This window comes from Pistacia vera, unplaced genomic scaffold (assembly GCF_008641045.1).
Source record: "Pistacia vera cultivar Batoury unplaced genomic scaffold, PisVer_v2 Contig524, whole genome shotgun sequence".
Taxonomy (NCBI): Eukaryota; Viridiplantae; Streptophyta; class Magnoliopsida; order Sapindales; family Anacardiaceae; genus Pistacia; species Pistacia vera.
Genome location: NW_022196362.1, coordinates 1,201,872 through 1,273,960, shown reverse-complemented (window position 1 = coordinate 1,273,960; position 72,089 = coordinate 1,201,872). Strand labels below are relative to the sequence as shown.

Here is a 72,089-nt window from a genome sequence, read left to right as displayed (position 1 = left end):
AACAAGAGTGTAAAATCTGTATGTAATACCACCATTTTTCCGGAGTTAAATATATTCATTGAAAAAGAAAAGCTCCTCACTCGGCACGCGTCATCCTTGAAAACCTAGATGTACAGAACAAGCCAATTAGAAATATAGTGTGAAAAAACTTGGTCTTGAAGCCGAAGCGGCCTCTGATCAATTTTCAATGCCCAATTGCCGATAGATAAATTAAACTCTTCGAATTCAAGGTTCTAGAAATTTATATGAAATTGTTCAGTCTGTATTATTTTCTCAATGCTTATTCAAGACTCCAGTGAAGTAGCCATCTTAAGAGGTATATTGTTGAAGTGAAGACAGAAATTATGCTACTGTAGAGTTTTGAAACGCAGCGTTTGGTATTTGGCTGAAATGAATCCTAGTCGTTGATCCAAACCTGATCTGATGGCTGAAATCTTCACTGAGTCAACAATATAAAATGAAGGGATGCACAGTCAACGATAGTTTTGCTGCTGTTTTTTTCTGCTTAAAATTTTACTCTTTCGCGTTTTTCTCTCTGTTTTGGGCTGTTTAGTTTGGTTAAGGAAACTCTTATAACTGGGTTGATTGGGTGATTTGGTAATCAATCAGGAGAGCTGATTTGCTCTTGTTCTTGGGGATTCTAGGTGATGTCTCAGGAGGTTATAGTGAGGGTTTCTTGTAACAGAGAGAGTTGATAGGTTGTAATTATTCTTGGTTGGATCTTTTCTAATAAGTAGTGCAGCGAGCTCTCCCATTTCCAAGCTCAACGTGGATGTAGCTTACCTTTGGATAAGTGAACCATAGTAAAAATCTGTGTTGTGTGTTGTTCTTGGGTGTCTTTCTTATTTGTGTTCTTGTGTAGTTTCATCTTGTAGTTCTTACATAATTATATCCATTAATGATTCTTTGGAGTCTTATAACTGTTAATCTTTAATTTATATGTTGGGTTTTAATCAACTCAATACTACAATATCAGTGTTGGGTTTTAATCAAACTCAATACTAACAATTATCACCACCAACACACAACACACATCAACCAAGAAAGAAATCAAGAAAGAACGATTTTACCATGGTTCTTTATTCCATGGAATAATTACATCCGTTGAGCTCCAAGTAATTTGGGGCTCACTGCACTATAAGGATCAAGATCTTACAATTCAACCAATCAACACGAAATTACCCACCCTCTCACTCGCACAACAATCCCTCAAAATCACCCAGTAATCACAACAAAGCAAGACACTAAACAAGATGTCATACCAAAGAAAACCTTTCTTCTACCCACAATATTCACCAATTGTGACCTGATTACACGATTTGAAGAGAGTCTAAATCAAGAACCCTAACAGAGTCGAAAGAACGCAAGAGGTTTTCTTTCACCGTGTATTTCTCTTGAACAACCCACTTATTATGTTTGACTTTTTGACTTTAGAGCCATGGATCATGTGGATTCTACGCTGAGATTTGTCATTTAAGTTAAGTCCAAAACGACAGTGTATCGGCAGATGCAATGCGACACCGTTTAAAGCTTCACTCAACAATCTCACTTGAAGCTTTAACACATCATCATATCAGAATCACCAGTGCAATTTACCCACATATTGTATTCTTAGTTGGATAGATCTCTATAGGAGGTCAAGCCTTAAATTCATTTTAAGAATTGATTTCCACCAATTCTACATCTTTTCTTTCATTTCACACTTGTAAATTGTTTTTTTTTCTAAAATATTTATTCAAATATAATTATTTATTTATTTCACTTTAAACTTGATTTACATTAGTATCTTTTTGTAAAATATTTGTAAATGCTTTTCAATGTTCTTAAACTACGTTTTGGTAAAACATCTTGTTAAATAATATTACTGCAGGAACATTATTGAACAAAAAGTCACATGTGAGTCAGTAGACTATTCACTGAAGCTTATTCAAAGTCTCCTAATAAAAACAAGTGTGCATAAGTGTCTATTCTTCCTTTACTAACTCTATTTGTTATGGTGTATGGAGGTGAATGGTGCTTGATCCTGCATCTTTGCAATAAATCAAACTCTTTTGATGTGTATTCTATCCCATTGTCACTCCTCATCATTGAAACCTTTAAAACAGTAGCAACCTCATTCTTTTGCTTTAGGAAATACACTTCAAGTAATCCGTGGGTCAATAAGGACACAAAGTACCTGCTCCCACTCATGGATTCGCTGTTAGGCCACAAACATCAGCATGGATCAGCTGGTGTTTTTCAGTTGGCTCTCCAAACCGATTTTGAAAATAATCTATAGCTTTACTATTAGAACTTGCATTATCTAAAGTTAAACTTATCACTTTACTAACAAAATCATAATCTTCTAAAACTTTAACAATTTTATTAGAAATTTGTTCACCACTATGATCAACATCCATTAATCTAAATCTTAATAAAGATTTATTTAATTTACATTCATCATCAAAATAATGACTAATTACACAAATATAATCTTGTGTAGCTCTACCACTCCAAATATCGGTAGTTAGAGCCACACTAACATGACATGTATTTTATTTTTTAATTCTAATTTCATTTTTTTAAACAATTTTATTAAATCATTTCTAGTTGAAGTTTTAGAATAACATTTAAAGCCTGGAAAAAATGAATTTTGAACAAATCTTTCAAAATATTTATCTTCAGCCATATTAATAGGTTGATCAGTTGCAGCAATATATAAAGCTAACTGTTCCATATATACATCAGAACTATAACGCCAATTAGTACCCATATTAGTTATTTGAGTTTGATGGCTTTCTCTATTTCCATGTTGATTAATATGTTTATTAGCATGCCTTTTTAAAGTACTAGTACCATTACCTGAATCAGCTTTATAAATATTTCCACAGTATTTGCATCTCGCTTTCTTGACTTGAACGTCATTTTCTATCTCGTAAAACTTGTCGAAATGCGCCCAAACATCTGATGTCTGTCTGTCTTTGCTTCCGACGGCAGTTGATGATCCCGCCTCAGCTTGAAATGAAGTTTGACGAGCATGACGATTACGAGGACAGCTTCTAGAACCACCGGGAGCTGTTGGAATTGGGGGCATAGTTTGAGGTGTATCAGATTCTGAGAATGGGAAAGCGGGACAATTTGAATCTCCTCCTGCATTTATGTTAGTAAAATCAGCGGGACTAGGACTAGGATAGTAGTTTCCATCATCATTGTAATTGATGGGAGAAAAATATATATCCATTGTAGTTGAAAAAAAAAAAAATTGATGTAGAAGAAATAAAAATTAAAGAAAGAGAATTGGAGTATGGAAATTGGAATTTGGAATTTGGAATTTGGAAAATTGGAAATATGAATTAAAAATTACAAAAACTAATAAAAATTAAAATATGAGCAAATTGCAAAAGCTAATAAATGAATAATTGAGAGATTAGAGATTAGAGAATATGAGAGAATGAGAGAATTTGAGTTGTGAGAAAAATGTGAGAGTTTAGGGCCAATTTATAGGAAAAAATAGGAAAGAAAAATGATGAAAAAGACCCCTCCAACGGCTATAAAACGGCTATATTTCAAGGGTAAAAGGGTAATTTGAAAAATGAAATAAATTTTTTTTTTTATTATTTTAGGCCAACCGGTTGGGTTGGCTGTTGCAACCCGGCGGGTTGGCAGGTTGGCCGTTAAAACTTGTCGGCTTGGCAGGTTGTAACGTACAACCCGTCGGGTTGCCAAGTCTCTTGCAAAAGAGACAAAACAGCAACCCGCCTGGTTGCGGGTTGCCATTGTGCAACCCGGCCTGCCCGGGGTTGCTACCGGGTTTAACCCGTATTTTTCCAGGCCAGGTTAGGGTTGACCTGCCTAACCCGGCCCAAATTTTCCACCTCTACTTACAGTACTCCTTATTATCAACTTATAAGTTTTTTCGTTTTCCAAAAAAAGAAAAAATTGTAGTTTAGACGATCTAAGAACGGCGGTGTCAACAATAAGAGATCATGAGACACCTTCTTTGAAAAAAGAATTTTTTTTTTTTTTAAATGATATTAAATCTTAAATATTTATTACTTTTTAAAACTTTTTCTAAATGTTTTTTATTTTAAAATATTTAATTTATGGGTCTTATTTTAAATTATAAGGTTTGTTTTCCCCTTCACTTAGTTAATTTTAACACCAAAAATAGATGGTAGGGGTGTCAGGAGTGTAAGTGGTTAATTAGGGGGGTTAATTAGTGGTTAATTAATTTGTTTTATATTGAAGGGGTGTAAGTGAAAAAACCCTAAAAGAGCCCCAACGGAAGTTAAAAGAATGAGATGTTTGTGGTAAACTAATGATTTTTTCTATGCACTTGTGAAATGTTGAAACCTTGGGAGAGGTCTGTGTAATTAACTCAAGGAAAATTTGAGGTCAAGTAAGTGAAAGGTAAAAATGGTAGGATTAAAAAGAATTAAAACTAAGAGAAGTCTAAATTTATTTTAGGCAGTTTTAGAATGCAGAATTAATGAAAAAATATACATAAGNGGACTGGAATTAGGAGGCTCGCGCCCATGTGGTTTGGGCCGGCTATACCTCGTATCAAATAGGACTAATCCGAATTGGGCCTCTGCAAGACTGGGCCTGGTCATCCTTCACCAGTGGTCCTGTTTCCCTATTTGGGCCAAGGACGATTTTTGGCCCTAACAGTTTGTCCCCCACTCTCTGAGTTGAGAGTAACTTGAGTCAGAGAGTAGGTTACGCTCAAGGCGAGCTCGGTCTTCCCCCATGGATGAACGATCATTGAAGTGAATGCTCTGACCGTTGCAAGTGATCCTTGATTGGACGTCGTTTGGTATCCACTCCTGACCAAGAGCATGCCACCATCGCGATGTGCCTGATCGGTTCGACGAGCCGAAGAGCAGAGAACTAGGTGTGGTCGCTCGGTACGTCCGCGCGACTAGCAAGGAAACTGCGTAAGGGGCAGTCATTCGTCATGTCGGATCGGACGAGTTAAGTTCACTAAAAAGCTTCATTCAGTCGGGCTGTTGGGACGACCAGGTAGGTGAGGCAATCGAACTACACGTTAACCACTCGTTCGCCACGGACGGAAGAATGGGCGAGGCTTGATGCGTTCTGAAGAGGGCTTAACCCGGGCTATTCCAAGCTCATGCATCGATCAACCAGGCCTTTCGGGCTGGCCGAGTATAGGATGCTTGGGAGGGCTCCTGACCTAAAAAGTTGAGTCGTTCGGACGGATTGAGTGGCCAAGTGTACTGCTGGGGTGAATGTTGGATGCGCGTCGAACTCACTTCGGGAGGTACAAGCTGAGTCGGCTGGAGGGGTCGGGCGACCAATATGCAGAATCCGTACGGAGCCACAGTTTCCCAGGTGGTCTGGATCGCTGCCACGTGTATGGTGGCAATCGATCCGTCGTTCCAAGAGCGAGAAAATGAAGAGACCCCCTGACAATTGGCCAATCACGAACTGCCACGTGTCTGTATTCTCTTTACAAATCTGGGGAGCAGACTATTCATCTTCCGTCCGCGTTTGTTTCATGCTTTCACCAAAGGAAAAAATCTCTCTTTTTTTTTTGTTCTTCTTTTGTTCTTTTTTGTTCTCAGTTTCTTTGAGCGAAGGTGGTCTTTTCTGCAACAAGGTAACCATTTTTTCTTTTTAGGCCGTTTTGCTGTTCTGTTTGTGGGTTTCTTTTTTCTTTTTCTTTTTCTTTTTTTTTTTTTGGGGGGGGGGGGTTTGAAACTTTGGGAGGTAGGATGAAGGTTTTTTTGAACTTTTGAGGGGGTTTATACTGGGTTTCCAAGTGTTTTTATATTAGGATTCAGAGAAAAGTATAGATTTGAATATTCCGATGGATATCCGAGAAGAATCAGGCGAATTCGAGCATTTTCTGGGTTTTATGGTAAAATCGAGAAGAAGTCGTCGTGCTTAGTACGAGGTCATTCGATCGGTCCGCCTGACCGAATAGGGTGTAACCTCGTTGGAGTTAAGAGTTAGATCGTCCGCTCCATCCAACCGGGTGGAGAAGGGGCGCGTGGAGCGGACTGAAGGGACGGTCAGTCACCCAGGGCGAGTGGGAATTTTTAGGTTCGTGGGGAAGTGAGCGAGGCTAGTAGGTGACTTGGTTTGGGCTTGGAGGTGGGTCGGTTGTCTGGGGCGTGCGAAGTACTCTACTAAACCTGGTTCTAGGGTCGATCGGTTGGAGAGGTCGACCAAGGGTAGGGTGAGGTCTAGTTATCGGGCAGGTCGACTAGTAGCGTGCCTCTTCATTCGGTCAATTAGGTGGGGCGACTGAGATTGAAGAGTGACTTTCGGGGGTGTCGGTCGGTGTTGAAGGATGACCGGTAGCTAGGTTGACACTTGAGCGTTTCTTGTAGTTGAGTTCCATAACAAGGAACGAGTCGGTCGGTTTGGACGGGCGAGTCATCCGCTATGTCAGACGATACGTCAGCAGAGTCGAGTCGAGATGTGGTGGATGTTGGGGACGAGTATGAGCGTGCCCCGACTATGGTGATGATGCCTGAGGGGAGCGTTCCGGTCGACGTGCCGACCGCAGTTAGTGTTGCTACTCCAAGGTCGAGTGGAGCTGGGCCGAGTGGCTCGGGCCGGCATGGTAGGAGTGGGGAAGACTCTGGAGGGGCTGGCAGTCCATCTTCATCCGGTAGTAGCTCCGAGGAAGAACCGAGCCAGCAGGGCAATGGGATTCTGACCAGGGATTATCCGCCCGTGCTGAAGGATAGTGACGTTTGGCGCATCCGTACACTGTATCATATCCCCAGTTCGGTCAAAATTCAGACCCCGCGATCTTACGAGCAGGTTGATTGGGAAGTTGAAGGCTGGGTCTGTGTGTACGAGAAATGGTTTCATGATGGGTTGAGGTTGCCTGTGCCCCGCCTCATCTGGGAGGTGTTGAACCACTTCATTATCACCCCTTCCCAACTCATGCCGAACGCTTGGAGATTGTTGATGGCCCTGGAGGATCTGTGTGTTCGGCACCAAATTGTGTTCGGGTTGCACGAGCTGCTATACTCGTACTTCCTGAAGGAGAATGATAAGGAGAAGAGCCGATATCTGCTGAACTTGAGGCACGACCGGTCTCATCTGGTGATCGACCTGCGGTCTAGTGATAAAAACTGGAAAGGCCGCTACTCTTTCTTAAAGGGTCAGGCCGTTTTCGGAGAGAAGGGCACGGGCGAGATCCCAATCGGCTGGCGAGCCACTGGTGAGAACTTCGTCGTTTCTTTCGTACTTTTGATTACTAAATCTTGATTGTGTTTTTTGTTTGCAGAGCTTGATTTTAATCGTGCTGGGCAGAGCGGGGACGGCTTGGACGTAGCTACCCAGAGGGTGTTAGCCATCCCGTTGGAGCAGAGGGATTGGCGAGTAGTGCTAGCAGAGTCTAATCTGAGGAGCAGTATTCTTTGGGCCGGGGTAGAGGCTATTCAGAGAGGTACTCTCTTCCCCTGGCTGAAGCAGACTTGGGATGTGCTCCTGAGTCGATACTGCAACCATATCATTTTAGGTGAGTCCGAGCTGAACCCACTAACCGTTGGAGAGTTTGCACTTGCAGAGTCGTTGATGAAGAAGTTGACTGTCCCGAGCGCGAGCGAATCCATCGCCAGGTGTCGAGAGAAGAGGAAGAGGGAGTCGTTGGTTAGGGAGGATGCGAGGGTTGAGAACGTATTGGCGACGCCGCCCAGTCGGCAGCCACTGAGTCAACAGCCACCGAGTCAGCAGCCTTCGGCGGGAGCCGGGTCGTCCCAAGCTGCCGTTGTGGATGAGGAGGCCGGGACTATTACCATCACGATTCCGGCTACTGCATCGACTTATTCAGACGTGACATCTATGGGTAAGCTGGCCGACTCCTTTTTGTTCCCGACGGACGAGGCGCGCCTGAACCAGATGGGTGCGGTTGCTGCCGCTGATTGGGGTGTATCCTGCGCCGTTCAGGTATGGCAGTATTTGTTCATTTTTCCTGTTTTCGACTCTGTTCTCATTGCTGAGTTTTGTTGTGCAGGTACTCACTAGCAGTCTCCATCTAAGGAAGTCTGTCATGGCGCTAGAGAAGCGGATACAGGATGTATCCAAGGCCAACGCTGGTTTGTGGCAGAGGGAGGCAGCATCCCAGAAGGCTGAACAAGAGAGTCAGCAGCGCCTCAGGGATAGTGATGCCAAGGTCGAGAGGTTACGGAGCGAGTTAACCGAAAGGACCACGGAGGTCGAGTCCCTCAGGGAGCAGTGCATCTCCATTGCTGATGACGCCATCATTAAGGCCCGAGGCGAGCTCATGCTGGAGTTTAAGGAAGGGCGGACCTCTCATTGGGATCCGAATAAAGACATTCTGCTCATGCAGGAGTTGTTGGAGGAAGGAACTGGTCATCCGGTGGGACAGGACGAGGAGCAGGCGCCTGAGCCTGGTCAGCCGGGTGTTGGGGACGTGAGCGACCTGGCTGAGGGGCTGAGCACTAGTGGTGCTTGCGTGGCGACTGATTTGGTGGTGGAGGATGAGGCTCGTGCTGAGGATGCTTAGCGCTCTCCCCCTTTCCTTTTTTGTATTTTGGGGCCTGCGATGCCCTTTTGTCTGGCGTCTGTGCCGTTTTTTGTATTCTGAACTGAGGCGTTTGATGCCATATATATTACCTTTGACTGTTCTGGTTTCTAGTGTTGTCTCCTTGGATGAATGAACTGTTCTTTTATTTCTCTTCTATATTTTTGTGCATGTTACCTCAGCGTGACCCAATGGCTAAGGCATGTAGGCCTTATGTTGGGCTGGGTTGGTGCTTTGCTTGACGACGGTATAGGAATCATTCATTCGGTCGGGTCGACCGAGTGTGTAGTCCCCTGGATGAATGGCGGTGTATCTTTAGTTCAGTTTTTGGGTCGGATGGGGCCGGTCCCAAGGTGCCAAGTCTTGGATCGGGCAGGGCCGATCTTAAGGTGTCCTCAAGAGTCGAGCGGGGTCGATTCGAGGGTGTGAATAATTCTTCGACCGGGTCGACTTGAAGGTGTCCGTACATTTTATCGGGCAGGGCCGATTTGAAGGTGTCTGTACGTTCATCTGGCAGAGCCGATTTGAAGGTGTCCATACGTTCATCGGGCAGGGCCGATTTTAAGGTGTCCGTACGTTTATCGGGCAGGGCCAATTTTAAGGTATCCGTACGTTTTATCGGGCAGGGCCGATTTTAAGGTGTCCATACGTTCATCGGGCAGAGCCGATTTGAAGGTGTCCGTACGTTTTATCGGGCAGGGCCGATTTGAAGGTGTCCGTACGTTCATCGGGCAGGGCCGATTTTAAGGTGTCCGTACGTTTTATCGGGCAGGGCCGATTTGAAGGTGTCCGTACATTCATCGGGCAGGGCCGATTTTAAGGTGTCCGTATGTATATCGGGCAGGGCCGATTTGAAGGTATCCGTATATTTTATCGGGCATGACCGATTTGAAGGTGTCCGTACGTATATCGGGCAGGGCTGATTTGAAGGTGTCCGTACATTTTATCGGGCAGGGCCGGATTTGAAGGTGTAAGTAATTCGTTGACCGGGGTCGATTTGAAGATGAGAACTACTGAATAATACTTCATTAAATATCTGGCCATGAGGCCGACTGTCTAAGAGGAGGTGGATAGGCCCACTCATCCTTTTATTAACAATGAAAAGAAATGAAAAAAACAAAATCCCCAAAAAGGACAAGGTTCACCTATGAGTAGTAACGTTTGAGGTGAACGGCATTCCAACTGTTGTTGATGTCTTTGCCCTCGGGGGTCTGGAGTTTGTAGGCGCCCTTCCCTGCTTCTTTGATTATCTTGTAGAGGCCTTCCCAGGTGGGGCCAAGTTTGCCAGAGTTAACTTCCTTGGTGTTTTGGAAGACCTTACGAAGGACCCAGTCGTCTATCTTGAAAGTGCGGATCCTCACGCTGCGGTTATAATGTCAGGCGGCCTGTTGCTGGTAGACTGCGTTGCGGATGCTCGCTTGTTCCCGTAGCTCGTCCACAGTGTCTAGGTTCTGGCAAAGGTTTTGGCTATTTGATTTCTCGTCCACCCACTGGAGCCTGGTGGACGGAACTGATACTTCGGCTGGAATGACTGCTTCGGAGCCGTATGTCAGGGAGAAAGGGGTTTCACCAGTTGATGATCGAGCCGTGGTTCGGTATGACCAGAGGACTCCGGGTAGCTCGTCCGCCCGTGCGCCCTTAGCTTTCTGTAATCGCTTCTTCAATGTCTGCATGATTGTTTTGTTTGATGACTCGGCATGGCCGTTAGACTAGGGGTTACGGGGTGTTGAGAAGCTCAACTTAATTCCCCACATGTCACAGAAATCCCTGAAGCCTGAACTAATGAATTGGGACCCATTATCGGTAACAATCTCCTTTGGTATTCCGAACCTGCATATCACATTTTTCCAGATGAAAGCTTTTACCTCTCGGTCTCTGACTTGAGCGAAGGCTTCGGCTTCGATCCACTTGGTGAAGTAGTCTGTCACAGCCAACATGAAGACTCGTTGCCCCGGTGCAGTAGGTAGCTTTCCCACGATGTCCATTCCCCACTTCATGAATGGCCACGGTGTGAGAGTGGAATGGAGTCGTTCTGGTGGGAGGTGTGAGACATGAGCAAACCTCTGACAGCTGTCGCATTTCTTTGCGTAAGCGATCGAATCGATGCGTGTGGTCGGCCAGTAGTACCCCGCGGTGATCACCCGGTGAGCAAGACTGCGCCCCCCTGCATGGTTGCCGCATTCGCCTTCATGGAGTTCGGCTAGAACACTTTGGGCCTCTTCTAGGCTTATGCATTTGAGGTAGGGGCCCGAGAACGACTTTCTGAGGAGTTGGCCATCGGCGTGCTTCGTTCTTGCCAGCCGGGAGCTCATCGTCTTCCAGGTACCTTATTATCGGGGTCATCCAACAGTCGGCTTGTTCAACGCCCATGGCTTCTACAGGAGACTTGTTTGGTGGCGGTTCCTTCCAGTTGGCTGGCCACTATATAAATAAGAGGGGAATGGATGACTGGGAGGAACACGGGAGTGCTGAGCCAAGGTTGGCGAGGGCATCGGCATGGTTGTTCTCAGCTCTGGGGATCTGTACTATTGAGAACTCTTCGAATTCGGCCTGCAGCTCTTTGACTATGCTCAAATAGGATGTCATTTTTGAATCACGTGCTTGATACGTACCTTGTAGTTGATTGACCACGAGTTGGGAGTCCGACTTCACTTCTAGTCTCTTGGCGCCAATTTCTCTAGCCATGGAAAGTCCAGCTAGGAGGGCTTTATATTCGGCCTCGTTATTCATGCATTTGAACCCATACCGGACCGCTCGCTGGATGATGTCTCCCTCTAGCGTGATCAGTACTATTCCAAGTCCACTTCAATTGACATTACTCGATCCGTCTACTAGGAGGGTTCACTTTGAGGGTGGTGCATCGTTCATGCATAGTAATTCTCTTTCGGCCTGGGTGGTGGCGCTTGGTGTGAAGTCGGCAATGAAGTCTGCCAGTGCCTGGGACTTGACGGCAGTGCGTGGTTGGTAGGATACGTCGTACTCGCTGAGCTCTACCGTCCATTGCATGAGTCGGCCTGATAGTTCTGGTCTGTGCAATATTTTCTTCAGCGGGAAGGAGGTGATCACAACTGTAGGGTGGCATTGGAAATATGGTCTAAGCTTCCTGGATGCATGGATGAGGGCGAGGGCAAGCTTTTCCAGTTGGCTGTATCGAGTTTCTGCGTCGAGGAGCGACTTGCTTATGTAATAGACCGGTGACTGCTTTGTTTCTTCTTCCCGAACTAGCACCGCTGATATGGCTGTCTCTGAGACCACTAGGTAAGTGTAGAGCTTCTCCCTGTCCATGGGTTTGGAAAGCAGCGGGGTGGTGGTCAAATACCTCTTCAGCTGTTGTAGGGCTTCTTCACATGAGGGGGTCCAATCGAACTTATTGGATTTTTTGAGGGCATGGAAGAAGAGATGGCACTTATCAGCGGACCTGGAGATGAAGCGGCTCAGGGCGACCACTCGTCCTGCAAGGCGCTGGACATCTTTGATGCAAGTCGGGGATGGTATGCTAAGGACCGCTCTGATCTGGTTGGGGTTTTCTTCTATCCCTCGCTGAGTAACCATATAGCCTAAGAATTTACCTGATGAGACGTCGAATGAGCATTTTTCTGGGTTCAGCTTCATGTTGTACTTCCGGAGAACGGCGAATGCCTGGCTAAGGTGGTCAAGGTGTTGTTCGGCGATCAGGGACTTGACGAGCATGTCATCAATGTACACTTCCATGGTCTTCCCTAAGTGGTCAGAGAACATTTTGTTGACCAGACGTTGGTAGGTGGCTCAGGTGTTCTTCAATCCAAACGGCATCACTTTGTAACAGTAGGTTCCCCTCTCTGTGATGAAGGCTGTCTTCTCCTGGTCGTCCGCATGCATCAGAATATGGTTGTATCCTGAGAAAGCATCTATGAAACTGAGGAGTTCGTGCCCTACGGTTACGTCTACCATCATGTCGATATGTGGAAGGGGGAAAGAATCCTTGGGGCAGGCTTTGTTCAAATCAGTGAAGTCGATGCAAACTCTCTACTTCCCGTTCTTTTTCTTTACGACTACAACGTTTGCCAGCCATTCGGGGTAGTGGACCTCTCTGATCATGCCGTTGCTTAGGAGCTTTTCAATCTCTTCATTGACGATCCGGTTTCACTCAGGTGCGAATTTCCTCCTTTTCTGCTTGACTGGCGGGTGATCCGGATCTGCCTTAAGCTGGTGGACCATTGCGTCTGGATTGATTTCGGTCATGTCGGCATGGGACCAGGCGAAACAGTCTTCGTTCCGTTTGAGAAATTCTATCAGCTTCTCTCTTGTCTCGGGGTCGAGGCGGGAGCCTATGTGTGTCTTTCTCTCCGGGTCATCTGAATGTATCTGCACTTCATCCAACTCCTCAATGGTCGGTTGGTCAGGCTCTGTTCGAGGGGTTGGATGAGACTGTAATTGCTATGAAGAGTTTCCCTTACCTTTGAAGGCGTTTTTGTAGCAGTCCCTGGAAGCTTTAGGGTCACCCTTGATCTCCCGTACTCCCCACTTGGTTGGAAACCTGATTGTCTGGTGGAAGGTAGATGAGACTGCCCGCATGTCGTGGATCCAGGGGCAGCCCAAAATGACATTGTAGGGGGATGGGCAGTCAATTACCAGGAAGACTGTCTGTTTGTTTACTCCACCGGCATAGATAGGAAGGATGATCTCCCCGATAGTGTATTTCTGCTCCGAGCTAAATCCAACTAGCAGTGTCGGTCGCATGTTGATATTTGCTTCTTCCAGCCCCATTGCTTTTACTGCTTCGAGGAATAGGATATTTGCTGACGAACCTACATCCACGAACACTCTTTTCACTAGGATGTTGGCTATTTGCAGGGAGAGGACTAAAGCATCGTGGTAAGGAGCGGCCAGGGTGACCGGTTCGTCATCCTTGAACTGAATTACTTGATGGGAGTATGACCTCGAGACCGGGTGGATGGACTGGATTTCATGATGGTGGTTGGTTCTAGCATGCTGCTTCGCTGACGAGTAACTGACCCCACTGATTTCTGATCCTTCGGAGATTAGCGAGCAGAAACCCTTCGGTGTGGGTTCTCGCGGAGAGGGCGACTGTTGTTTAGAGCTTTTCTGGCTAATGGTGTTCTTCCCCTTGTCAGTGAGTAGATCACGGAGATGTCCCCTCTTTAGAAATGCAGCAACCTCGAGCCGCAAGGCTATACAGTCTGCGGTGTTGTGCCCGTGATCGTTGTGGAACTCGCACCACTTGGTTATGTCTCTCCTTGCCTCGGGATTGAGCTTACCAGGCTACTTGACTGCAGATCCCATTCCTTTCATTATCGCTACGACCTGGGTTGGTTCGACGTTGAGGCTGTACTCTGGTATTTTGAACTGGTTCGATCCGAAATGCCTGTTATCATTTCTCGCGTGTTGGCGATCATATGGTCTTCTGGTTCTGCCCATATTGCGTGCGGGAGGTTGGTAACGGTGTTCTACCGGTCTAGGCTCTGGCTTCTTGTCGCTCCGCCTTGGTTCATATCTGGAATGGGCAGCTCGGTTCATCTCATCTTCCTCCCACCTTATCTGGATAACGGCTCGGGCCAGAGCGTCTTCCATTGTGGTGCAGCCCAGCTTTGTAAGTTCTTTGTATAGTTCTCCATCCGGGAGGAGGCCTTTTCTGAAAGCGTCCACAGCAGTCTCGGGGTTACATGATGGAATAGAGATCTTCTCTTTGTTGAATCTGCTAACGTACTCTCTTAATGGTTCCCCCCTTCGTTGGTATACTCGGTACAAGTCGGCCGACAACTTTTCTAGCTTCTTACTGCTGGCGAACTGTTCCGCAAAGGTGTCAGTAAGCTGAGTGAATAAATCGATGGATCCGTTTGGGAGATTCGTGTACCATTGGAGCGCCGAGCCGGACAAACTAGAACCGAAACTTTTGCACATGCAGGCTTCTCTAAGCGGTCGGGGTATAGAGACAGTGAACATCCGCTGCTTGTATGAGGCTATGTGGTCATCGGGTCAGTGGTACCGTCATATGGTTTCATGTTGGGGATAGTGAATTTCTGGGGCATGTCAGCCAGGGCGATCTCATCCACAAAGGGTGAATCGGCGTAGCAATTCGGTATGCTCTTCTTGGTTGGGATTGGCATTCCTGGGATGCGCCTCATTACTGCCTCAACGTCGGCCAGTCTCTTGGCCAGTAACTGTTCCACAGGGGAAGGGGATACTATCGAGTCATCCCGTCTTACCGGGTCTGATACATTCCGCTGGGTCATCCCTCGGGGGGTAGTCTGATAAATCAGTCCGTCGTGCGCTCCTTGGTAGCATGTGTCTTCGTTCATCCCTTCTGGTTGGATGACTCCCATTGTCACTGTTCTATTGTTCTTCCCTACACGAATGGTCAGGGGAGTTGTCTGGTAGTCGTTCAGTCCTTCAGGATGGATGGGCTCAAGTGCTGGAGTTGGTTTGGTTAGGCCGTTCAACCTGCGAGGGTGAGCCGAGCCGGATGGGGTTTGTGTTTGGACTGACTGGAGGTGAAGTGGTATGGTAGGGATTGGTTGATCCTGCGGGTTCTCTATTGCTGGATCGTTTTGATCATGAGGCTGGGATGGGTCGACTGGACCGCGTACTGTTGTATCTTTATCTCCGTTAGTCAGAACGGAGTAGTCGAGCGCCAGTGCGTTAAACTGACGCGGCCCTTTACCAGAATCCGAGGGTCAATACTCTGGTGTGGAGAGGGGTTGCATGGATGAGATAGTGGTGCGGAACCGATTGGGGGGTGCTTGGTCGGGCAAAAACTCAAGTTCATAGAATCGGCTTACTTTCTCCTTTAGCGACTAGTTCTCGACCCTGATGGATGTGTTTTTGGCTTCCAGTGCGGCTACCTTGTCCAAGTTTTGTTGCATGAGGGCGGTCAAAGCCTCCAGTCTGGCCTCGAGGCCTGAGTTAACGTCGTCCGGATTGTCAGCCATGGAATATTCCTCCACGTAGTAAGGTTCGTCACGCCAAATGATTGCTAGAGGCCCCACGTGGGCGCCAAACTGTAGACGTAAAAATCTACCTGTACGAAAAGGGAGGTCTGATCCCGTGAGGTTGAGGCCACTAGCGATCTGCTGTACCTGCACACGTAGAGAAACACACGCGTGAAGCGAACGGGAAACACCAGGGTGGTGTTTGCCGTAGGCACTCCGACGCTTAAGTCAGCAAGGCAGAAAGGCTAATATAGTGAGGGCTAGGGAGTGAGAAATTATCGGAAGTCTAGTCGGGGACTGTGACTACGGCGGTGAAGCGAAGCTCTCAAGCAAGAGCTTAGGGTGTGTAGGTGTAATGTCGATGTCCTTTGTGAGAGGGCTGGCCTCTGCTTATATAGTGGTCGTCTGGTCTCCCAATCCTGGTGAGAGCAGGAGTCCTAGTATGACTCTGATGCCAACCCTAGAAGAATCAGGGCCGTCATCAGTTGTCTTATCAATGTCCGGATAGGAAGTTAATTCTGATTAGGAGAATAACTCCCAAGTGGGAAAGTCATCAGGAAAGGGGAAGGCGACCTTGAATAGGGGATTGATCAAGAATAAGAAAATATTGAAGGGGCTATGGGCTCTGGACTAGCCCATGGACCCAGGAAATGGACTGGAATTAGGAGGCTCGCGCCCATGTGGTTTGGGCCGGCTATACCTCGTATCAAATAGGACTAATCCGAATTGGGCCTCTGCAAGACTGGGTCTGGTCATCCTTCACCAGTGGTCCTGTTTCCCTATTTGGGTCAAGGACGATTTTTGGCCCTAACACTTATTAAGAGCAGCAGGTGGAATCTTCTTTTTAATAATTGGAATGTTGATTGAACATTCTACAAGCCCAATGGATCATATAAATCACAAATATAATAGATAATTATTTTATAAGACTCAAACATAAGACTTTCGGATAATTCACCCAGAACAAGTGGAATCCTTTGTTATTTCAAAACCTGTTCCATAAAAACTCATATCTTATTCATTTAATTACATAATACGTCAAAGTAAGCCATCATTTAATGTTAAAATTACAACTTATGCCAGTCACAAACAAAACTTATTCAATCCACTATGCAATGAGATGAATTAAAAAAAATTGCTGGATTTGTATAACTTAAGTTATTATAGACAAATTTAAATACAAAAACTTTCACACTAAATATAATTATAAGTTATAACTATAATTATTTATTATTATTTCATATCTAATCATTCTAGATTCTTATGAGAAATTGAAATTTCAATTATATAATTGTTTATCAATCAAAATTTTACATTAGATTTTATATCTATTAAATTTTAAAATTCTTTGCAATTATAAGTGTTGTGTGTGATTTTTCTATCGAGCTCGGAGAAGTCAGAACTCCGCAAGGTTATAGTCTGACCCAGAATCAGTTCGACTAAAGCGATTGTTCGACTCAAGGTAAGCTAGTCGAGACCTGGCTTGACCCAGCATAAGCTCTCAAAGCAAATAAGAAAAACAGTGGACGTAGGCTCAAGATTCAAACTTGTCGAACCACTTAAAAAATCTTATGTGTTCTTTACTTTTTCTTCATTTATATTCATTACATTGCTGGCTATCTTTAATCACGCATACATTTGTTCCGGTTCCACCAAGGTCAATCGGATCACTCTAATTGATGTAAATTTTGCATCAATATTTTGGCTCTAGAAAGAGGGCCCCCACCTACTTTCAAAATTTATGGCAAACAATCTCAGTGACCCGATCACTCAAGGCGTTTACAATGGTTCGTACCATATCAAAAACCACCACTGGAAACCACAACAATGTGGAAGCCACCCACTAGGAGGTGCATGAAGACATCATCGGGCGCCGACCATTAATACCGTCGACATAGCGGGTCACAAATCAGCTGGGGGTAGAGATATCTAATCTCAAGAATGGCCAGCTGATGGAAATGATAAGGACGATGGTTGCACAAGTGGTGCAACAAAACGTGGCTGAGATTCGAAACGAGCAGCTAGCCAACTAGAACCTTAATCAACCACGCTTCACATAAGTTACCCTTTAGGAGAGAATGACTTTGTTGGCAACCAATCAGATTCATCGACACCAAGGAACGACCAAAAACCCTGGCATTGTCAGGCGCCCTCCAGTCAAGAGTGTGAGTCCCATGAGCAAACTAACCTCGGGAGGCGACCAGACAAACAGCCTATGGAGGAGAATGAAGGCAATGGTTGCCTAAAGGGATGCTCGACCTGCTTGACGATATCCCCAATGCCAGCGTGCCGGTTTTCACCCACGCCAAGGTGAAGCTCAAACCTCGCAAGCTCGCAAGGTTAGCCATGCACACCAATTTGGCAACAATAGACATTTAGGTTTTAACCAACGTCACGAGCAACATATCGAGGAGTATGATAACACTTACTATCCTAGCCATCATGACTCCACTTCATGCATTGATGCGCATGCTAGAGCAAGCTCACAAGTAACTGATCTCTGAGCTCCCCTACTCGAGGTAAGGCTAAACAAGGCTCGTAACTAGAATGCACCTCATGGAGAAGACTTAGATCGAGTGCAGAGAATGTTCAACAATCTAAAAGCCCGCCAAAATAACTCAACGGAAGAGATAGTGAGTTCTCAGTTCACGGAGGAAGTTTGCCAGGCCCCGCTTCCCCAGGGATTCAGGACACTAGAGAGCAAGTTCGATGAGAAAAATGATCCTAGAGACCACCTAGATTCTTTCAATGACTTGATGGAGTTGGATCAGGTCTCTGACTTGGCAAAGTGTCGATGCTTTGCGGTCACTTCAATAGGGGATGCCAAGAGGTGGTATAAGAGGCTCAAGGCGAACTCAATACAGTATTGGCAATAGTTCTCCTTGGTATGCTTACAGCAATTCCAAACGAGGAGACAGTTTGCAATGCCATAAATCTATCTGAGCAATATTTGTCAGGAAAGAGACGAAACCCTGACCTCGTACTTAACAAGGTTCTAAAACCCAAAATCAACGAGAATACTGAAAAACTTCAAAAAATACTAATATGGCCATGGCAATGGCCACCCTCAACAGCAAAAAATGTTTAAAATGAGTAAGAGGGAAGAAAGGAGCCTTACCGGAGCATAAACATGTGGGAGTTCGCTGGAAAATCGCTGTAGAAGCGAGAGAGCAACGACGAAGCAAAAGCAGTAAATAAAGCTTTGAAAATATTAGAAGTGTGTGTTCAGACGAAGAATGCCCGCTTTTATAGTGGTGAGCATGGGAGACGAAGAGGCAGGATTTGACTGTAACCGTCGATCTACATCAAATCTCAACCGTTCATTCATTGAGTAATCTTGATCGTCCGACGTGGCCACGTGTCGATCATCTAAGAGGGATGATCAACCGTCGGACTAGTGAAGTCATAACCGTCATCGCACGTCACCTCGACTTCACCCATGGACAGTTGTAATCGCCCATGTGCAACGAAAAGTAACTGCAAAATTCGACTGCATTTAATCTGACATGACCGTGTGGAAATTACTTGCATGCCCCTCATTTCAAATTCTGAGTTTATTGCGAATGTCACAGTGGAAAAGAGCCTAAGTCTTGTTCACCTCGACATGAATGAAGTCCGACTCATAAAGCTTGACAAAATCTGCATTCAACACACAACCTATAAAGTCCGAGCTTGACATCAAATCGAGCAATTAGTCTTCGAAGCTCGAAATGAGCACGGAACACTAAGGGACAGATGTTGTGTGTGATTTTTCTATCAAGCTCAGAGAAGTCAAAACTTCGCGAGGTTATAGTCCGACCCAGAATCAATCCAATCAAGGGATTGTCCGACCCAGCGTAAGCTCATCGAGACATAACTAATTTCAACAGTTGTTCAAACAGATCACAGATAAGTTCAAATCCCAGATATTTCGGATGGGATCAGATCAACAGCAATAATGGCGCGATTTTAGCACTTAATCACAAGAATATCGTAGTTGTATTTCAGTCTTAATTGTAATTCTTTAATTTTGCTTTTCCTTTGTTAAAAAACTTGTATATAAACCCCTTCCAACGATGGAAAAGGGGTTAGTAAATTATTCTAGGCACTTTATTATTTCTTGTAAGCTCTCTAAACAAATAAGAAAAACAGTGGACGTAGGCTCAAGATTCAAACTTGTCGAACCACTTAAAAAATCTTCTTTGTTCTTACTTTTTATACATTTATATTCATTACATTGCTGGTTATCTTTAATCAAGCATACATCCGTTCCAGTTCCATCAAGGTTAATTAGATCACTCTAGTTAGTATAAATTTTGCATCAACAATAAGTATAAAGTTATAAGTAAATTGCCAAAATTATATGTTTTTGCAGGATCTTACACTAAAAATGAAAACATAAGTATATCAACACCTGCTTTCAAGAACGTGAATATTGAATATTAATTGATTCATTATAACCAAGCAACAAAAGTTTCCACTGATAAATTGTACAAACAATAACCAAAATAATAATAAAGTTTACATTAATCTTGCACAAAAAAGGAACATTGAATAACACAAAGAGTTCTTCTTTAACGATCATGGATCTCTCCCATCTGATTAAAAAAATAAAAGAGGCAAATGGTATTTTGTATTTATTAATGATATATTTTGTGTCAAAAGACATTTTTAAGTTGTTGATTGTCATCTAAGTCCGCTGCATAAAAGAAATCATGATTCTCTTACATATACATAAAATGCTCAAGCAGCCCTTTAGCATCTCCCGTTTCTAATGCTAATCGTCGTTCTTTATCCAAATGATTTCTAATGGTTAGGTTCTTTGATAAAGTTATGAACATACCACTTTCCACAAAAATTTCTTTCTTTAGGCCAATCCAAAAGACTGGTATGATAGATAACCCTTTTCACAATCCATCTCTTTTGGTATGATAGATAACCCTTTTCACAATCCATCTCTCAATTGAAGCACTAATGTTAGAACTTAAGTTCAAGGAGGAGTCTTAACTCAAAAGATCAACATGATAAATAGGAAAAACCCTAAGCTTAAGTACTACACTTGGTGGTGTGAAACCTCGTCTTGTACATGCTAACTTTACATCGATGAATTCTTTCGATATCTTTGACCGGTTACTAGCCCTTGTTGAGATGCCAAATCCAATAAGCTTTAGTATAATTTAAGTAAAATAAATAAACCTTTTCCTGTGTATCAAAATCCATTCCATTATAAGGCTCTAAAAATTTTCTATTTTCTTCATCTTCCACCATATTATCATTCTCACATTGAGCAATTTCTTGCATTCATCCACTTCTAAATTCAAATGAATATTTAAATTCATGGCCATCTAGAAGAAAAAAAAAATTACTATTATAAATAAGTATGACAATACTTTGATGCCTTTCACAAATTGAATAATATTTTATTTTTTCTTTTATATTTAATCATTCACTATAAAAAAAAAAAAAAAAAGGTAATTATAAGAAATAAAAAATCATTCAATCATAAACACAAAATATTACATTTTTTTCCCCTAAAAACAAGTTACTATTTCCTTATACAATAATAATGAAATAAAAATTAACGATGATTTTGAACAATAAATCATTAAATGACATTCAATTATTGTCTTATTATTTAAAAAATGATCATTCTTATTTAGTCGAATTCTTTCTATAAAAGAAGAAGAAGAAGAAACCCTAGCATATTTAAATGTTATTCAATGCAAAAAAAAAAAAAATTAATTACCACAGTGTGTGATGTGTCACGAATTTCTCTTTTATTTGTTTTTCTTATATATAATTGTATCGACATGACTTTAACTTAATTAATTTGAGATGAGTTAAATGAGCTATATATAAAATTCATCCACGAAGGAACATTAAGACTATATAAATTAAAGAAATAAAAGTGATTAGTGCAAGAATTATAATTTACCTGATTAATCTTTAATCACAATTATTACTAATTAAATACTCTCCGTGCATCACAACTATTCTCTAGGGGATAATAACAATTAAGTCCCTAAGTTTTGCTTAGGTTTTTCTTTTCAAGAAGTCCCTAGTAGTATCAATTTGTTCCCTCAGGTAGTCAGGCTGTCAGTTGTCTACTTTTCGTCTTTGCTGACATGACACTATGAGTCTATGACAGTAACTAAAATGTTAATAAAGCATTTTACAAGACTCAAGAGTAATTAATCCAAACTTTAGGGACACGATTTATTTTTCCTCTTCCCGGACAAATATGACAATGACGCGGTAATAACTCCGTGATATTCATATGAGGATCCGAATTATCTGCAATAATTATACTGTAAAGAAATTGAGGGCCCAAGCTCAGCTGAAACCGTTAAAACAAAATTTTAAAATACATAATAAAATTAAAGTCCTGTCTGGAAGCTCCCAAACACAGCCTTAAAGCAGACCCTAGAAAATTACACATTTTCCCACCAAATTTTCCCACACTTTCTTTCCCACATGATTTGGGAAATGGAGATTGATGAATTTGAAGCTGTTCTGGAGAAAATCTGGGACCTACACGACAAACTGAGTGACGCCATTCACTCGATTTCGCGAACGCATTTTCTTAATTCCATCAAATCCCTAAAGAAATCGGAGAAGAAGAAACTCTACAGCGATGTCGCTGATGAAAACCGGGCCGGATTCGTGTTCGTGAAGGGGTTTCGGGTCGATGATAATGACTCCGCGATTAAAGAGGCTAAGAGTTTGAATGCGATTAGAACTGCTCTTGAGAACCTCGAAGACCAGCTAGAGTTTCTTCACGTAAGGTTTTTAATTGGCTTTTGTGAAATTTCGTTCTATATCTATTTTGGTTAGTTTCGTTTGGTTTCCTAGAAAATTGGGAGAAGTCAAACATGAATAGAGCATATAACTGGTCCAATTATGACGTAAGATTTGAGGAAAAATGAATTCCTGTGGAAATTTATGTATGAGGGTTTAGTTTAAGAAGGAGGATAATGGAAGAGTTTATATACTGAGATTAGTTCAAAAACTATTGGCTGAAGCTTTTCAGGTAAGATAGAGTTCAAGTCGTGAGTATAACAGATCCCATGAATGGCGTATATAACTGACTTTTGGTTCAATTATGACGTTAGATTACGGTCGAAAATGAATGTTTATTCGAAATTTATGTATGAGAGTTTTATTAAGAATGAGGATAAAGTAAGAGTTGGTATACTGAGATTTGTACTAAAACTACAGAGTTAAGTATTTCATCAGGTAAGACATAGAGTTCAAGTAACAGACCCCATTTGGTGTGTCTTTGAATCATTGTCTTTGATAGTGGATAATAGTTTGGTAATGGCTTAAGATGCCAGAGAGTGGCAGTTGTCTTGGTTCGGTCATACCCAATACATTAATACAACAAGGTGTTTCAATGTAATAGGGCAATTTGTCTTGTCTAGATTATTTTTTGATCAGCATGTTGACTGTTAGCTATATATTCCAGTTTTGGCTGTGAGGCCAATCACAGGATTAGTTAAGGTCGCATGAATGTATTTAGAAGTTGTTGCAGATGATGTGATTTTCTGGCTCAAATGAGGTGATGGCTATTCAAAGAGCTCGATGGAAAAAAGGATCGATGTACCCTAGGCCTTGTAGTCGGAGTGGATTGAAGCTGTTCTTTGTGAACGTGTGAAACAGTAATAGGCTAGCGTGGTTTGGACCAGCTGCGTCTATGTTTGCTTGGACAATACAGAGTTTGGACAAATGCCAGTGAGATATAGTAGGTGTTGAATGTAATTTATTGGTTGTAGCATTGATTGCAAGGTGATGGAATTTTGGCTGATTTTCTTATGGTCTTTGGAGGGGATCTCATTTCCTGAAAAGATAACTTCAACCATTTTATATTATTGTATGCCTTGCTTTTATGTGGACACCTTTTGTTCATTTACATTTAAAATTGTCACTCGTTATTTTCATTAGAGAAAAAAAATTAATAGTTTGTTATGTATAGAAAGGAAGTTGGGACAGGGTTTCTTTGCAATTTGATGGGAAAGTAATGCTCTCAAGTACTTTCCTTTGTCCTTAATGTTGATTTTTTGTGTGGAACTTTGTGATTTAAATTTCAATATTCTTAAGCTATAATGATAGTATGCAAGATTACTTTCTTGGCATTGACAGATTACAGATGGAGCTATTTACACTCATTTGCTGTGTTTTACAGACTATACAAGTACAGCAACGGGCAGAGAGAGATACTGCAATTGCACGACTAGAACAAAGCCGGATTGTTCTCGCAATGAGGTTGGCTGAACACCATGGTAAGAAGCACAAAGTCATTGAAGAAGCTTTAGCTTTTGTGGGAGATGTACATGATGCTGCTCACTTTATTTCACCTGAAAACCTTTACAGTTCCCCAGTAAGTCCATCTGGTAACTTAGTGACACCTAAGGGGAAGCAGTCTAATATGATTATCCAATTTCTCATATCAAGTTTCAATTTTGCGAAGAATTCCCTTAAATTGGGTCATATGGGTGGAGTACTAGGCAATGCTGCTATGGTTGCAGTTAGCATGATTGCATTTCTGCATCTGCATCAAGTAGCTTATAAAGAGCATCCACAGAAGCAAGAGGATAAAGTATACAGCAACAGAAATGTGAGAAAAGTTTATCAGCTGGAGGATTCTTCATCCTCTGATGGTCAATTGAACCACTTGGATGTGTTGTTAGCCAGGGGTTGAGGTGAAAATATTTCTTGGACAGTTTGTCAAATGATAAGAGGCCATTCTGTCATTTGCTTTTAAGTAGCTGGGCTTGTGTTTTAACACGATACTTAGTGCATTTTCCAGAGAGCGCCAGCATGATTATACTCGGTATTTAACTATTTTAGTTCTTGAAAATGTGTTGGGGACATTCATAGTCTTGTTCGAATAGGTGTTGAGATGCAGATAGTCATACAAATTGTTTGCTGGTTGCGGATGTATTGCTCTTTTGTGTTGATATTCCCTGTGTATATCCCAAGTTTTTATATCTGTTATCTGTATGTCCATGCCTACCATCTATTTCTATTCCATCATGTTATTCTCTATTGTTTGCGTACTTTCGCTACAGACGTCTCCAGATGCTTGCTATCTTAATGTATTCACTGATTCTCGAGTTCCATCTCCTTGTGAGTGCTTGGTGATTTCATAATCTAATATTTTTTTTTTTTTCCCGTGACATGAAGCTTTGAATTTTCAGTACAATAAAATGTCTTGTCATCTTCTCCTTCTCCCGGAGTAAAAGATAAGAATTTTACATATAAACTGTAACTTTATCTCATACTCTTGTCAAATGCAAAACAACTGGAACAAGCGGATGGTAATTTGAATACTTAGTTAATAATTCAAATTGCAAACCATCAAGAATATGTGTAGGCCCAGCCAATTATAATGAAATTTTTATAAGATATGGGTCCTCCGCAGATTTGCTTTAAATCTTTAACAGAAAATGTCTGGCCAAACCGATTATAACCCAGTTGGCAATGTAGGCCTATCTCGTGCTCTGGCAAAAGTCGAATCTTGTTAATGCTTTTTAAGCTTACTATACAACTAGGAGCTGGAAAGATCATGAAAGCAAGCTGGATTCTTTTGATCTTTTGTTTTCACATCAAATCAACTGGGCCTAAGTCAAAATTTTTAACAAGTACATTTCACATTGCAGATGGGTCATAATCATACAAGGCCCATTTCTGAGAAGCGGTTTCGAAATTGGCTTCTGTTTAATAGAAATGTTGTCAAAAATGTGAGAAGAAAATATTGCGTTTAAAACTCTGACCATGTCAAACCTAATATGAACAATGAACTTGAAAATTCATTTACATTTACATTCAAAATTTGACAACTAATCCATTTGTTAATGTCACACTTTATCGATCAAAAACCAACCCCACAAAGATTGTATATATAAACAAATATATCAACCACTCGTTAGTTATTTAACGAAGAAGATGCCAAATTACAAGGCAATAATGAAAAGAATGTCAATAAAGTTATTGATTTTTTTACTCTTTAGCTTTTTCTATTTTCTAAGGAGGCAAAACCCGAAAGAGAAGCTAAAAGTTTGAATACATAATTAGCCTTTAATTTGCAGCACTTTCTTTGACTTGCCATTGGGTTGCATGAGCCATGAGGTGATGACTCAAACCCCATTTCAGAGTAACTTTATGGGATTTTGAGAGAAGACATGAAGCGACAATATGTTTGTATTTTGTCCATCTTTTTACGAGAAATCCCAAGCGGGACATGACAAAATCTTGTGTTTTCGGTGCAGAAAGTCAACCAAATTTGAGGTATCATGTTGGTCCAATTTTTACTCTGTATTTTACAAAAGTCATAGCTTCACCCGAAACCCCCACGCTCCTACTACTCAATTTCATACCTTATTTTTCCAATTATGTTTACATATTTGCCTAATATGTTTTTATCAAAACTAAAAAAAAAAAACCAATTTATTTGCTTTTTTGTTTAAAATTAAATAATCATTGACCGGCTAATATTAAATATGAATTACAGTGTAGTACTTTATGTGTACAAACTTCTTATATAGACTTTCTCATTCAAACCCAAGTGATTTAAGATAATTGTATAACTTTAAATTAAAGATAAATTAAAAGAGATTACATATCAAAAATAAAATATTGTCTTGTCAGTTTCTAGCGATAGTTTCTATATGACTAACCGAAATTGGGATTAAGAAACCCTTTAACTCTATTTTTGAAGTTGTTGATGCGTGATTTTAACACTAACGAAATACGCACATGCAAACTGCTATGAATTTACATATGAGGTGATTAAATGCTTATGGTGTAGTGATAATATGTGTTTGAGGAAGCATAAATAAATGACTAACAAGAGAGATTTTTAGAGTGGTTCGGATTCTATAAGCAAGTGTTACGTCCATTTTTATTTTATTATTCTGATTGTTTTTATGATATCGTCTATGAGGCGTACAAAGATGGAGTAATGTTTTATTTACAGAGGAAAATAATTGCTTAAGCTCGAATGGCATCCAATGTAATGATTACTCAGTTTTTCCGCAAGCATCCAAGCAACCACGCGCAACAAGCGTGGTCTACCCTTGTCGTGGACAGTTTTCCCACAAGCAAGCCAAGCTCCCGTGGGCAACAAGCGTGGCCTGCGCATACCGTATGTAGTTTTCCCACAAGCAGCCAAGCAACCGCGCACAACAAGCGGCAAGTTGTTTACTTACGTGGGGAGTTCTCCTTAATCCTGATCCAATAATTTAATAGAGTTGGGACAGGTGTGAAGAAGGGCGGATCAAGCCCTGTTGACAGTAGGCCACCCTCATATTTAAAAAAAAAAAATACTAATATATAGGCCCACAAAAATTTGTTATTAATATATATACCAAGATCTACTCTTAGATTTTTTAAAAATGAGAATTATTATACACATATCTAAACCCACAAAAAACTTGTTATTAATATATATGTATTCCAAGCCCACATCATATTAAAGTTTAAAACTTTATCCACTCTTCTTCTCTACAGTTCCACTTGCTTTTTATGATTTTATCTGCAAGATTATTTATACTCTCATTCTCTTTTCCTCTTTCTCAAGCTATTTGCTCTTAAAACTTTTGAAAACTGAAATTGTTGAAGCTTTCACTACTCAAGCTGTAACAATTAGCTTCGTTTTCTATTTTAGCTTTGTTTAAGGTTTGGTGATTTTTTACTCACAATTTTGTTCTCATGGATTTATTCAAGTAGAAAAGTACTGCATTTTTTTTCTTTTAGATTCTTGATATTGCATTATTTTCTTTGTTTAAGGTTTAGTGATTTCTTAAAGTTTTATGAGTCAGCCACTGGGTGTAGATATTTGGATTAAGTTAATGACGGTTCACACCTTTTAATCTTTAATTGTTGTTTGATTTTAATTAGTGACTGATTTTGGCATAACAGAAGTAAAATTTAAATTATTTGAGAGCAATGAACCATACATAAATTACATGTAGATATTAATAGAAAACACTTGGAATAAAATATAAACAAGTGAAAATGTGGGCATGATTAGAGTATTGAATAAAAGTAAAAATAACAACTCATTTAAATCATTTGAAAACGTTGTCGAAAAACACATTTGTCATTGTCACATTACATACTTTTCAAGAGCAGTGAGAAATGTGACCCGGAACGGAAGGCCATGTAGAAAAGAAATTGGGAAGCACAAAAAATTTTCAAGTAGGCCAAAGGCAATGGAGGTCTTCCTTTGAAAATATTATATATCTCAACACCTAACAATGTGTTTTCAACATATATTCACACTAATTAGCCCACGGGTGTCAGCTTTATTCAAATTAAAAACATACCCACTTGCCCCATTTAATAGTCAATTACTTCATATTGTAGTGGGCTAGATACATCTTATACTATATATATATATATCATGTCTGTACAATACCGACAAGTTGAAAAATACGGTTACAAATCTACTGACAACTATAATTTTAGGTTAAGGGTAAGTGTCTAATCACGGATCTAATTCCGAGCAAATTGTTAGAGTTTTATACCAGTGTTAATGGGAATTGTTTGTCAATAGTCCAAATTACATCAAACTCTCCAATAAAAAACAAACAAATTAGGGTTATAAACGAGTCAAACTAAGCTAAACGAACTCGGCTCAGCTCCTATAGTGTTCAGCTAGAGATGTGTCGAGCTCAAGCTCAAGCTTGTGCTCGAGCTAGAGAGTCGGAGAGAAATAGCTTTTACGGAGAGAAAAAAAATAAAAAATAAAAAAAAAGAGTGTAGATTTAAGGAGAACGGATGGAAGAGTTTTTGTCACTAAAGAACCACAACAACACAAGCAGAACACGCTCTGATCTCTCTCTGTGACGAGATTGTGATTATGAATTTATGTTTTCTACGTGAAATGATCATATGATAAGCTCAAATAACACTAAACTTTCGTTTTATTTATTTGTTATATACTTTAGGTTTATTACAATCATTTACTTCCAATTATAATTCTTCTATATTTACACATTTTAATTTTTATAAACACAATTTATTATTATATTCAGATATATTCAACTCTTTATACCTTCAAAAAATTTACTGTACATAAATCACCCTCCTGTCGGCAAGTCAAAGTAAAACTATTTTCCGCGTGTCCCAAAGTCAGAAACTTGACGCCAGGTCATGATTGCCACGTGGAATTTAGAATTCCGCTTTAATTGGGTACAGATGGCCCATACAAATTTCACGTGTTACCCATTTGGTGTGTTTTTTTTTTTTTGAGAATTAATTCTGGCCCTTCATCATTCTAATCTGGAGCCACGAAAAGGATCAAAAGTCTTGTTTGAGCATGTGCATGGGCTCAGAAGCCGAAACCTATACTGATTTTGTGGGTCCGGACAGTGAGAATCGATGGCTCCAGTACAATCGACACGTGGATTATCAACGGCCTTTGTTCGTTTAGTCAATCTTCGATAAGACATTGGGGTTGAGCTAAACGCAATGATTAATTACCATTAATTAAGGTTAATGGCGGTTTGATTATGCATTGGGACAACTTAGGTCAAATTAACTTCGTTGTAATCACAACTTGAAGTTCCAGCTCAAGAAACCGACATGAATGTATTTAAGTCTACTTTAAGAATTGATTTCAAGTCTATATCAAATTTCTCAGGTTAACGGCTAATTTCATTTCTGCCTGAGAAATTCTTTTAAGTATAGATCACAGTCTAATAGGCCATGATATGAGATAAATGATCTCAATAGACTAGTAGTCTTTATTTGGAGTATAGTCTAGACGACAATAATATGATGATTATCCATCCTTAACTATCTCTAGACAGTCGGGTGAAACGATAGAGATCCTTAAGTATTATTCAAGAGTTTTAAGTTCGATTCTTCTCGATGTTAATAGAGATGACTACTGAAAGATTTACCTGAGAAATTAATCAAAATACGCGTAAATTGATCCGAATACTTCAGTCACAAAAAATAAATAAATAAAATTTATTATCGATCCTAATAAATATTTATATATTTAATATAACATGGTCAAAGGGTGGAGCATAGTGCAGGGATAATAACATAACAAGGAGAAGAGCATATAAGACAGAAGGAGGATCGGGTGATGGCGAAGTGTAAAGTGGGGGACCGAACGTCAACAACTTAAAAGCAAATACAAAATATTAATTGAAATTACAACATTATTGAAGTTAACTCTTCTCAATCTCCCGCCCGCAGCCCATTTATAATCTCACCTATCTATTATTGCCACAATTTTTACAACAATAAATCAATGTTTCTTCTAATTTGAACTGCCCTTTAATAACAACATAAATCTACCTTTCCTTGTAACATAAGTTATCGATTTCAAATTTTGATTTCGAAACAGGCCTCCCTTTTTATAATCTCAAATCTTCGTGATAAAGTAGCCGAATTTGATAAGCTCAACTGGGGAAGTGTGTGTGCCTCTTTCACTCAGGTCATAACATTAATACTAGTGTACAGTTCTGCAGCAGAAGATCTAATAAAATACTGGGAATATTTATTTAGAGTTTTACCATATACAGGCTCCTTCTGTGTAATTATCTGCATTTCCCTTGTAATTGTTTGTTCGAGTGGCTGCTTCTGTTCTGCATGAAACCAAAACTCTTTAATATGTTCTTGGCTTTTCTATCGAACGTTTGTACAAATTTCTGAAGCGACAAATATACAATTCACAAGCTGTGAACCTTTACTGTTTATTAATTTATTTCAAAAACCCCTCACCATTTACTGTTTGACTGACCATGTATAATGACACTACAGAAATCAAATCTTGCTTTAAGCTATATATGAGATGACCCTGAAAAGTAGCAAAAGCGCTTCTTTAACTTCCAAAAGTTTGCCTCTTCATAATTATAATTACACCAACTTGCTTACATGACAGTTTGAAATTTTCTGAAGAAACAAGAAGATTTAATTATTAATATCCACGTGACATGGAGTTTATTAAAACACTTTAATCTAAAATTAATGTAATTTAAAAAAAATATTATCAAAATAGAAAAAACCCCACTTGGTTTGGTTGCAATCATATTCTGGTGATTTTAATGGCGACTTTTGTCTAGTGGTAGCTGAAACACAAACACTTGTCTGTGAACAGCTTTTATACGAAGAGCGCATATATATATATATATAATATATATAATATATATATATATATATATATATATATCTTTTAAATGATTTCTCACGTCAAAGATGTTAATTGGAATGTCAACGTAAGAGAACGATAAATGTATAGATATGAAAAAAAATGAGCTAGGAATTAGGATGATCATTCTAATAAAGCACTTTTATTAGAAAATGTTGATGATAAAAAGCAATCTATATTAAATAACTTTGACATACTTTAACATGTCAGTCACAAACCAATATAGAGATCTTAATATTGTACCAAGGCCAGGGCAACCACCAAAAAAAAAAATATGACCCTCAATCTCAATAAATAAGCAACTATAGCTCAGAAAAAAAGCACTTCGTGTCGACAACGCTAGCTAGACTGTACCTAAAAAACTGCTTTTTAAAAATTGCTTCTGTTACGTCCTTTATAGCGTGCGTGTTTTGAGTCTTCATGTATATCTTCTTCACGTATGAGAGGGTGCAGTAGCCGCTGAAAAAGATTTGAGATCCTTTTTGACTTGAAGAATTAAAAAAAAAAAAAAAAAAAAAAAAAAAAGTGCTTTTAATCAGAAACCAAATTTAATTTCCATATTTTATTCTCGATTTATGGAAATTTGAGAAGAGACAGTTCAAACTTCAATGCTTGCACAAATTTGTGAGAAAATAAATTAAAATAAGATTGTGAATTGATTCATATAATAATATATAATATATATATATATAGTTGACTCTATATAGGCTGTGAATTAATTCTTATAAATGAATCCAATGCTCAAAATAAAAAAATTACAAACCCAAATTAATTCCTATTTGTTCTTCAAAAATATCTATTAAAAAAGAAAGTGAAAAGGTGAAAGAGAAATTATCATATCTCATGTCTCATGATCATCAATATTTTCTATCCTTTCAACTTACTTTATTAATATTAAGAAAAACAATCCTTAGGTGGCCGGTTAAAGTAATAGGAACTCTTGAATGTATTATTCAAAAAATTGAGTTGATTTTCTTCGACTACTAACAAGGATAGTAGTTAGAGGGTTTATCTGTTGTTAATTTAGGGCCTCCAAGATCAATTGAGGTATACACAAGTTAATCCGGACATCCTTAGTCACCAAAAAACAAAAATAAAATATTAAGACGTATTTATTTTTATAAAAATAAAGAAAATTCAATTAAATAAAGCAAGTTGTCAAATTGGATTAAGCCATGTTAATTATGAGGGTAGTTTCTGTTGGATAATAAAGATGCCAATTAATGAAATATATTGTTTAAGACATAATTATGGAAATATCTATTTTGCTTTCTGCTGTGCCAACAAGTTGAAGGCCGGTGCTATTTCCAACTTTAATATTTAAGTTTGAGTATAGTGAAGCAAGAACCTGTGGATGACATAAATTTCCCATAAGAGATTTTATTTATTTATTTATTTTCAAAACTTTGTTATAATTATTAGACTTAGGTTTACCGTTTATTCTACCTAAGTCAACAATAATTAGACATCTAATTGAAAAAATTTATATAATTCAATTTTAGGTATGCGTGTGAAGAATAGATTAATTTGCATAGATTCACATTATTTATTCTCTAGGTGGTCGAATAATTTAATAGGGACTCTTAAGTGTATTATTCTAAAATATTGAATTTAAGTCATCTTCAGTTGTTAATAAGGGTAGTCATGGATCTCTTACTTAATCAGTAGTTTCAAGGTCCGCGAGATTACTTGATTTGCACATAAGCAGCCCTGAACCCCGATTATATATATATATATATATATTATATATATATGAGTGTTTGAAATTATCAATTGATTTGAAATTTATCAAATTGTAAAAGGTGGATGACAAGAGACAGAAATTTTATGGAAAAAAATACAAATGTTGAAAGCATAGGAAATGTTTTTATGTTTTATTGTTTCAACAAATTATAAATTAATCACTTAAAATATTTTTTCATTTTCCATTTTATGTTCATGATTCCGTGGTAACTCTAACTTTTTTTTCATTATAATCAAAGTAATCTTTATTCAAGATTGATTTTCTGTAAAGTATGCTTTATTGATTTTTTTTTTTTTAGATATTTTCTTTGAAATATTTTTACATTTTTGTAGGGCATACCAAATTAATTCTCTAAATAAATGTCAAAAGCTTTAACTCAAAGTTGTAAATTTTTCCTCTTTCCTTATATGTTTTGCCATTCTATATGGAATGGTACAGCAATTAATAAAGTTGGAAATTAATTTTAAGTGAATACCCAAGCGACAATTTCCATCTTTATGATGTAAAATTAAATAAAAATATATCTCTCGTAGCCTTTATTGGTAGCTTTAGATTATACAATTATTCATCTCCCTAAACTCACATAATTATGGTGGTCTTTTCATTTGAGCCTCCATTTTTTTTTGCTTTTTAGAACTTTACTTCGGCAGCGCAGGGCATCTAAAATTCTAAATAAATACAAAATCAAAAAAATAAAATAGTAATGAAACAAAGACTCGATTTCACACACGAGCGGCACCGACTTGGACTTCACACGACCGCAATTTGCGCCTGCTCGTGTGGGCCAAAAGAATGCCACTGTGGCAATTAAAATATCACACACGTGACAGATTTTCAACATGCCACGTCACATCATTTACAATAAATTAATAACAAATTCTCTTGATATTTCTCAAATTAGAATTATAATTAAAAATACGAGAAGATTTAATAAAATTTAAAAAATACTATTTCACATAATTCTCACCGAAATGTTACAATTTTAACAAGCCTAATTATTGTTATTATGATGACACATGTTATAGCAAAACTCCACTCAACTCTTAAGAGCCTAAACTCCGTTATATTTAACGGAGATATTTAGTAAACAAATAATAATTAAAAAAAAAAAAAAACTAGTACTATAACAAAACTAGTCGTTCTTTAGTCCAGCCGGTACAAAATCCGCCGGAAGACCGGCAAGCAAAACGCGGTGACACTCACTCACTCACAGTCACTGACTCACTCATTATTTTACTCTCATTCATAGTCCCACAGAGGAGGGTCTGAAAAGAACAAAATCGCCGATGTCTTGGAAATAGTCGTCCACTTGACATGGAGAAGACGGAGAAGCTGAAGCAAAATCTTGAGGCAATGTTTGAGAAACATGTCATTCGAATCGTCACTGAACATACAGTCTTGAAAAATCGGGGCGCTGTTGTCTTCAAAAAACGACAGTTCTGGAGTTGAAATTGCTGAAAAACTCGTCGAGCGGGAAAGGCAAATCAAGCGGTAAGAAATCGGCTGATTCATTACACAAATTCGTCGTTGTTTCACCTTGAAACTCTACCATCGCTGTTCTTCTTCAATAACCAGTTACGAGTTTTTCTTTTTCTGGTTCAGTTTCTTCAGAAGAAGAATGAGTTCTGAAATTGAGAACAGAAGTTGGAGAAGAAAGGTTGTGACTTTGAGACTCATCACCCGATTCGTAACCCGAAACTGTAGACGAAACATTAACTTCGGGCTTTTCTTCTTCTTGTTCTTGTCGTTCTTCTTCTTCTGGTTCTTGAACTGGCGGTGTAGAGAAATTTGTTAAAGCGTCTGGACCTCGAAGCTTGATGGCTGCATTATCATAAACCCTTGCAGCTTCTTCAGCTGTATCGTAAGTACCCAACCATAAACGTACACGTCGTGCAGGATCTCGAATCTCAGCCGCCCATTTTCCCCAAGGCCGTTGCCGTACACCGCGAAACTTCTTTCCATTATTTGTTGAAGACATTTGTTTTAGAGGTCTCCGGCAAGTAGCGACATCAGCTGCTCTTTTCCGATTAGTTGCAATGGCAGGAACGTTACTGGGCTTACTGCAACTCGGTTCGATGTTGATCTCATTCACATAGCGTTTCACCCGCTGGCGGCCAAACAACTCTCCTTCTTCATCACTTGAAGAGTCTGTGGCATCGTGGTCGGTCATAGATATCCGTACAACTCTGGGGACTACTGTAACGGGGTTGGTTTCCGGGAGATTCCGATCATCGGAAAGTTTTTTATTGGGTTTTGAAGAGGCTGGTTTGGTGTACTTTTTGGTAACGTTTCGGTGTTCAGTGCATTTGATGGGACAAAGAAAACTCATAGTACTTTGGTCCATCATCGTGTTCTGAAAATTTTCTCTCAGATTCTCACTATTCGCATCTAAAGAAAAAAGAACAGAAGAAAGAAAAGAAAAGGCAAGAAGGCCACGAATCGTCAAAGAGAAGTTGAAACCTTATCTGATAAATAATCTGACAGAAAAGACATCAAAAGGGCAAAACGGAAAGAAAAAGAGTACAGAAAACAGTGACAAATCTTAGAAGGTTAAAACCCCGGCAAGATTTCAGACTGAAAAAGAGAGCCCTCTGAGTCTCTCTGTGACTGTAAAAAAAAACAAACCCACAAACAGAGTTATAAAGAGGACTGAAACAAGCGAAAAAAGGCAAGTGCTTAACCCTGCTTATACAGAACTTTCCTGTATACAACTAAGAATTAAGAAGTTTCCAAATAAACACACTTTCATAGATTTCCTGATCAAACCAGGGAAAATGAGTCCTTTAACCCCCTCTAAAATGGAACAAAAGAATGAGAGATAGAAGAAGATGAAGAAAGTCACAACAAGTGTACGGAACAAGATTTCAGAGAGAGAGAGCTTATTGGTAAGAGAGTGTAGTGAGTGGGAGAAGAAGCAGAGTTTTTAGTTGCGGAGAAGACCAAAACACTGAAATCGCTGTTTTATAGGATCCCAACAGCCGAAATTGAAAAACTCGGAATACAAACCCATTTTAATTAATATTACAATAAATTTCAATATTTCTTTTTTTAATTTTTAAAAAAAAAATAATTAAAAAAAAAAAAATCAGTTTATTTAATCATTGCTAATTAATGGTAAGTGTTGGAGCCGGTCGGTAGCAAAACGGAGATTCCGGTGACGACCAAAAGTGAAACGAAACGCCGCATCATAACGGAGCCACAGGAATTTGACACGTAGCAAAGGTGGGCCCATGGAAGAGTTTGGCGCAATAGGAGAAATCATATGGTGCTGAGTCAGCGTGTGATTCATCTCGAAGAGTGTGATGCCAGTCACGTGAGGCCCAAGATACCCGGCCATGTTAATATTTGTTCAGTCAAATTGATTTGATTAGTAAGACCTCGCAACCTTTGACTACTTAAAAGCTTCTTCAATTCACTCTATTAATTACGGTTTGTTCCCTTAATCAGGCGGATTAATTAATTAATCATGATTAAATTCTATTCACTTGCTTTAACCCTTTTTATGTTACCCACACGTTAATGTTATGAATTGCATTGATACTCTTATTAACTCATAAAAATGAAAATCTTTTACATCATATTTAATAAATATAATATAATTACCGCTAAATGATTATAATTGGGATTACGGACATTAAGGGTGTTTGGTAATTTTGAGCATGGTTAATAATTTTTAACCCTTTGAAAGTTTCAAGTTGAATATTTATTTATTGCATTTAATTTTAGGGAGAAATATTAAATTTTACTTTTTTTACAGCTAGAAGTAACGTGGTGGTGGTGGGCAACCTAGAATTCGCCGCCATTTATAATTCGGTTTTGTACGTCTCTGGGTTTTTTCTGTTCTTGTTTCCACTACCGAGATATGCTTATCACACATCCTCTTAAAGTGCGTGCTAACACGCTCTTATCAAAATATATATTTTTAAAATATTTTTTTATATAATTAAAAGCGTAAAAAAAGAAAAAGAAAAAGGAAATAAAAGACATATTCTCTTTTGTTTTCCTTTATTGGAGAAGCTTTCCTTTCCTCTCCTTAAAAGTCAAATCTTGCCATTCCTTTTTATTAAGGTGCTAATATTTTGTTCCATAAAAAGTAATTATTTAAAAATACTAATATTTCACATTAATTCTCACCGAAATGTTACAATTTTAACAAGCCTAATTATTGTTATTATGATGACACATGTTATAGCAAAACTCCACTCAACTCTTAAGAGCCTAAACTCCGTTATATTTAACGGAGATATTTAGTAAACAAATAAATAATTAAAAAAAAAAAACTAAGTACTATAACAAAACTAGTCGTTCTTTAGGCACCGCCGGTACAAAATCTGCCGGAAGACCGGCAAGCAAAACGCGGTGACAATCACTCACTCACAGTCACTGACTCACTCATTGTTTTACTCTCATTCATAGTCCCACAAGAGGAGGGTCTGAAAAGAACAAATCGCCGATGTCTTGGAAATAGTCGTCCACTTGACATGGAGAAGACGGAGAAGCTGAAGCAAAATCTTGAGGCAATGTTTGGAGAAACATGTCATTCGAATCGTCACTGAACATACAGTCTTGAAAAATCGGGGCGCTGTTGTCTTCAAAAAACGACAGTTCTGGAGTTGGAATATTGCTGAAAAACTCGTCGAGCGGGAAAGGCAAATCAAGCGGTAAGAAATCGGCTGATTCATTACACAAATTCGTCGTTGTTTCACCTTGAAACTCTACCATCGCTGTTTCTTCTTCAATAACCAGTTTTACGAGTTTTTCTTTTTCTGGTTCAGTTTCTTCAGAAGAAGAATGAGTTCTGAAATTGAGAACAGAAGTTGGAGAAGAAAGGTTGTGACTTTGAGACTCATCACCCGATTCGTAACCCGAAACTGTAGACGAAACATTAACTTCGGGCTTTTCTTCTTCTTGTTCTTGTCGTTCTTCTTCTTCTGGTTCTTGAACTGGCGGTGTAGAGAAATTTGTTAAAGCGTCTGGACCTCGAAGCTTGATGGCTGCATTATCATAAACCCTTGCAGCTTCTTCAGCTGTATCGTAAGTACCCAACCATAAACGTACACGTCGTGCAGGATCTCGAATCTCAGCCGCCCATTTTCCCCAAGGCCGTTGCCGTACACCGCGAAACTTCTTTCCATTATTTGTTGAAGACATTTGTTTTAGAGGTCTCCGGCAAGTAGCGACATCAGCTGCTCTTTTCCGATTAGTTGCAATGGCAGGAACGTTACTGGGCTTACTGCAACTCGGTTCGATGTTGATCTCATTCACATAGCGTTTCACCCGCTGGCGGCCAAACAACTCTCCTTCTTCATCACTTGAAGAGTCTGTGGCATCGTGGTCGGTCATAGATATCCGTACAACTCTGGAGACTACTGTAACGGGGTTGGTTTCCGGGAGATTCCGATCATCGGAAAGTTTTTTATTGGGTTTTGAAGAGGCTGGTTTGGTGTACTTTCTGGTAACGTTTCGGTGTTCAGTGCATTTGATGGGACAAAGAAAACTCATAGTACTTTGGTCCATCATCGTGTTCTGAAAATTTTCTCTCAGATTCTCACTATTCGCATCTAAAGAAAAAAGAACAGAAGAAAGAAAAGAAAAGGCAAGAAGGCCACGAATCGTCAAAGAGAAGTTGAAACCTTATCTGATAAATAATCTGACAGAAAAGACATCAAAAGGGCAAAACGGAAAGAAAAAGAGTACAGAAAACAGTGACAAATCTTAGAAGGTTAAAACCCCGGCAAGATTTCAGACTGAAAAAGAGAGCCCTCTGAGTCTCTCTGTGACTGTAAAAAAAAACAAACCCACAAACAGAGTTATAAAGAGGACTGAAACAAGCGAAAAAAGGCTAGTGCTTAACCCTGCTTGTACAGAACTTTCCTGTATACAACTAAGAATTAAGAAGTTTCCAAATAAACACACTTTCTTAGATTTCCTGATCAAACCAGGGAAAATGAGTCCTTTAACCCCCTCTAAAATGGAACAACAGTATACAGCAACAGAAATGTGAGAAAAGTTTATCAGCTGGAGGATTCTTCATCCTCTGATGGTCAATTGAACCCGACTTGGATGTGTTGTTAGCCAGGGTTAAGGTGAAAATATTTCTGTACAGTTTTGTCAAATGATAAGAGGCCATTCTGTCATTTGCTTTTAAGTAGCTGGGCTTGTGTTTTAACACGATACTTACTGCATTTTCCAAGAGCGCCAGCATGATTATCCTCGGTATTTAACTATCTATAGTTCTTGAAAGTGTGTTGGGACATTCATAGTCTTGTTCAATAGGTGTTGAGATGCAGATAGTCATACAAATTGGTTTGCTGGTTGCGGATGTATTTCTCTTTGTGTTGATATTCCCTGTGTATATCCCAAGTTTTTATATCTGTTCTGTATGTCCATGCTACCATCTATTTCTACCGTCTGTTTTCCTATTGTTTGCGTACTTTCCTTTAGATGCTTGCTATCTTAATGTATTCACTGATTCTCGAGTTCCACCCTGTGTAGTGCTTGGTGATTCATAATCTAATTTTATTTTTTTTTTCCGTGACATGAAGCTTTGAATTTCATTACAATAAAATTGTCTTGTCTCTTGTCTTCTCCCGGGTAAAAGATAAGAATTTTACATATCCTGTAACTTTATCTCTACTCTTGTCAAATGCAAAACAACTGGAACAGCGTGGTAATTTAATATTAGTTAATAATCAATGCAAACATAATGTGTAGCCCACCAATTATAAGAAATTTTTATAAATGATGGGTCCTCGCAGATTTGCTTTAATCTTTAACAGAAATGTCCTGGCCAACCAATTATACCCAGTTGGTAATGTACCTACTCGTGTCTGGCAAAAGTCAATCTTGTTAATGCTTTTTAAGCTTATTATACACTAGAGCTGGAAAGATCAGGAAGCAAGCTGTGATTCTTTTGATCTTTTGTTTTCACATCAAATCAACTGGGCCTAAGTCAAAATTTTCAACAAGTAATTTCACATTGCAGATGGTCATAATCATACAGCCCATTTCTGAGAACGGTTTCGAATTGGCTTCTGTTTAATAGAAATGTTTGTGAGGATAAGAAAATATTGCGTTTAAAACTCTGACCCTGTCAAACCTATATAGACAATGAACTTGAAAATTCATTTACATTTACATTCAAATTTGACAACTAATCCATTTGTTAATGTCCACCGTTATCGTCAAAACCAACCCCACAAAGATTGTATATATAAACAAATATATCAACCACTCGTTAGTTTATTTACCGAAGAAGTGCCAAATTACAAGGCAATTGAAAAATGTCAATAAAGTTATGATTTTTTTACTCTTTAGCTTTTCTATTTTCTAGGAGGCAAAACCCGAAAAGAGAAGCTAAAGTTTGATACATAATTAGCCTTAATTTGCAGCACTTTCTTTGACTGCCATTGGGTTGCATGAGCCAAGCCCCATTCCAGTAACTTTATGGATTTGAGAGAAGACATGAAGCGACAATATGTTTGTATTTGTCCATCTTTTTACAGAAATCCACGCGGGACATGACAAAATCTTGTGTTCGGTGCAGAAGGTCAACCAAATTTGAGGTATATTTGGTCCAATTTTTACTCTGTTTTTACAAAAGTCATAGCTTCCCCGAAACCCCCACCTCTACTACTCAATGTATACTTATTTTCCAATTATGTTACATTTTGCCTAATGTTTTTTTATCAAAACTAAAAAAAAAAAAACCAATTATTTTTTTTTGTTTAAATTAAATATCATCGCCGGCTAATTTAAATATGAATTACAGTGTAGTACTTTAGTGTGTACAAACTTCTTATATAGACTTTCTCATTCAAACCAAGTATTTAAGATAATTGTATAACTTTAATTAAAGATAAATAAAAGAGATTACATCAAAAAAAAAATATTGTCTTGTCAGTTTCTACGATAGTTTCTAATGACTACCCGAAATTGGGATTAAGAACCCTTTAACTCTATTTTTGAAGTTGTTGATGCGTGATTTTAACACTAACGAATACGCAATGCAAACGGCTATGAATTTACATATAGGTGATTAAATCTTTGGTGGTGATAATATGTTTTGAGAGACATAAATAAATGACTACACAGAGATTTTTTGAGTGGTTCGGTTCTATAAGCAATGTTACTCCATTTTTATTTTATTATTTGATTGTTTTTGATATCGTCTATGAGGCGTACAAAGATGGAGTAATGTTTTTATTTACAGAGAAAATAATTGCTTAAGCTCGAATGGCGTCCAAGTATATTACTCAGTTTTTTCGCAAAGCATCCAAGCAACCACGCGCAACAGCGTGGGCCTACCCTTGTCGTGGACATTTCCCACAAGCAAGCCAAGCTCCCGTGGGCAACAAGCGTGGCTGCGCATACCGGATGTATTTTTCCCACAGAAGCAACCGCCACAACAAGCGGCAAGTTGTTTACTTACGTGGGGAGTTCCTTAATCCTGATCCAAAATTTAATGAGTTGGGACAGGTGTGAAGAAGGGGCGTGACAAGCCCTGTTGACGTAGGCCACCCTCATATTTAAAAAAAAAAAATACTAATATGGCCCACAAAATTTGTTTATTATATATATACCAAATCTACTACTAGATTTTTTAAAAATGAGAATTATTATACACATATCTAACCCACAAAACTTGTTATTAATATATATTATTTCCAACCCACATCATATTAAATTTAAAACTTATCCACTCTTCTTCTCTACTTCATTGCTTTTTATGATTTTATCTGCAAGATTATTTATACTCTCATTCTCTTTTCCTCTTTCTCAGCTATTTGCTCTTAAAACTTTTTGAAACCTGAATTGTTGAAGCTTTTCTACTTCAAGCTGTAACAATTAGCTTCGTTTTCTATTTTAGCTTTGTTTAAGGTTTGGTGATTTTTTTACTCCAATTTTGTTCTCATGATTTATTCAAGTAAAAAGTACTGCAGATTTTTTTCTTTTAGATTCTTTATATGCATATTTTCTTTGTTTGTTTAAGGTTTAGTGATTTCTTAAGTTTTATGAGTCAGCCACTGGGTGTAGATATTTTGATTAAGTAACTGACGGTTCACACCTTTAATCTTTAATTGTTGTTTGATTTTAATTAGTGACTATTTTGGCATAACAGAAGTAAAATTTAATTATTTGAGAGCAATGAACCATACATAAATTACATGTAGATATTATAGAAAACACTTGGAATAAAATTATAACAAGTGAAAATTGGGCATGCTTAGAGTATTGAATAAAGTAAAAATAACAACTCATTTAAATCATTTGAAAACGTTGTCAAAAACACATTTGTCATTGTCACTTACATACTTTTCAAGAGCAGTGAGAAATGTGACCCGGAACGAAGGCCATGTAGAAAAGAAATTGGGAAGCACAAAAAATTTTCAAGTAGCCAAGGCAATGGAGGTCTTCCTTTGAAAATCTTATATATCTCACACCTAACAATGGTGTTTTCAACATATATTCACAGTACATTAGCCCACGGGTGTCACTTTATTCAAATTAAAAACATACCCACTTGCCCCATTATAGTCAATTACTTCATATTGTAGTGGGCTAGATACTCTTATACTATATATATATATCATGTCGTTACAATACCGACAAGTTGAAAAAATACGGTTACAAATCTACTGACAACTTAATTTTATGGTTAGGGTAAGTGTCTAATCACGATCTAATTCCGAGCAAATTGTTAGGTTTTATACCAGTGTTAATGGGAATTGTTTGTCAATATCCAAATTACATCAAACTCTCCAATAAAAACAAACAAATTAGGGTTATAAACGAGTCAACTAACTAAACGAACTCGTCAGCTCCTATATGTTCAGCTAGAGATGTGTCGAGCTCAGACTCAAGCTTGTGCCGAGCTGGAGTCGAGAGAAATAGCTTTTACGGAGAGAAAAAAAATAAAAATAAAAAAAAAGAGTGTAGATTTAAGGAGAACGGATGGAAGAGTTTTTGTCACTAAAGAACCACAACAACACAACAGAACACGCTCTGATCTCTCTCTGTGACAGATTGTGATTATGAATTTATGTTTTCTACGTGAAATGATCATATGATAAGCTCAATAACACTAAACTTTCGTTTTATTTATTTTTATATACTTTAGTTTATTACATCATTTACTTCCAATATAATTCTTCTATATTTACACATTTTAATTTTTATAAACACAATTTATTATTTATTCAGAATATTCAACTCTTTATACCTTCAAAAAATTTACTGTACATAAATCACCCTCCTTCGGCAAGTCAAAGTAAAACTATTTTCCGCGTGTCCCAAAAGTCCAGAAACTTGACGCCGTCATGATGCCACGTAATTTAGAATTCCGCTTTAATTGGGTACAGATGGCCCATACAAATTTCACGTGTTACCCATTTGGTGTGTTTTTTTTTTTTTTGAGAATTAATTCTGGCCCTTCATCCATTCTATCTGGGCCACGAAATGATCAAAAGTCTTGTTTGAGCATGTGCATGGGCTCAGAAGCCGAAACCTATACTGATTTTGTGGGTCCGGACAGTGAGAATCGATGGCTCCAGTACAATCGACACCGTGGATTATCAACGCCTTTTTCGTTTAGTCAATCTTCGATAAGATCATTGTGGTGTTGAGCTAAAACGCATGATTATTACCATTAATTAAGGTAATTGGCGGTTTGATTATGCATTGGGACAACTTAGGTCAATTAACTTCGTTGTAATCCACAACTTGAGTTCCGCTCAAGAACCGACATGAATGTTTTAAGTCTACTTTAAGAATTGATTTCAAGTCTATATCAAATTTCTCAGTTAACGGCTAATTTCAATTTCTGCCTGAGAATTCTTTTAAGTATTATGATCACAGTCCTAATAGGCCATGATTGACGATAAATGATCTCAATAGACTAGTAGTCTTTATTTGGATATAGTCTATACGACAATAATATGATGTTTATCCATCCTTAACTATCTCTAGACAGTCGGTGAAACGATAGAGATCCTTAAGTGTATTATTCAGTTTTAGTTCGATCTTCTCGATTGTTAATGAGATACTACTGAAAGATTTACCTGAGATTAATCAAAATACCGTAAATTGATCCGAATACTTCAGTCACAAAAATAATAATAAAATTTATTATCGATCCAATAAATATTTATATATTTAATATAACATGGTCACAGGGTGGAGCATAGTGCAGGGAAATATACATAACAGAGAGAGCATATAAGACGAAGGAGTATCGGGTGATGGCGAAGTTAAAGTGGGTGGGACCGGAACGTCAACAACTTAAAAGCAAAATACAAAAATATTAACTTGAATTACAACATTATGGAAGTACTCTTCTCAATCTCCCCCCGCATGCTCCATTTAAATCTCACCTATCTATTATTGCCACAATTTTTACAACAATAAATCAATGTTCTTTCTATAATTTGAACTGCCCTTTTAATAACACACAATTACCTACCTTGAATACGTTCGACATAATATCAGCAATTTTGTATTTCGAAAGCCTGCCCTACCTCCCTTCCTCCTTTTTATAATTCAAATCTTCGTGATAAGTAGCCGAATTTGATAAGCTCACTGGGGAAGTGTGTGTGCCTCTTTTCACTCAGGTCATCCACACATTAATATAGTACCAGTTCTGCAGCAGAAGATCTTAATAAATATACTGGGATATTTATTTAGATTTTACCATATACAGGTGCTATTACTTCATTTCCGTTGTTTGTTTGTTCGAGTGGCTGCTTCTGTTCTGCATGAACCAAAACTCTTGAATATGTTCTTCTGTCTTTCCTGTCGTTTGTACCGAGTGCGAAAGGTTAACACATCTTTACTAGCTCCTTGACCTTTCTTTATTAATTCCGTGCCCCCATCTCGGAGTTCTCAAATTTCTCACATATTCTCTATGCAGCGACTCCAACTTTAGGAATTTGCACAAAAACGACCATGGGTTCAAGTATATCAGGTGTAGGCGCTGAGATGGACTACCTGACACAGAACACGTGCAACCTTTCTTGCGACGGGAATAAGAATATATCATAGATGACAACCCTGAAAAGTAACAAAAGCGCTTCCTCTTAAGTCTCCTCAAAAGTTTGCCGCTTCATAAGTATAACGTACACAACTGCTTACATGACATGGAAATTTTCTGAAGAAACAAGAGAATGTATTGAATAGCGCACGTGAACTTTATTAAACACTTCTATAAAAGTTGATGAATAAAAATAAATATTCAAAAAGGAAAAACCCACTTGGTTTGGCAGCAATCATATTCTGGTCATTTTAATGGCGACTGTTGCTAGTGGTACGGAAACCAAACACGCGGACAGCGTTAAGACGCAGAGATTATATATATAAGATATATATATATATAATATATATATATATATATATCGCTTTTTAAATATTCTACGTCAAATTTAATGAATTCAACTAAGAGAATAAATGTTTAGTTAGAAAAAAAGGCTAGGAATTAGGATGATCATCAAATATAAACACTTTTATTAAAAATGTTGATGATAAAAGCAATCTATAATTTAAATAACTTGACATACTTAAAGTCAGCACAAACCATATAGAGATCTTAATATTGTACAACGGCAGCGGCAACCACCAAAAAAAAAAAAGTGACCCCTCAATCTAATAAATAGCAACAGCTCAGAAAAAAAGCACTTCGTGTCGACACGCTAGCTAGACGTACCTAAAAAACTGCTTTTAAAAAATTGCTTCTGTTACTTCTTTATAGCGTGCGTGTTTTGAGTCTTCATGTATTCTTCTTCACGTATGAGAGGTGCAGTAGCCGCTGAAAAGATTTGAGATCCTTTTTGACTTGAAGAATTAAAAAAAAAAAAAAAAAAAAAAAAAAAAGTGCTTTTAATCAGAAACCAAATTAATTTCTACTTTTATTCTCAGATTTTATGGATTTGAGAAAGAGACAGTTCAAACTTCAATGCTGGCACAAATTTGGTGAGAAAATAATTAAATAAGATTGTGAATTGATTCATATATATATATATATATATATAGTATATATAGTTACTCTATATAGGCTGTGAATTAATTCTTAATATCTGAATCCATGCTCAAAATAAATAAATTACCAACCCAAATTAATTCCTATTTGTTCTTCAAAAATATCTATTAAAAAAAGAGAAAGTGAAAAGGTGAAAGAGAATTATCATATCTCATGTCTCATGACATCAATATTTCTATCCTTCAAACTTTACTTTATTAATATTAAGATAAAACACCTTAGGTGGCCGGTTAAAGTAATAGGAACTCTTGATGTATTATTAAAAAGTTTTAGTTTATTTTCTTCGACTATAACAAGATAATAGTTAGAGGGTTTATCTATTTTAATTTGGGCCTCCAAGATCATTGAGGTATACACAAGTTAATCCGGACATCCTCATCACCAAAAAAACAAATAAAATATATTAGACAGTATTTATTTTTATAAATTAAAAAGAAATTTCAATTAAATAAAGCAAGTTGTCAAATTGGATTAAGCCATGTAATTGATAGTTTTTCTGTTTTGGATATAAGATGCCATAATGAAAAATATTGTTTAAGACATAATTATGGAAATATCTATTTTGCTTTCTGCTGTGCTCAACAAGTTGAAGGCCGGTGCATTTCCAACTTTAATATTTTAAGTCTTTGAGAATAGTGTGAAGCAAGAACCTGTGGATGACATAAATTCTCCCATAAAGATTTTATTTTATTTTATTTATTTTTCAAAACTTTGTATAATTATTAGACTTAGGTTTACCGTTATTTCTACCTAAGTCAACAATAATTAGACATCTAATTGAAAAAATTTATATAATTCAAATTTTAGGTATGCGCTGGTGAAGAATAGATTTAATTTGCATAGATTCACATTATTATCTCTAGGTGGTCGAATATTTAATAGGGACTCTTAAGTGTATTATTCAAAAATCTTGATTTAAGTCATTCTTCAGTTGTTAATAAGGTAGTCACTTGATCTCTTACTTAATCATAGTTTCAAGGTCCCGAAGATTACTTGATTTGCCATAAGCTACCTTGCAACCCCGATTATATATATATTATATATATATATATATATGAGTTTGAAATATCAATATTGTTTGAAATTTATCAATATTGATAAAAAGGTGGGCATGACAAGAGACAGAAATGTTTATGGAAAAAATACAAATGTTGAAAGCATAGAAATGTTTTTATTGTTTTATTGTTTCAACAAATTATAAATTAATTCACTTAAAATATTTTTTTCATTTTCCATTTTATGTTCATTGATTCCGTGGTAACTCTACATTTTTTTTCATTATAATCAGAAAGTAATCATTTTATTCAAGATTGATTTTCTGTAAGTATGCTTTATTGATTTTTTTTTTTTTTTAGATATTTTCTGAAATATTTTACATTTTTGTAGGCATACCAAATTAATTCTCTAAATAAATGTCAAAACTTTAACAGCAAAGTTGTAAATTTTTCCTCTTTCCTTATATGTTTTGCCTTCTATATGGATGGTACAGCAATTAATCAAAGTTGGAAATTAATTTTAAGTGAATACCCAGCGCCATTTTCCATCGTTATGATGTAATTAAATAAAATAATCTCCTCGTAGCCTTTATTGGTAGCTTTAGATTATACAATTATTCATCTCCCAAAACTCACTTAATTATGTGGTCTTTTCATTGAGCCTCCTTTTTTTTTGGCTTTTTAGACTTTTACTTTACGGCAAGCTGCAGGGCATCTAATTCTAAATAAATACAAAATCAAAAAAATAAAATAGTAATGAAACAAGACTCGATTTCACACACGAGCGGCACCGACTTGGACTTCACACGACCGCAATTGCGCCTGCGTGTGTGGGCCAAAAAGAATGCCACTGTGGCAATTAAAATATCACACACTGACAGATTTTCAACATGCCACGTCACATCATTACAATAAATTATACAAATTCTCTTGATTTTTTTCTCAAATTAGATTATATAAATACGAGAAGATTTAATTAAAGTTGTCTACTTTTCGTCTTTGCTGACATGACACTATGAGTCTATGACAGTAACTAAAATGTTAATAAAACATTTTACAAGACTCAAGAGTAATTAACCCAAACTTTAGGGACACAATTTATTTTTCCTCTTCCCGGACAAATATGACAATGACGCGGTAAGAACGCCGTGATATTCGTATGAGGATCCGAATTATCTGCAATAATTATACTGTAAATAAATTGAGGGCCCAAGCTCAGCTGAGACCGTTAAAACAAAATTTTAAAATACATAATAAAATTAAAGTCCTGTCTGGAAGCTCCCAAACACAGCCTTAAAGCAGACCCTAGAAAATTACACATTTTCCCACCAAATTTTCCCACACTTTCTTTCCCACATGATTTGGGAAATGGAGATTGATGAATTTGAAGCTGTTCTGGAGAAAATCTGGGACCTACACGACAAACTGAGTGACGCCATTCACTCGATTTCGCGAACGCATTTTCTTAATTCCATCAAATCCCTAAAGAAATCGGAGAAGAAGAAACTCTACAGCGATGTCGCTGATGAAAACCGGGCCGGATTCGTGTTCGTGAAGGGGTTTCGGGTCGATGATAATGACTCCGCGATTAAAGAGGCTAAGAGTTTGAATGCGATTAGAACTGCTCTTGAGAACCTCGAAGACCAGCTAGAGTTTCTTCACGTAAGGTTTTTAATTGGCTTTTGTGAAATTTCGTTCTATATCTATTTTGGTTAGTTTCGTTTGGTTTCCTAGAAAATTGGGAGAAGTCAAACATGAATAGAGCATATAACTGGTCCAATTATGACGTAAGATTTGAGGAAAAATGAATTCCTGTGGAAATTTATGTATGAGGGTTTAGTTTAAGAAGGAGGATAATGGAAGAGTTTATATACTGAGATTAGTTCAAAAACTATTGGCTGAAGCTTTTCAGGTAAGATAGAGTTCAAGTCGTGAGTATAACAGATCCCATGAATGGCGTATATAACTGACTTTTGGTTCAATTATGACGTTAGATTACGGTCGAAAATGAATGTTTATTCGAAATTTATGTATGAGAGTTTTATTAAGAATGAGGATAAAGTAAGAGTTGGTATACTGAGATTTGTACTAAAACTACAGAGTTAAGTATTTCATCAGGTAAGACATAGAGTTCAAGTAACAGACCCCATTTGGTGTGTCTTTGAATCATTGTCTTTGATAGTGGATAATAGTTTGGTAATGGCTTAAGATGCCAGAGAGTGGCAGTTGTCTTGGTTCGGTCATACCCAATACATTAATACAACAAGGTGTTTCAATGTAATAGGGCAATTTGTCTTGTCTAGATTATTTTTTGATCAGCATGTTGACTGTTAGCTATATATTCCAGTTTTGGCTGTGAGGCCAATCACAGGATTAGTTAAGGTCGCATGAATGTATTTAGAAGTTGTTGCAGATGATGTGATTTTCTGGCTCAAATGAGGTGATGGCTATTCAAAGAGCTCGATGGAAAAAAGGATCGATGTACCCTAGGCCTTGTAGTCGGAGTGGATTGAAGCTGTTCTTTGTGAACGTGTGAAACAGTAATAGGCTAGCGTGGTTTGGACCAGCTGCGTCTATGTTTGCTTGGACAATACAGAGTTTGGACAAATGCCAGTGAGATATAGTAGGTGTTGAATGTAATTTATTGGTTGTAGCATTGATTGCAAGGTGATGGAATTTTGGCTGATTTTCTTATGGTCTTTGGAGGGGATCTCATTTCCTGAAAAGATAACTTCAACCATTTTATATTATTGTATGCCTTGCTTTTATGTGGACACCTTTTGTTCATTTACATTTAAAATTGTCACTCGTTATTTTCATTAGAGAAAAAAAATTAATAGTTTGTTATGTATAGAAAGGAAGTTGGGACAGGGTTTCTTTGCAATTTGATGGGAAAGTAATGCTCTCAAGTACTTTCCTTTGTCCTTAATGTTGATTTTTTGTGTGGAACTTTGTGATTTAAATTTCAATATTCTTAAGCTATAATGATAGTATGCAAGATTACTTTCTTGGCATTGACAGATTACAGATGGAGCTATTTACACTCATTTGCTGTGTTTTACAGACTATACAAGTACAGCAACGGGCAGAGAGAGATACTGCAATTGCACGACTAGAACAAAGCCGGATTGTTCTCGCAATGAGGTTGGCTGAACACCATGGTAAGAAGCACAAAGTCATTGAAGAAGCTTTAGCTTTTGTGGGAGATGTACATGATGCTGCTCACTTTATTTCACCTGAAAACCTTTACAGTTCCCCAGTAAGTCCATCTGGTAACTTAGTGACACCTAAGGGGAAGCAGTCTAATATGATTATCCAATTTCTCATATCAAGTTTCAATTTTGCGAAGAATTCCCTTAAATTGGGTCATATGGGTGGAGTACTAGGCAATGCTGCTATGGTTGCAGTTAGCATGATTGCATTTCTGCATCTGCATCAAGTAGCTTATAAAGAGCATCCACAGAAGCAAGAGGATAAAGTATACAGCAACAGAAATGTGAGAAAAGTTTATCAGCTGGAGGATTCTTCATCCTCTGATGGTCAATTGAACCACTTGGATGTGTTGTTAGCCAGGGGTTGAGGTGAAAATATTTCTTGGACAGTTTGTCAAATGATAAGAGGCCATTCTGTCATTTGCTTTTAAGTAGCTGGGCTTGTGTTTTAACACGATACTTAGTGCATTTTCCAGAGAGCGCCAGCATGATTATACTCGGTATTTAACTATTTTAGTTCTTGAAAATGTGTTGGGGACATTCATAGTCTTGTTCGAATAGGTGTTGAGATGCAGATAGTCATACAAATTGTTTGCTGGTTGCGGATGTATTGCTCTTTTGTGTTGATATTCCCTGTGTATATCCCAAGTTTTTATATCTGTTATCTGTATGTCCATGCCTACCATCTATTTCTATTCCATCATGTTATTCTCTATTGTTTGCGTACTTTCGCTACAGACGTCTCCAGATGCTTGCTATCTTAATGTATTCACTGATTCTCGAGTTCCATCTCCTTGTGAGTGCTTGGTGATTTCATAATCTAATATTTTTTTTTTTTTCCCGTGACATGAAGCTTTGAATTTTCAGTACAATAAAATGTCTTGTCATCTTCTCCTTCTCCCGGAGTAAAAGATAAGAATTTTACATATAAACTGTAACTTTATCTCATACTCTTGTCAAATGCAAAACAACTGGAACAAGCGGATGGTAATTTGAATACTTAGTTAATAATTCAAATTGCAAACCATCAAGAATATGTGTAGGCCCAGCCAATTATAATGAAATTTTTATAAGATATGGGTCCTCCGCAGATTTGCTTTAAATCTTTAACAGAAAATGTCTGGCCAAACCGATTATAACCCAGTTGGCAATGTAGGCCTATCTCGTGCTCTGGCAAAAGTCGAATCTTGTTAATGCTTTTTAAGCTTACTATACAACTAGGAGCTGGAAAGATCATGAAAGCAAGCTGGATTCTTTTGATCTTTTGTTTTCACATCAAATCAACTGGGCCTAAGTCAAAATTTTTAACAAGTACATTTCACATTGCAGATGGGTCATAATCATACAAGGCCCATTTCTGAGAAGCGGTTTCGAAATTGGCTTCTGTTTAATAGAAATGTTGTCAAAAATGTGAGAAGAAAATATTGCGTTTAAAACTCTGACCATGTCAAACCTAATATGAACAATGAACTTGAAAATTCATTTACATTTACATTCAAAATTTGACAACTAATCCATTTGTTAATGTCACACTTTATCGATCAAAAACCAACCCCACAAAGATTGTATATATAAACAAATATATCAACCACTCGTTAGTTATTTAACGAAGAAGATGCCAAATTACAAGGCAATAATGAAAAGAATGTCAATAAAGTTATTGATTTTTTTACTCTTTAGCTTTTTCTATTTTCTAAGGAGGCAAAACCCGAAAGAGAAGCTAAAAGTTTGAATACATAATTAGCCTTTAATTTGCAGCACTTTCTTTGACTTGCCATTGGGTTGCATGAGCCATGAGGTGATGACTCAAACCCCATTTCAGAGTAACTTTATGGGATTTTGAGAGAAGACATGAAGCGACAATATGTTTGTATTTTGTCCATCTTTTTACGAGAAATCCCAAGCGGGACATGACAAAATCTTGTGTTTTCGGTGCAGAAAGTCAACCAAATTTGAGGTATCATGTTGGTCCAATTTTTACTGTGTATTTTACAAAAGTCATAGCTTCACCCGAAACCCCCACGCTCCTACTACTCAATTTCATACCTTATTTTTCCAATTATGTTTACATATTTGCCTAATATGTTTTTATCAAAACTAAAAAAAAAAAACCAATTTATTTGCTTTTTTGTTTAAAATTAAATAATCATTGACCGGGTAATATTAAATATGAATTACAGTGTAGTACTTTATGTGTACAAACTTCTTATATAGACTTTCTCATACAAACCGATGTAATTTAAGATAATTGTATAACTTTAAATTAAAGATAAATTAAAAGAGATTACATGTCAAAAATGAAATATTGTCTCGTCAGTTTGTACCGATAGTTTATATATGACTAACCGAAATTGGGATTAAGAAACCCTTTAACTCTATTTTTGAAGTTGTTGATGCGTGATTTTGACACCAACGAAATACGCATATGCAAACTGTTATGAATTTACACATAAGGTGATTATGGAAATGCTTATGGTGTTGTGATAATATGTGTTTGAGAAAACATAAATAAATGACTAACAAGAGAGATTTTTAGAGTGGTTCGGATGCTATAAGCAAATCTTACATCCATTGTTATTTTATTATTTTGATTGTTTTTCTGATATCGTCTATGAGACGTACAAAGATGGAGTAATGTTTTGTTTACAGAGAAAAATAATGGTTTAAGCTCGAATGGCGTCCAACGTAATTATTACTCAGTTTTTCTGAAAGCATCCAAGCAACCATGCGCAACAAGCGTGGCCTACCCATGTCGTGGACAATTGTCCCACAAGCAAGCCAAGCTCCCGCGGGCAACAAGCGTGGCTTGCGCATACCGTAGGCAGTTTTCCCACAAGCAACCGCGCGCAACCAGCGGCAAGTTGTCTACTTACGTGGGGAGTTCTTTTTAATCCTGATCCAAGAATTTAATAGAGTTAGGACAGGTGTAGACAGGGGCAGATCCAGCCCTTTTGAGAGTAGGCCACCCTCATATTTAAAAAAAAAAAAAAAAATACTAATATAGAGGCCCACAAAAAATTGTTATTAATATATATACCCATACTACTATCAGATTTTTAAAAAATGAGAACTATTATACACATATCTAGACCCACAAGAAACTTGTTATTAATATATATATATATATATATATTCCAAGCCCACATCATATTAAATTTTAAAACTCTATCCACTCTTCTTCTCTACGGCTCCACCTGTTTTTTATGATTTTATCTGCAAGATTATTTACTCTCTCAGTCTCACTTCCTCTTTCTCATGCTATTTGCTCTTAAAACTTTTGAAAACTGAAATTGTTGAAGCTTTTACTACTCAAGGTGTCACAATTAGCTTCGTTTTCTGTTTTATCATTTTTAGTATGTGTATTGTTCATTTTAATTTAATTTATTTTAGGGTTGAATCATGTTTTTTTGGAGGTTTTTTATTATAATTTGAGGGAAAAAGACACAGTGGCGGATTTACTTAATGACGAGTGGGGACCACGGCCCCCACTCAAACTTTAAAAAACTTCAGATTGTATAAATATTTATATTTAGTTGCATTTTACCCCCTATAAGACTTTGACATTTTGCCCCCATAAATTTTTTTTGTTTATTTTTTGCCCCCATCGAGTGAAATTCCTGGATCCGCCACTGAAAAGACATGAATCTTTTGAGTTTATTTTGTGTTTTGTGTCTAAGTATATTTCTGCTTTCCCAAAGTAAAACCTTAACTATATTTTAAATGACGTTATTCTTCACCTTTCACCCACCACTTTCCTACATTTTAAAAGTTACTGCTCAAAATTATTAAAGAAATTTAAGTTACTATTTACGTTTATACTAATAAAATTCCCCCTTTTTTTTTATTAATTCATATTAAAAGTCAATACAACATAGACTTGATTTAAGTTTTAATTGACTTTAGCTTAGTCTAGATCTAATCAAAGTCATGGAAATTTATAATATAATCTTTGGAAGCTAAAAATAAAATTAAAAAATTAAAAGAAGGTTTTGCTCAAGGTTTACTTAACATATTTACTAAAAAATGTTCTTTTCATAAATTTATTCAAGTAGAAAAGTATTGTGTTATTGCATTTTTTCTTTCTTTTAGATTCTTGATATTGCATTATTTTCTTTGCTTAAGGTTTAGTGGTTTTTTAAAGTTTTTACTAGTTGTTTGACAAAAAGGGCGGAGCTGCAGAGGCTCCCCCGGGCAAAAACTCTTGAGTCCGCCACTGGGTGTAGATATTTGGATTAAGTTAATGACAACTCACACCTTCTAATTTAAATTGTTGTTTGATTTTAATTAGTGACTGATTTTGGCATAACAGAAGTAAAATTTAAATTATTTGAAAGCAATGTAGATATTAATAGAAAACACTTGGAATAAAATATAAACAAGTGAAAATGTGGGCATGATTAGGGTATTGAATAAAAGTAAAAATAACAACTCATTTAAATCATTTGAAAACGTTGTCGAAAAACACATTTGTCATTGTCACATTACATACTTTTCAAGAGCAGTGAGAAATGTGACCCGGAACGGAAGGCCATGTAGAAAAGAAATTGGGAAGCACACAAAATTCTCAAGTAGGCCGAAGGCAATGGAGGTCTTCCTTTGAAAATATTATATAGCTCTTGACTCTCAACATGCTAACACCTAACAAATGTGTTTTCAACATATATTCACACTAATTAGCTTTATTCACATTAAAAACATACCCACTTGCCCCATTTAATAGTCAATTACTTCATATTGTAGTGGGCTAGATACATCTTATACTATATATATATATCATGTCCGTACAATACCGACAAGTTGAAAAATAAGGTTACAAATCTACTAACAACTATAGTTTTAGGTTAAAGGGTAAGTGTCTAATCACGGATCTAATTCCGAGCGAATTGTTTATACCAATGTTAATGGGAATTGTTTGTCAACAGTCTAAATTACATCAAACTCTCCAATAAAAAAACAAACAAATTAGGGTTATAAACGAGCCAAACTAAGTTAAGCTTCGACTGTTTGAACTCGGCTTAGCTTCTACAGTGTTGAGCTAGAGATGTGTCGAGCTCAAGCTCAACACAGAAAATCCTAGCTCAAGCTTGTGCTCGAGCTCAACAGAAGCTTAAGCTGGAGAGTCGGAGAGACATAGCTTTTATGGAGAGAAAAAATTAAAAGGAAAGAAAGAGAGTGTAGATTTAAGGAGAACAGATAGAAGAGTTTTTGTCACAAAAGAATCACAACAATACAAGCAGAACATGCTCTGATCTCTCTTTGTGTCTCTCCGTGACGAGGCTGTGATTATGACAGTGTTTTCTACGCGAAATGATCATATGACAAGCCCAAACAACACTAAACAGGCTGTGATTATTTATTTGTTATATACTTTTAGGTTTATTACAATCATTTACTTCCAATTATAATTCTTCTATATTTACACATTTTAATTTTTATAAAAACAATTTATTATTATATTAAGATAAATTCAACTCTTTACACCTTCAAAAATTTTACTGTACATAAATCATCCTCCTGTCGGCAAGTCAAAGTAAAACTATTTTCCGCGTGTCCCAAAGTCAGAAACTTGACGCCAGGTCATGATTGCCACGTGGAATTTAGAATTCCGCTTTAATTGGGTACAGATGGCCCATACAAATTTCACGTGTTACCCATTTGGTGTGTTTTTTTTTTTTTGAGAATTAATTCTGGCCCTTCATCATTCTAATCTGGGCCCACGAAAAGTGATCAAAAGTCTTGTTTGAGCATGTGCATAGGCTCAGGAGCCTAAACCTAATACTGATTCTGTGGGTCCGGACAGTGAGAATCGATGGCTCCAGTACAATCGACACGTGGATTATCAACGGCCTTAGTTCGTTTAGTCCATCTTCGATAAGATCATTGAGGGTTGAGCTAAAACGCAATGATTAATTACCATTAATTAAGGTTAATTGGCGGTTTGATTATGCATTGGGACAACTTAGGTCAAATTAACTTCGTTGTAATCCACAACTTGAAGGCTGCTCGAAGTTCCAGCTCAAGAAACCGACATGAATGTATTTAAGTCCACTTTAAGAATTGATTTCAAGTCTATATCAAATTTCTCAGGTTAACGGCTAATTTCATTACAGGAGATGGATGTACGGTGGGAGCACCATTCGCGCTAGCAGGCCTGAGGGACCTACGCGTTCTGACGGGAGCAGGTCACACTGCATCACGTGACTTCAGCTCGCCCTTGTTTTCCCAGGCATAACAACTATGATCTTTGGAACAATAAATCATAAATGACATTCAATATTGTCTTATTATTTAAAAAATGATCATTCTATTTATTTCGAATTCTTTCTATAAAGAAGAAGTAGAAGAAAAAACCTAGCATATTTAAATGGTTTCAATGCAAAAAAAAAAAAAAAATTAATACCCCAATGTGTGATGTGTCACGATTTCTCTTTATGTTTTCTAATATAATTGTATCGACATGACTTTTAACTTAATTAATTTAGAGAGTTAAATGAGCGTATATAAATGCTCCACGAGCGAACATTAGAATATATAAATTAAATAAATAAAGTGATTAGTGCAAGAATTATGATTTTACCTGATTAATCTAATCACAATTATTATAATTAAATACTCTCCGTGCACAAACTATTCTCTAGGGGATAATAAAATCTCGTCCCTAAGTGTTTGCTTAGGGTTTTTTTTTCAAGAGTCCCTAGTAGTATCAATTTGTTCCCTCAGGTAGTCAGGCTGTCAGTTTTCTACTTTTGTCTTTGCGGACATGGACACTATGAGTCTATGACAGTACTAAAATGTTAATAAAGCATTTTACAAGACTCAAGAGAGAATTAATCCAAACTTTAGCGGACCGATTATTTTTCCTCTTCCGGACAAAATGACAATGACGCCCGGTAATAACTCCGTGATATTCATATGAGGATCCGAATTTCTGCAATAATTATACTGTAAAGAAATTGACCGGGGCCAAGCTCAGCTGAAACCGTGTAAAACAAAATTTAAAATACATAATAAATTAAAGTCCTGTATGGAAGCTCCCAAACACAGCCTAAAGCAGACCCTAGAAAATTACACATTTTCCCACAAATTTTCCCACACTTTCTTTCCCACTGATTTGGGAATGGGATTGATGAATTTGAAACTGTTCTGGAGAAAATTGGGACCTACACGACAAACTGAGTGACGCCATTCACTCGATTTCGCGAACGCATTTTATTATTCCATCAAATCCCTAAAAGAAATCGGAGAGAAGAAGAAACTCTACAGCGATGTCGCGATGAAAACCGGGCCGGATTCGTGTTCGTGAAGGGTTTCGGGTCGAGATAATGACTCCGCGATTAAAGAGGCTAAGAGTTTGAATGCGATTAGAACTGCTCTGAGAACCTCGAAGACCAGCTAGAGTTCTTCACGTAAGTTTTTAATTGGCTTTGTGAAATTTCGTTCTATATCTATTTTGGTTAGTTTCGTTGGGTTTCCTAGAAAATTGGGAGAAGTCAAACACTGAATAGAGCATATAACTGGTCCAATTTATGACGTAAGATTAGAGGAAAAATGAATTCCTGTGGAATTTATGTATGAGGGTTATTTAAGTTTAAGAATGAGGATAATGGAAGAGTTTATATACTGAGATTAGTTCAAAAACTATTGGCTCACTTTTCACGTAAGATAGGTTCAAGTCGTGAGTATAACAGATCCCATGAAGGCGTATAAACTGACTTTTGGTTCATATTAGTGTGTTAGTTACGGTTCCGAAAATGAATGTTTATTTTAATTTATGTGAGAGTTTATTAAGATGAGGATAAAGTAATAAGAGTTGGTTATACTGAGATTTGTACTAAAACTACAGAGTTATCTTTATCAGGTAAGCATAGAGTTCAAGTACAGACCCATTTGGTGGTCTTAATAATTGTCTTTGATAGGGATAAAGTTGGTAATGGCTTAGATGCCAGAGGTGGCAGTTGTTTGGTTCGGTCATACCCAATACATTATACAACAAGGTGTTTCAATGTAATAGGGCAATTTGTCTTGTCTAGATTATTTTTTGATCAGCAGTTGACTGTTAGCTATATATTCAGGTTGGCCTGTGAGGCCAACTCACAGGATTAGTAAGGTCGCATGAATGTATTTAGAAGTTGTTGCAGTGAGTGGATTTTCTGGCTCAAATGAGGTGATGGCTATCAAAGAGTCGAGGAAAAAGGATCGATGTACCCTAGGCCTTGTAGTCGGAGTGGATTGAAGCTGTTCTGTGAAACGGGTGAAACAGTAATAGGCTAGTGTGGTTGGACCAGCTGTGCCTATGTTTGCTTGGACAATACAGAGTTTGGACAAGCCAGTGAGATAGTAGGTGTTGATGTAATTTATTGGTTGTAGATTGATGCAAGGTGATGGAATTTTGGATGTTTTCTTATGGTCTTTGGAGGGGATCTCATTTCCTGATAAGATAACTTCAACTATTTTATAGTATTGTATGCCTTGCTTTTATGTGGACACCTTTTGTTCATTTACATTTAAAATTGTCACATCGTATTTTCATTAGAGAAAAAAAATAATAGTTTGTTATGAGACAAAGGAAGTTGGACAGGGTTTCTTTGCAATGATGGGAAAGTAATGCTCTCAAGTACTTTCCTTGTTTAATGTTGATTTTTGTGGGAACTTTGTGATTAAATTTCAATATCTAGCTATAATGATAGTATGCAAGATTACTGTCTGGCATTGACAGATTACAGATGGAGCTTTACACTCATTGCTCTGTTTTCAGACTATACAAGACTACAACGGGCAGAGAGAGATACTGCATATGCACGACTAGAACAAAGCCGGATTGTTCTCGCAATGAGGTTGGCTGAACAACCATGGTAAGAGCACAAAGTCATTGAAGAAGCTTTAGCTTTTGTGGGAGATGTACATGATGGCTCACTTTATTTCACCGAAAACCTTTATAGGTCCCCAGTAAGTCCATCTGGTAACTTAGTGACACCTCAAGGGGAAGCAGTCTAATAGATTATCAATTCTCATATCAAGTTTCAATTTTGCGAAGATTCCTTAAATTGGTCATATGGGGTGGAGTACGGCTGCTGCTATGGTGGCAGTTAGCTGATTGCATTTTGCATCTGCATCAAGTAGCTTATAAAGAGCATCCACAGAAGCAAGAGGATAAAGTATACAGCAACAGAAATGTGAAAAGCTTATCAGCTGGAGGATTCTTCATCCTCGATGGTCAATTGAACCACTTGGATGTGTTGTTAGCCAGGGGTTGAGGTGAAAATATTTTTGGACAGTTTCAAATGATAAGAGGCATTCTGTCATTTGTTTAAGTAGCTGGGCTTGTGTTTTAACACGATACTTACTGCATTTTCCAGAGAGGCAGCCCATGATTATACTCGGTATTTAACTATTCGTTTGAAAATGTGTTGGGGACATTCATAGCTTGTTCAATAGGGTGTGAGATGCAGATAGTCATACAAATTGTTTGCTGGTTGCGGATGTATTGCTCTTTTGTGTTGATTTCCTGTGTATATCCAAGTTTTTATATCTGTTATCTGTATGTCATGCCAACCATCTATTCTATTCCATGTTGTTATTCTCTATTGTTGCGTACTTCGCTACAGACGTCTCCAGATGTTGCTATCTTAATGGATTCATATTCTCGAGTTCCATCTCCTTGTGAGTGCTTGGTGATTTCATAATCTAATATTTTTTTTTTTTCCCGTGACATGAAGCTTGAATTTTCAGTACAATAAATGTCTTGTCATCTTCTCTTCTCCGGAGTCAAAAAGATAAGAATTTTACATATAAACTGTAACTTCATCTCAACTCTTGTCAAAGCAAAACAACTGGAACAAGCGGATGGTAATTTGAATAGTTACTTATAATGCAAGAATATGTGTAGACCTAGCCAATTATAATGAAATTTTATAAGATATGGGTCCTCGGCAGATTTGCTTTAAATCTTTAACAGAAAATGTCTGGCCAAACCGATTAAACCCAGTTGGCAATGAGGCCTATCTCGTGCTCTGGCAAAAGTCGAATCTTGTTAATGCTTTTTAAGTTACATATACAAATAGGAGCTGGAAAGACACTGAAAGCAAGCTGGATTCTTTTGATCTTTTGTTTTCACATCAAATCAACTGGGCCTAAGTCAAAATTTTTAACAAGTACATTTCACATTGCAGATGGGTCATAATCATACAAGGCCATTTTGAGAAGCGGTTTCGAAATTGGCTTCTATTTATCTTTTGTTAATAGAAATTTGTGAGAAGAAATATTGCGTTTAAAACTCGACCATGCAAACCTAATATGAACAATGAACTTGAAAATTCTTACCTTATATGCCTCCCACATCAAAATTTTACAACTAACCATTTGGTCACACTTTATCGATCAAAAACCAACCCACAAAGAGTGTAATATAAACAAAAATATCAACCACTCGTAGGTATTTAACGAGAAGATGCCAAATTACAAGGCAATAATGAAAGAATGTCAAAAAGTTATTGATTTTTTTACTCTTAGCTTTTTCTATTTTCTAAGGAGGCAAAACCCGAAAGAGAAGCTAGAAGTTTGAATACATAATTAGTTTAATTGCAGCACTTCTTTGACTTGCCATTGGGTGCATGAGCCATGAGGTGATGACTCAAACCCCATTTCAGAGTAACTTTATGGGATTTGAGAAGACATGAAGCGACAATATGTTTGTATTTTGTCCATCTTTTACGAGAAATCCCAGCGGGACATGACAAAATCTTGTGTTTTCGGTGCAGAAAGTCAACCAAATTTGAGGTATGTTGGTCCAATTTTTACTGTGTATTTTACAAAAGTCATAGCTTCACCCCTATTTTCCGAAACCCTCACGCTCCTAATACTCAATTGATAGATATTTTTCCAATTATGTTACATTTTTGCCTGATTTGTTTTTATCAAAACAAAAAAGAAAACCATTTATTTGTTTTTTTATTTTAAATTAAATAATCATGACCGGGTAATATTAAATATGAATTACAGTGTAGTACTTTATGTGTACAAACTTCTTATTAGACTTTCTCATACAAACCGATGTAATTTAAGATAATGTATAACTTTAAATTAAAGATAAATTAAAAGAGATTACATGTCAAAAATGAAATATTGTCTCGTCAGTTTGTACCGATAGTTTATAATGACTAACCGAAATTGGGATTAAGAAACCCTTTAACTCATTTTTGAAGGTGTTGATGCGTGATTTTGACACCAACGAATACGCATATGCAAACTGTTATGAATTTACACATAAGGTGATTATGGAAATGCTTATGGTGTTGTGATAATATGTTTTGAGAAAACATAAATAAATGACTAACAAGAGAGATTTTTAGAGTGGTTGGATGCTATAAGCAAATCTTACATCCATTGTTATTTATTATTTGATTGTTTTGATATCGTCTATGAGACGTACAAAGATGGAGTAATGTTTTGTTTACAGAGAAAAATAATGGTTTAAGCCGAATGGCGGTCCAACGTAATTATTACTCAGTTTTTCTGAAAGCATCAACAACCATGGCGCAACAAGCGTGGCCTACCCATGTCGTGGACAATTGTCCACAACAGCACAAGCTCCGCGGGCAACAAGGTGGCTTGCGCATACCGTAGGCAGTTTTCCCACAAGCAACCGCGCGCAACAGCGGCAGTGTCTACTTACGTGGGAGTTCTTTTTAATCCTGATCCAAGAATTTAATAGAGTTAGGACAGGTGTAGACAGGGGCAGATCAGCCCTTTTGAGAGTAGGCCACCCCATATTTAAAAAAAAAAAAAAAAAAATACTAATATAGAGGCCCACAAAAAATTGTTATTAATATATATACCCATACTACTATCAGATTTTAAAAATGAGAACTATATACACATATCTAGACCCACAAGAAACTTGTTATTATATATATTATATATATATATTCCAAGCCAACATCATATAAATTTTAAAACTCTATCCAATCTTCTTTCTACGGCTCACCTGTTTTTTATGATATCTGCAAGATTATTTACTCTCTCAGTCTCACTTCCTCTTCCATGCTATTTGCTTAAAACTTTTGAAAACGAAATTGTTGAAGCTTACTACTCAAGGTGCACAATTAGCTTCGGTTTCGTTTTATCATTTAGTAGGTGTTATGTTATTTTAATTAATTTATTTTGTGGTGAATCATGTTTTTTTGGAGGTTTTTATTATAATTTGAGGGAAAAAGACACAGTGTGCGGATTTCTTAATGACGAGTGGGGACCACGGCCCCCACTCAACTCTTAAAAACTTCAGATTGTATAAATATTTATATTTAGTTGCATTTTACCTATTAAGACTTTGACATTTTGCCCCCATAAATGTTTTTTGTTATTTTTTTGCCCCCGCGAGGAAATTACTGGCTAGTTTTGCTGCTCCCTTAACCTGTCCAGAGCTCGCTGTAGCTCCTCAATTTGTGGTAACGGAGCCAATTGGGGGTTGCTTTCACCCATGCGAGTCTGGCCTTCGCGATTACGGTTCAGGAAAGTCCAGAGAAATGCTGGCCGCACTCGACACACGCTGGCTAGAGGCGTGTGAAGGCGATGGATTGCGCGGGGCGTTTTCACGACCCTCGCGATGGTACGAACTGCCCCGCGAGGTGTGGGGGCCACCCGCATGATAACGATCGGGATCATTCTGCTGGCGGTGATAGGAATCATCGCGCCCGGTATTTTTGCTTGGGTTCGCCTGCGACGTGGCATGGGACAGCTCGGGATTCACTTTTTCACCGAGTCTCAGCTTTGCCGGCACCCTGCTCGGGGCACGATTTGTGCTCGCTAGTCCTTGGGAGCCCGTAGGCTTACCTTTTGCCACTTGCTTACCCTTACGTCTACGCGCTGCAGTGCTCGCGGCACGGGCTATTGCCCTTTGCCGCGCTTTCGCGCGACCTGCAGGCGTCTTTGGCGGTTGCACCGCCCCAGCTGTTGTAGATGACATGCCTTGATCCAAACGGTCCAACCTTTGGTTGATCGTCTGGAGAGTATTGTCGAACCTCTCCAGGTAGCTTCTGATGGCGGGGTCGAGTTGCGAAGCTGCCGGGATATCCCCCGCAGCATTTTGTGAAACTGGAATTACCCTGGAAGGGGTATCCCCTTGGGTCAAGGGGACTCCTTTAGCGCGCTGGTTAGCTTGCTCAGGTTCAGATTGGCGGGCCATTTGTTACTGTGGGACCAGTAGGTTGAAGATTCTCCTAATGAAGGATGAACACCAAATCAGCCCTCCTTCTAGCGCCAAACTGTTGATGCTTGATTCTAACACCAACTAATCGACACGTGCGCAACGTTGATTGGTCAAGAAACACACGTGATTATGGATAGAGAATACGAAATAAATGCAATGAGAGCTTTTAAAGTGGTTCGGATGCTAAGGTAGCAAGTCCTACGTCCACTGATTTGTATTAGTAATGTGGGTCAGGTCGCAACAGCGGACTGACTTACAAATGATTGGGGAAAGTAAATACAAAGTTTGCAAGAAAGAGAGAGTTCAAGTGTAAAAATGGCCGAATCCCCTTAATGAAGGGGTCTTCTTCTTTTTATAACCAGATGAGGGCGTGTAATCATCATTAAATCCATGGGTTGGTGTGAGTGTCAGGACATAATCCGGCTTTACGTCCCATTGCCCCCTTCCCAAGCTGATTTCACGCGATTTATTNAGTAGTAACGTGGTGGTGGGCAACCTAGAATTCGCCGCCATTTATAATTCGGTATTGTACGTCTCTGGGTTTTTTCTGTTCTTGTTTCCACTACCGAGATATGCTTATCACACATCCTCTTAAAGTGCGTGCTAACACGCTCTTATCAAAATATATATTTTTAAAATATTTTTTTATATAATTAAAAGCGTAAAAAAAGAAAAAGAAAAAGGAAATAAAAGACATATTCTCTTTTGTTTTCCTTTATTGGAGAAGCTTCCCCTTCCTCTCCTTAAAAGTCAAATCTTGCCATTCCTTTTTATTAAGGAGCTAATATTTTGTTCCATAAAAAGTAATTACATGAATTTATTAAAACCATTTTGTTTAATAAAGAAATATATGATTATTCAAAAATATGCCAAAAAATTAAATATTTCCTACTACAAGTTTAAATAAAAAGGTATTTTCCCTTTTTTATTTTCCTTTTATAGACTTTTTTTTTATTCAACAACCAATATTACTTTAATGGAATTTTCTCCTTTTTAAGGCCTAATATATATTATTATGTAAAGTCTTAAATAAAAATATTCTAAAAAAGGAATAAATATAAAAAGTGACTTTCCCCTTTCTTGTTTTCCATATTTTCCATCCCGTTCGGTTTCTCTCCGTGTTCGAGTTCAATTATTTGACTAATCCAAATTTAATCCATTAATTTAAAAATTAATTCCACTACTAGTGTTTCCCAACCCCGTTAAGCGCGCGTAAGGGATATATATAATCCCGCGGTCATATTCACCTGCACGCAGTAAAATCGTAGTAAAATTAAACCGTTACTTTTTCACCGTACATTTTCCCCAATGATCAAAATCACACACATACATATCTACACATTCCAAGTACGGTCCATAACGAATGTTAGGATCCACGTGGTCATGGGGAGACCCGCTTCCGGGACCGTTTGATTATTTGTAGAACACATGGTCAAAAATTGGTGGCTTTGATCGTCATAAAGCTAAGCCTCAAGTGGACATGTGCCGTCCGTACCAAAGATTTTTCACACTTGGGATTTGGCCGGACCGACCACGTTCTATGTTTTGTATAAGTCAACTGGGTCTCTCCCTCTCACAGTGAGTACTGAGTAGGAGAATTTATTAGAGACAAAATCTCCATCATATCTATTTATTTTTCCACAAATAGAAAACTTTGAAGAATTTTTAGTTGACTTTTTTTTTTTAATTTAAATAGAATATCTTAATTAAATAAAACTAGTAAAATTCGAGATAGTCTGATTCCTCACTCAATAAGGATTCGTTCAATTGGAGGATTACCTCTCGCTCAAGCTTGTTGATGAGGCACGGTCAAGCTCATATATTGGGTTAACTCCTCACTCGTTGGTCAAACACTTAGCTCAATTAAACCTGATTATGATACCATGATAAAATTTGAGGTGGGTCTGACTCCTCACCCAAAATCTTGTTAAATGGGAGGATTACTCATTCTTATCAATCAATATGCTTGAGCGTGCCTAGTTAGTGTGAGATTCCAATCAAAACTACAAAAAAATTAAAGAATTTTGAGTCAACATTAAAATCCCATTTTTGATTCATGAAAGAACCAAGAATTTTAAGTATAACAAATTATTTTGTATCATAAATCTTATCTTAATTAAGTGGTTAATTTGATAATGTAATTAAATGGTGTAAAGTTTAGAGTTAGAATATTTTCATTGAGTCCAAAAACTAGAATTCAAAGAAGTAGTAGTATTGGTCGTTAATTCCATAATTTTGTCACGAAGGAATTGTAATATTTTGCATGCAAAGTAAAATAAAGAAGAGAAGTTCCAAAAAGCATGGAGGTAAGTAAATTAAAAACCAAAAGAGAACCTACGATACTTTTGTTGCCTGCAACAAGGAAGACATAAACATTAAGTTTTGACTTTAAAAATGGTGGTGATTATAACTTTATTATAAAGAATTTAATATATAAATATTGACCATGAAAAATCAACAAATGAATATGGTCCGGCGCAGCAGTTGATGATCATAATATAAGATATGAATTTGATTTTACATAACTTGAAAACGAAGCAATAATCAAAACATTACATCAAACAAAACAAAGAGGCCGACCCATTTTCTTATTTTTTTTTGATAATAAATTGGATGGATCATGGGACCTGGATGGCCCTCATTGGTTGAGTTTTTGGGGTGTCTTCATGTGTGAAGAAATGATTGGTGGGTGGGTTCTCGCCATCAAAAGGAGCTGAGGGTTTTGGTTTATGTAACATTGGTTTGTGTTTAGATACATTTTGACATATCATATAATATATATATATATATATATATTATATATATTATATATATATATATATATTATATATATATCTTTTAAACGATTTCTCACGTCAAATATCTTAATCGGAATGTCAACATAAGAGAATGAGAATGTATTATTTTATGAATAACAATGAGGTTGGAATTAGGATGATCATTCTATATAAACACTTTTATTAGAAAATGTTGATGATAAAAAGCAACCTAACATATTATAAACTATGACATACTTTATCTGTCCCACAACCCAATATAGAGATCTTAATATTGTATCAACCGGCAGCGGCAACTACCCAAAAAAAAAAAAAAAAAAGGACCCCTCAATCTGAAAAATAGCAACTATAGCTCAGAAAAAAGCACTTCGTGCGACAACGCTTAGCTAGACCGTCAAAAAACTGCTTTTTAAAAAATTGCTTCTGTTACGCCTTTATAGACGTGCGTGTTTTGAGTCTTCATGTATATCTTCTTCACGTATGAGAGGGTGCAGTAGCCGTTAAAAAGATTTTAGATCCTTTTGCTTGAAGAATAAAAAAATAAAAATAAAAAAGTGCTTTTATCAGAAACCAAATTTAATTTCCTACTTTTATTCTCAGATTTTATGGAAATTTGAGAAGAGAGAGCTCAAACTTCAATGCTGCTTGCACAAATTTGGTGAGAAAATAAATTAAAATAAGATTGTGATTGATTCATAATTATATATTATATATAATAAGTTGACTCTATAGGCTGTGAATTAGTTCTTATATAAATGAATCCAATGCTCAAAATAATAATTACAAACCAAAATTAATTCCATTTGTTCTTCAAAATATCTATTCTAAAAAAAGAGTGAAAAGGTGAAAGAGAAATTATCATATCTCATTCTCATATCATCAATATTTTCTATCTTTTCAAACTTACTTTATTATATTAGGTAAAACAACCCTTAGGTGCCGGTTAAGAATATGAACTCTTAGATTTTATTATTAAAAAGTTTTAAGTTCATATTTTTTCGACTGTTACCAGAATAATAGTTGGAGGGTTATCTATCATTAACTTTAGGGCCTCCGAAGTAGTCGGGTGATACACAAGTTAATCCGGACATCCTCAGTCATCACAAAAAAACAAAACAAAATATTAAGACAGTTTATTATTTATTTTTATAAAATAAAAAGAAAATTTCATAATTAAAAAGCAAGTGTCAAATTGATTAAGCCATGTTAATTATGAGGTAGTTTGTTTTGGATAGTAGATGCCAATTAATGAAATATATTGTTTAAGACATAATTATGGAAATATCTATTTTGCTCTCTGCTGTGCTCAACAAGTTGAAGGCCGGTGCTATTTCCAACTTATATATTTCAAGTCTTTGAGTAATAGTGAAGCAAGAACCTGTGGATGACATAAATCTCCCATAAGAGATTTTATTTTATTTATTATTTTCAAAACTTTGTATTAATTATTAGACTTAGGTTTACGGTTATTTCTTACCTAAGTCCACTAATTACATTAATTGAAAAAATTTATATAATTCAAATTTTAGGTATGCGCTGGAAGAATAGATTTAATTTGCATAGATTCATTGATGTACATTATTTATTCTTAGGTGATTGATTAGTTTATAGGGACTCTTAAGTGTATTATTAAAATTCTGAATTTAAGTCATTCTCATTGTTAATATATATAGCCACTAATTCTTACTAATCATATCAAAGGTCCGAGAGATTACTAGTTGCGATAAGTTACCTGCACCCCGATATATATAAATATATATATATTCGAGTGTTTGAAATTTATCAATATTGTATAAAAGGTGGGGCATGACAGAGACAAAATGTTTATGGAAAAAATACAAATGTTGAAACATAGGAAATGTTTTTATTGTTTTATTGTTTCAACAAATATAATGCCATATAATTAATTCACTTAAAATTTTTTTTCATTTTCATTTTAGTTCATTGATTCCGTGGAAACTCTACAATTTTTTCATTATAATCAGAAAGTAATCATTTTATTCAAGATTGATTTTCTGTAAAGTATGCTTTTGATTTTTTTTTTTTTTTTAGATATTTTCTTTGAAATATTTTTACATTTTTGTAGGGCATACCAAATTAATTCTCTAAATAAATGTCAAAAGCTTTAACACTCAAAGTTGTAAATTTTTCCTCTTTCCTATAGTTTTGCCATCTATATGGATGGTACAGCAATTAATCAAGTTGGAAATAATTTTAGTGAATACCCCAAGCAAAATTTCCAGCTGTTATCATGTAAATTAAATAAAATATATCTCCGTAGCCTTTTTTGGTAGCTTTAGATTTACAATTATTCATCTCCTAAACTCACATTAATTATGGTGTCTTTTCATTTGAGCCTCCATATTTTTTTTTTTTTGCTTTTTAGACTTTTACTTTACGGCAGTGCAGGCATCTAAAATTCTAAATAAAAAAAAAAAAAAAAAATAGTAATGAAACAAAGACTCGATTTCACACACAGGCGGCACCGACTTGGACTTCACACGACCGCAATTTGCGCCTGCTCGTGTGGGCCAAAAAGAATGCCCATGTGGCAATTAAAATATCACACACGTGACAGATTTTAATAACCTGCCACGTCCACATTTACAATAAATTAATAACAAATCTCTTGATTTTGTTTCTCAAATTAGAATTATAATTAAAAATACGAGAAAGTAATTAAAATTTAAAAATATCATAATATTCACATTAATTCCACCGAAATTTTACAATTTTAACAAGCCTAATATTGTTATTATGATAACACATGTTTAGCAAAACTCCACTCAACTCTTAAGAGCCTAACTACCCGTTATATTTAACGGAGATATTTATGAAACAAATAAATAATTAAATAAAAAAAAAACTAATATACTATAACAAACTAGTCGTTCTTTAGTCACCGCCGTACAAAATCTGCCGGAAGACCGGCAAGCAAAACGCGGTGACACATCACTCACTCACAGTCACTGACTCACTCATTGTTTTACTCTCATCATATCCCACAAGAGGTCTGAAAAGAACAAATCGCCGATGTCTTGGAAATAGTCGTCCACTTGACATGGAGAAGACGAGAAGCTGAAGCAAAATCTTGAGGCAATGTTTGGAGAAACATGTCATTCGAATCGCCACTGAACATACAGTCTTGAAAAATCGGGGCGCTGTTGTCTTCAAAAACGATAGTTCTGGAGTTGGAATATCGCTGAAAAACTCGTCGACGGAAAGGCAAATCAAGCGGTAAGAAATCGGCTGATTCATTCACAAATTCGTCGTTGTTTCACCTTGAAACTCTACCATCGCTGTTTCTTCTTCATCAACACCGTTTTACGAGTTTTTCTTTTTCTGGTTCAGTTTTCTTCAGAAAGAATGAGTTCTGAAATTGAGAACAGAAGTTGAGAAAAAGGTTGTGACTTTGAGACTCATCACCCGATTCGTAACCCGAAACTGTAGACGAAACATTAACTTCGGGCTTTTCTTCTTCTTGTTCTTGTCGTTCTTCTTCTTCTGGTTCTGAACTGGCGGTGTAGAGAAATTTGTTAAAGCGTCTGGACCTCGAAGCTTGATGCTGCATTATCATAAACCCTTGCAGCTTCTTCAGCTGTATCGTAAGTACCCAACCATAAACGTACACGTCGTGCGGATCTCGAATCTCCAGCCGCCCATTTTCCCCAAGGCCGTTGCCGTACACCGCGAAACTTCTTTCCATTATTTGTTGAAGACATTTTGTTTTAGAGGTCTCCGGCAAGTAGCGACATCAGCTGCTCTTTTCCGTTAGTTGCAATGGCAGGAACGTTACTGGCTTACTGCAACTCGGTTCGATGTTGATCTCTATCACATAGCGTTTCACCCGCTGGCGGCCAAACAACTCTCCTTCTTATCACTTGAAGAGTCTGTGGCATCGTGGTCGGTCATAGATATCCGTACAACTCTGGTGACTACTGTAACGGGGTTGGTTTCCGGGAGATTCGATCATCGGAAAGTTTTTTATTGGGTTTTGAAGAGGCTGGTTTGGTGTACTTTTGGTAACGTTTCGGTGTTCAGTGCATTTGATGGGACAAAGAAAACTCATAGTACTTTGGTCCATCATCGTGTTCTGAAAATTTCTCTCAGATCTCACTATTCGCATCTAAAGAAAAAGAAACAGAAGAAAGAAAAGAAAAGGCAAGAAGGCCACGAATCGTCAAAGAGAAGTTGAAACCTTATCTGATAAATAATCTGACAGAAAAACTCAAAAGGAAAACGGAAAGAAAGAGTACAGAAAACAGTGAAAATCTTGGAAGGTTAAAACCCCGGCACATTTCAGACTGAAAAAGAGACGCCTCTGAGTCTCTCTGTGACTGTAAAAAAAAACAAACCCACAAACAGAGATATTAGAGGACTGAAACAAGAACGAAAAAGGCTAGTGCTTAACCCTGCTTGTACAGAACTTCCTGTATACAACTAAGAATTAAGAAGTTTCCAAATAAACACACTTTCTTAGATTTCCTGATCAAACCAGGGAAATGATCCTTAACCCCCTCTAAAATGGAACAAAAGAATCAAGATAAGAGAAGATGAAGAAAGTCACAACAAGTGTACGGAACAGATTTCAGAGAGAGAGACGTTATGGTAAGAGAGTTAGTGAGTGGAGAGAAGCAGGTTTTTAGTTGCGGAGAAGACCAAACACTGAAATCGCTGTTTATATGATCCCAACAGCCGAAATTGAAAAACTCGGATACAACCAACCATTTTAATTAATATTACTATAAATTTCAATATTTCTTTTTTTATTTTTAAAAAAAAGTTATTTCAAAAAAAATTCAGTTTATTTAATCATTGCTAATTAAGGTAAGCATTGGACCGGTCGGTAGCAAAACGCGAGATTCCGGTGACGACCAAAAGTGAAACGAAACGCCGCATCATAACGGAGCCACAGGAATTTGACACGACAAAGGTGGGCCATGGAAGAGTTTGGCGCAATAGAGAAATCATATGGTGCTGAGTCAGCGTGTATTCATCTCGAAGAGTGTGATGCCAGTCACGTGAGGCCCAAGATACCCGCCATGTTAATATTTGTTCAGTCAAATTGATTTGATTAGTAAGACCTCGCAACCTTTGACTACTTAAAAGCTTCTTCACATCACTACTATTCATTATTACGGTTTGTTCCTTAATCAGGCGGATTAATTAATTAATCAGGATTAAATTCTATTCACGGCTTTAACCCTTTTTATGTTACCCACACGTTAATGTTATGAATTGCATTGATACTCTTATTAACTCATAAAAGAAATCTTTCATCATATTTAATAATATAATATAATTACCGCTAAATTATTATATTGGGATTACGACATTAAGGGTGTTTGGTAATTTGGGCATGGGTTAATTTTTAACCCTTTGAAAGTTTCAAGTTGAATATTTTTTATTGAATTTAATTTTGGGAGAAATATTAAATTTTACTTTTTTATACAGCTAGTCAAAAATAACAAGGAGAAGAGCATATGAGACAGATGGAGTATCGGGTGATGGCGAAGTGTAAAGTGGGGGGACCGAACGTCAACAACTTAAAAGCAAAATACAAAAATATTAATTGAAATTACAACATTATTGAAGTTAACTCTTCTCAATCTCCCGCCCGCAACTCCATTTATAATCTCACCTATCTATTATTGCCACAATTTTTACAACAATAAATCAATGTTCTCTTCTATAATTTGAACTGCCCTTTTAATAACAACAATAAATCTACCTTTCCTTGTAACATAAGTTATCGATTTCAAATTTTGATTTCGAAACAGGCCTCCCTTTTTTATAATCTCAAATCTTCGTGATAAAGTAGCCGAATTTGATAAGCTCAACTGGGGAAGTGTGTGTGCCTCTTTTCACTCAGGTCATCCAACATTAATACTAGTGTACAGTTCTGCAGCAGAAGATCTTAAATAAATATACTGGGAATATTTATTTAGAGTTTTACCATATACAGGCTCCTTCTGTGTAATTATCTGCATTTCCCTTGTAATTTTGTTTGTTCGAGTGGCTGCTTCTGTTCTGCATGAAACCAAAACTCTTTAATATGTTCTTGGCTTTTCTATCGAACGCTTGTACAAATTTCTGAAAGCGACAAATATACAATTCACAAGCTGTGAACCTTTACCTGTTTATTAATTTATTTCAAAACCCCTCACCATTTACCTGTTTGACTGACCATGTATAATGACACTACAGAAATCTCAAATCTTGCCTTTAAGCTATATATATGAGATGACACTGAAAAGTAGCAAAAGTGCTTATTGATTTTGAAAAGCGCTTCTTTAATCTTCCAAAAGTTTGCCTCTTCATAATTTTAATTACACCAACTTGCTTACATGACAGTTTGAAAATTTTCTGAAGAAACAAGAAGATTTAATTATTAATATCTCACGTGACATGGAGTTTATTAAAACACTTTAATCTAAAATTAATGTAATTTAAAAATAAAAATATTATCAAAAATGGAAAAAACCCCACTTGGTTTGGTTGCAATCATATTGTGATGATTTTAATGGCGACTTTTTGTCTAGTGGTA

At 37.2% G+C, this 72,089-nt stretch overlaps 3 protein-coding genes and 3 pseudogenes across 3 annotated transcripts; 3 read left to right on the top strand and 3 right to left on the bottom strand.

Moving 5' to 3' along the window:
• Window positions 1-21,790: 21,790 nt before the first annotated feature.
• Window positions 21,791-24,631, top strand: LOC116106824 (plastid division protein PDV1-like). Its single transcript, XM_031393140.1, has 2 exons — window positions 21,791-22,194; window positions 23,597-24,631. The coding sequence occupies exons 1-2, from the start codon at window positions 21,889-21,891 to the stop codon at window positions 24,110-24,112; spliced, it is 822 nt and encodes a 273-aa protein (XP_031249000.1). The 5' UTR covers window positions 21,791-21,888; the 3' UTR covers window positions 24,113-24,631.
• Window positions 24,632-33,567: 8,936 nt separating this feature from the next.
• On the bottom strand, window positions 33,568-34,980 carry LOC116106867 (annotated as a pseudogene).
• A 1,467-nt stretch (window positions 34,981-36,447) lies between these two features.
• LOC116106823 (ethylene-responsive transcription factor CRF4-like) lies at window positions 36,448-38,294 on the bottom strand. The gene has a single exon (XM_031393139.1). The coding sequence runs from the start codon at window positions 37,842-37,844 to the stop codon at window positions 36,735-36,737; it is 1,110 nt and encodes a 369-aa protein (XP_031248999.1). The 5' UTR covers window positions 37,845-38,294; the 3' UTR covers window positions 36,448-36,734.
• Window positions 38,295-47,607: 9,313 nt separating this feature from the next.
• On the top strand, window positions 47,608-50,448 carry LOC116106814 (plastid division protein PDV1-like). The gene is made up of 2 exons (XM_031393129.1): window positions 47,608-48,011; window positions 49,414-50,448. The coding sequence occupies exons 1-2, from the start codon at window positions 47,706-47,708 to the stop codon at window positions 49,927-49,929; spliced, it is 822 nt and encodes a 273-aa protein (XP_031248989.1). The 5' UTR covers window positions 47,608-47,705; the 3' UTR covers window positions 49,930-50,448.
• Window positions 50,449-56,671: 6,223 nt separating this feature from the next.
• On the top strand, window positions 56,672-58,815 carry LOC116106866 (annotated as a pseudogene).
• A 10,084-nt stretch (window positions 58,816-68,899) lies between these two features.
• LOC116106865 lies at window positions 68,900-69,629 on the bottom strand (annotated as a pseudogene).
• Window positions 69,630-72,089: the final 2,460 nt, after the last annotated feature.

Coding starts and splice junctions, on each gene's coding strand:
- LOC116106824 (XM_031393140.1), top strand. CDS start 21,889: ATGATTTGGGAAATGGAGATTGATGAATTTGAAGCTGTTCTGGAGAAA. Junction 22,195..23,596: donor ACCAGCTAGAGTTTCTTCAC/GTAAGGTTTTTA, acceptor TGTGTTTTACAG/ACTATACAAGTACAGCAACG.
- LOC116106823 (XM_031393139.1), bottom strand. CDS start 37,844: ATGATGGACCAAAGTACTATGAGTTTTCTTTGTCCCATCAAATGCACT.
- LOC116106814 (XM_031393129.1), top strand. CDS start 47,706: ATGATTTGGGAAATGGAGATTGATGAATTTGAAGCTGTTCTGGAGAAA. Junction 48,012..49,413: donor ACCAGCTAGAGTTTCTTCAC/GTAAGGTTTTTA, acceptor TGTGTTTTACAG/ACTATACAAGTACAGCAACG.